This window comes from Oncorhynchus masou, chromosome 5 (assembly GCF_036934945.1).
Source record: "Oncorhynchus masou masou isolate Uvic2021 chromosome 5, UVic_Omas_1.1, whole genome shotgun sequence".
Taxonomy (NCBI): Eukaryota; Metazoa; Chordata; class Actinopteri; order Salmoniformes; family Salmonidae; genus Oncorhynchus; species Oncorhynchus masou.
The window spans coordinates 89,795,785-89,867,873 of NC_088216.1; the positions used below are offsets into that span (position 1 = coordinate 89,795,785).

A 72,089-nucleotide genomic window follows, 5' to 3' on the forward strand; every position below is an offset into this window, starting at 1 on the left:
AGATACAGGAGCTATTGGTCCCAGGAGTAGATATCAACCCAGATATCAGGAGGTATTGATATCAGCATATTGATATCAGGAGGTATTGATATCAGGAGGTATTGATATCAGGAGGTATTGATATCAGCAGATTGATATCAGGATATCAGGTACCACAGAGTATTGATATCCCTCAGATATCAGGAGGTATTGATATCAGGGGAGGTACGGTCAGGAGGTGATATCAGGAGGTATTGATATCAGGAGGCATTGATTGACGGTATCAGGATACCAGGTATTGATATCGGTATGATATCAGGAGGTATTGATATCAGGAGGTATTGATATCAGGAGGTATTGATATCAGGTAGGTATTGATATCAGGCAGGAGGTATTGGTATCAGGAGGTATTGATATCAGGAGGTATTGATATCAGCAGAGGTATTGATATCAGGAGGTATTGATATCAGGAGGTATTGATATCAGGAGGGTGATTATCAGGCAGTATTGATATCAGGAGGTATTGATTGATATCAGGAGGTATTGATATCGGTTAGGTATTGATATCACCCCAGGTATTGATCCCCCCATCAGATATCAGGAGGTATTGATATCAGGAGGTATTGATATCAGGAGGTATTGATATCAGGAGGTATTGGTCAGGAGGTATTGATATCATTAGGTATTGATATCAGCAGGTATTGATATCATTGATATCAGAGGTATTGATATCAGGAGGTATTTGACCATATATCGGGAGGTATTGATATCAGGAGGTATTGATATCAGGGGGAGATACCCCATTGCTATCAGGGTATTGATATCAGGAGGTATTGGTATCAGGAGGTAGATATCAGGAGGTATTGATATCAGCAGATATCAGGAGGTATTGGTCAGGAGGTATTGATATCAGGTATTGATATCAGGAGGGTCAGGAGGTATTGATAGCAGTACCATATCAGGAGGTATTGATATCAGGAGGTATTGATATCAGGAGGTATTGGTATTATATCAGAGGAGGTATTGATATCGGTTGATAGCAGACCATTGATATCACGGTATTGATATCAGGAGCAGTAGGTATTGATATCAGGAGGTATTGATACCCCAGGTATTGATATCAGGAGGAGGTATTGATATCAGGTATTGATATCAGGAGGTATCAGCTACGTATTGATATCAGGAGGTATTGATACAGAGGTATTGATATCAGGAGGACCATTGATATCAGGAGGTAGCAGACCATATCAGGAGGTATTGATATCAGGAGGTATTGATATCAGACCAGGTGATATCAGCATTGATATCCCAGGTATTGGTATCAGGAGGTATTGATATCAGGAGGTCCCCCCCCAGCAGATATCAGAGGTATTGATATCGGTTGATAGTAGATACCAGGAGGTATTGATATCAGCAGAGGTATTGATATCAGGAGGTATTGATATCATTAGGTATAGATATCAGGAGGTATTGATATCATTAGGTATAGATATCAGGAGGTATTGATATCAGGAGGTATTGATATCAGGAGGTATTGATATCAGGAGGTATTGATATCAGGAGGTATTGATATCAGGAGGTATTGATATCAGGAGGTATTGATAGAGGTATTGATATCAGGAGGTATTGATATCAGTATTGATAGGTATTGATATCAGGAGGTATTGATATCAGGAGGTATTGATAGACCAGGAGTATAAGATATCAGGAGGTATTGATATCAGGAGGTATTGATATCAGGAGGTATTGATATCAGGAGGTATTGATATCAGGAGGTATTGATATCAGGAGGTATTGATATCAGGAGGTATTGATATCAGGAGGTATTGATATCAGGAGGTATTGATATCAGGAGGTATTGATATCAGGAGGTATTGATATCAGGAGGTATTGATATCAGGAGGTATTGATATCAGGAGGTATTATCAGGAGGTATTGATATCAGGAGGTATTGATATCAGGAGGTATTGATATCAGGAGGTATTGATATCAGGAGGTATTGATATCAGGAGGTATTGATATCAGGAGGTATTGATATCAGGAGGTATTGATATCAGGAGGTATTGATATCAGGAGGTATTGATATCAGGAGGTATTGATATCAGGAGGTATTGATATCAGGAGGTATTGATATCAGGAGGTATTGATATCAGGAGGTATTGATATCAGGAGGTATTGATATCAGGAGGTATTGATATCAGGAGGTATTGATATCAGGAGGTATTGATATCAGGAGGTATTGATATCAGGAGGTATTGATATCAGGAGGTATTGATATCAGGGGGTATTGATATCAGGAGGTATTGATATCAGGAGGTATTGATATCATTAGGTATTGATATCATTAGGTATTGATATCAGGAGGTATTGATATCAGGAGGTATTGATATCAGGAGGTATTGATATCAGGAGGTATTGATATCAGGATATCAGGCCATATCAGGCCATTCTGTTGGTTATGGGATATGATTGGTTGAATAATTATTTCCTATATTAGTCTACGACAGCTTTTTTTTTCAATCTGAAATTAGAATTGAAAAATGATCTCCTATCAATCTAAGACTTCTATTAGAATTGATTATGAGAGTCAGTGTTCTAATTGATAAATGATTGATGACCCCTATAGGTTCAATGAATTACTACTAAATTCTCTCTGTTGTTGTGTCTTATGTATGAGTCAGTTTGCTAGCCTTTTTCCCTGGTTCCATCTTAGACTTAAGATTCAGCGGATGAAATCATCTGTTAAAATGAATGGTCATCTTTTCCCCCTCTCTGTCGTCTTGTTGGTGAGTAAAGCACGCACAAGCCTGTTAGGCATTAGATTACTGTCACAACTGGTAACAGTAACATTTCACTGATGTAGACATGCAATGGCTAGGCCAGCAGCATTCCCTCCATTCCTCCTCCCTCCCTCCTTCCTCCCTCTATGCCTCTTCCCTCCCTCCATTCCTACCTCCCTCTCTCCATTCTCCCTATTCCTCTTCCCTCCCCTCCATTCCTACCTCCCTCTCTCCATTCCTCCTCCCTCCCTCCTTCCTCCCTCTATGCCTCTTCCCTCCCTCCATTCCTACCTCCCTCTCTCCATTCCTCCTCCCTCCCTCCTTCTCTCCTCTCTCCCTCTATTCCTCTTCCCTCCCTCCATTCCTACCTCCCTCTCTCCATTCCTCCTCCCTCCCTCCTTCTCTCCTCTCTCCCTCTATTCCTCTTCCCTCCCTCCATTCCTACCTCCCTCTCTCCATTCCTCCTCCCTCCCTCCCTTCTCCTCTTCTCTCTCCCTCCTCCATTCCTCTCCCTCCCTCCTCTCCATTCCTATTCCCTCCCTCTCTCCATTCCTCCTCCCTCCCTCCTTCTCTCCTCCCTCCCTCTATTCCTCTTCCCTCCCTCCATTCCTACCTCCCTCTCTCCATTCCTCCTCCCTTCATCCTTCTCTCCTCCCTCCATCCTCTCCTCCCTCCCTCTTTCTCTCCTCCCTCTTTCCCCACAAAGCACAGTGATTACTACTGATACGTTATATGTTTTGATGCGTGAATGCTGTTCTACAGTTGTCATCATTATGTTTCTTTCTGCAATCACTACTGTACATTATGAAATCTCATTTATATTGTGTGTGGATGATTACATGTAATTTGTGTGTGTGTGTGTGTGTGTGTGTGTGTGTGAATGTTTATGTTGTTTGGTGCTGAGTATTTGTCCATTAGGAGAGGAACACTGTGAATGTTTATGTTGTTTGGTGCTGATTATTAGTTAATTAGTGGTTGAACACTGTGAATGTGTATGTTGTTTGGTGCTGAGTATTAGTCCATTAGTGGTTGAACACTGTGAATGTGTATGTTGTTTGGTGCTGAGTATTAGTCCATTAGGAGAGGAACACTGTGAATGTTAATGTTGTTTGGTGCTGAGTATTTGTCCATTAGGAGAGGAACACTGTGAATGTTAATGTTGTTTGGTGCTGAGTATTTGTCCATTAGGAGAGGAACACTGTGAATGTTTATGTTGTTTGATGCTGAGTATTTGTCCATTAGGAGAGGAACACTGTGAATGTTAATGTTGTTTGGTGCTGAGTATTTGTCCATTAGGAGAGGAACACTGTGAATGTTTATGTTGTTTGATGCTGAGTATTTGTCCATTAGGAGAGGAACACTGTGAATGTTTATGTTGTTTGATGCTGAGTATTTGTCCATTAGGAGAGGAACACTGTGAATGTTTATGTTGTTTGGTGCTGAGTATTTGTCCATTAGGAGAGGAACACTGTGAATGTTAATGTTGTTTGGTGCTAAGTATTTGTCCATTAGGAGAGGAACACTGTGAATGTTTATGTTGTTTGGTGCTGAGTATTTGTCCATTAGGAGAGGAACACTGTGAATGTTTAAGTTGTTTGGTGCTGAGTATTAGTCCATTAGGAGAGGAACACTGGTTTGACTAACAGGAGGAAATGTACCAATCAGCCACTTCAGAACCCCACATCCAGTCCGTTACCATAGTGATTTAGAGGGTGAATAGGGGAGAAGTGAAGGAGCATGGCAGACACCTGCAGGCCTCTTACATACACGCTGGTGAACACACACACACACACACACACACAAACGTGCAAGCTTACACACAGTTTGCTCATATTCACATATCCAAACACACATTCACACTCATTCATACAACCTCCCTCCCCCTTCTTTCTAAGGAGTTAATATGTGGAGGAAGATAATTGGTTCATTACATGGTCAATTAGCCAGAGCAACAGAAGGAGACAACATCAAACACCTGTCCAGGTAGCAGGTAACGAGTAATGATGGATGGAATCACAATCACATGATACATTCCGGAGAGGTGTCCAGTCTCACATGCTATTTCCAGGCCAGATTGACAATAGAGAAAACATTTGAAGCCATACTATTGTACCAGTGTGTCCATTCCCTCCACTCTCGACGACAGTTGTTCTGAAATAACCTATGTTAGGAGTGGGTGTCCAATTAGAGGAGGAGATGATTATGGTGTGACCAATCAGTGTCAGAAGTATGAATCATTTCAAATTCCTAACATTAAACAAACCAGACAGCCCCAATTTTTTTTGTTTTTTGAATTGCACTGATAGCCAGGGGCACACTCCAGACATAATTTACAAATGAAGCATGTGTGTTTAGTGAGTCCTCCAGATCAGAGGCAGTAGAAATGACCAGTGATGTTATTTTGATACGAGCTTGAATTGGACAATATTCCTGTCCTGCTAAGCATAAAACATGTAATGAGTGTTTTTGGGTGTCGGGGAAAACGTACGGAGTAAAAAGTGCATTATTTTCTTTAGGAAAAGTACAATTTGTCAAAAAATATAAAAAATAAAGTCCCCCCCCAAAAAAATACTTTATAGTATTTTTACTTAAGTACTTTACGTACTTTACACAACCGGTAATATACTGGCCATGATCTCACCTGAGAGAGAGGGGGTAGATTCTATTCTAACTCAATGTTATTGTATATTAATGTCTTTTAGTATGCTCAAAATAATGTCTGCCAGTCTGTATGAACAAACGTTTCCAACCAAGCCAATAGCACTGACGTTCGTAGAGATACTCTTGGTTGGTGGGACTGGAGGGACGAGTCTGAGTCTGTGGGTGGGGTTCTTGGCACTGTACGTAAACAGAAAACAGCTAGTAGACCGGTGACGACAACCGCCGAGCACCACCCGAACAGGAAGAGGAGCCACCTTCTGTAGGAGTCGTGACAGTAACATGCTAATGTAACCATTATGTGACGTCATGGCCCATAGTCCACCAATATTTCATGCAGATGAGCCCTTGGTTACGTTGGATATTCCTTCAGTGGATCTGGTCGGTAGTTCACACTAAATCGGACTCAATGCTGTATATAGGCAGGCAATGTGCTAAACAGGCAAACATAACTATTTTGGTTGATTTACCAGCAAAATAATGATTGAATCACAAAAAAAAAAAAAGCTTTCCTTTCTTTCAATGTCGGGGTTTGTACAACCACAACTTGTACAGCCTCGGGTTCACTCTAAAGCAAACGGTCTCCACCAGTATCTCCCTGATAAATACATGTTTGTGTGATGTTACTGCACTGAATCTTTATAGCTAGATGCATTTTCTGGGAGGGGGGAGGGAGTACTATCATGTCAACAATATGCATATCTAGATTTACTAATGTAGCTAGCAGACTAAATACGCAGCCCAACACTTACCTAACTCTACCAGTCCATGAGAACGGTGTCCATTTCAGCGTTACACTTCCACCTTTCAAAATGGATGTTAATGGATTGGTCATGAGCAGTTGCTTCCTTTTCTCTTTTGGGTGGAGATGATTCAGATCCAAGACCAGAGAATGATGGCTTGTTGGCTTCGTCTGCTCGGTTTGTTTCTGACAGCTGTAACATCAGGTTGCAAGTGTCTTTCACTTCCTCTCCAGCTCTGTGTCAGCCGGGTCATTAGAGTAGGCGGGATTAGAGCAAAGACACACCCAGAAGCCCAGCCCAAGGCAGGTCAGTGTTGAACCAAAGACACACCTAGCCCAGAAGCCCAGCCCAAGGTGGCTCAGTGCTCAACCAAAGACACACCTAGCCCAGAAGCCCAGCCCAAGGCGGCTCAGTGCTCAACCAAAGACACACCTAGCCCAGAAGCCCAGCCCAAGGCAGCTTAATGCTCAACCAAAGACGTACCTAGCCCAGAAGCCCAGCCCAAGGTGGCTCAGGGCTCAACCAAAGACATACCTAGCCCAGAAGCCCAGCTCAAGGCGGCTCAGGGCTCAAACTATTTTTTTGGTACTTTCACTTAGCTAGTGAATGCAGGTAACTACTTTAGCTCCAACACCCGGCTCAAACATAGAGGGATGTTAGCTAGCTGGCTATGGCTATCCAGAGGGTAGCTCGAGTTCTGTTTTTTTGTCTTATTTCTTGTTTGTTTCTCAACTAAAAATATTTAGCATCTTCAAAGTGGTAGGCATGTTGTGTAAATCAAATGATTACAAACCCCCCAAAAATATATTTTAATTCCAGGTTGTAAGAAAATAGGAGAAATGCCAAGGGGGTGAAAACTTTTGCAAGCCACTGGATGAGATTTCTTGGCAATTTCTCTCATGGAATAGCCTTCATTTCTCAGAACAAGAATAGATTGACAAGTTTCAGAAGAAAGTTCTTTGTTTCTGGCCATTTTGAGCCTGTAATCGAAACCACAAATGCTGATGCTCCAGATACTCAACTAGTCTAAAGAAGGCCAGTTTTATGGCTTCTTTAATCAGCACAACCATTTTCAGCTGTACTAACATAATGATCAATTAGCCTTTTAAAATGATAGACTTGGATTAGCTAAAGCAACGTGCCATTGGAACACAGGAGTGATGGTTGCTGATAATGGGCCTCTGTACGCCTATGTAGATATTCCATTAAAAATCTGCCGTTTCCAGCTACAATAGTCATTTACAACATTAACAACGTTTACACTGCATTTCTGATATATGTTATGTTATTTTAATGGACAAAAAAATGTGCTTTTCTTTCAAAAACTAGGGACATTTCTAAGTGACCCCAAACTGTTGAACGGCAGTGTATATGGACGAGCGATGTCAGAGCGGAACGGACTGAGATACAGTAGAATAGTATAGAATACATTATATACATATGAGATGAGTAATGCATAGACTAAGATACAGTAGAATAGTATAGAATACAGCATATACATATGAGATGAGTAATACATAGACTAACCAGTATCTCTACCTGTACATGACCATCTGATCATTTATCACTCCAGTGCTAATCTGCAAAATTGTAATTATTCGCCTACCTCCTCATGCCTTTTGCACACAATGTATATAGACTCGCCTTTTTTTGTACTGTGTTATTGACTTGTTAATTGTTTACTCCATGTGTAACTCTGTGTTGTCTGTTCACACTGCTAAGCTTTATCTTGGCCAGGTCACAGCTGCAAATGAGAACTTGTTCTCAACTAGCCTACCTGGTTAAATAAAGGTGAAATAAAAAAAATAAAAAAAAATAAGACAAAAAATAAGACACATAGTAGTAATACATAGACTAAGATATAGAATAGAATACAGTATATACAGATGAGATGAGTAATACATAGACTAAGATACAGTAGAATAGTATAGAATGCAGTATATACATATGAGACGAGTAATACATAGACTAAGATACAGAATAGCATAGACTAAGATACAGTAAGAATAGCATAGAATACAGTATATACAGATGAGATGAGTAATACATAGACTAAGATACAGTAGAATAGTATAGAATACAGTAGTATATACATACAGATGAGATGAGACTAATACATAGACTAAGATACAGTAGAATAGTATAGAATACAGTATATACAGATGAGACGAGTAATACATAGACTAAGATACAGTAGAATAGAATACAGTATATACATATGAGATGAGTAATACATAGACTAAGATACAGTAGAATAGTATAGAATACAGTATATACAGATGAGATGAGTAATAGATAGACTAAAATACAGCAGAATAGTATAGAATACAGTATCTACAGATGAGACGAGTAATACATAGGCTATGATACAGTAGAATAGTATAGAATACAGTATCTACAGATGAGATGAGTAATACATAGACTAAGATACAGTAGAATAGTATAGAATACAGTATATACAGATGAGTAATACATAGACTAAGATACAGTAGAATAGTATAGAATACAGTATATACAGATGAGATGAGCAATACATAGACTAAGATACAGTAGAATAGTATAGAATACAGTATATACATATGAGATGAGCAATACATAGACTAAGATACAGTAGAATAGTATAGAATACATTATATACATATGAGATGAGTAATACATAGAGTAAGATAGAGTAGAATAGTATAGAATACAGTATATACATATTAGATGAGTAATACATAGACTAAGATACAGTAGAATAGTATAGAATACAGTATATACAGATGAGATGAGTAATACATAGACTAAGATACAGTAGAATAGTATAGAATACAGTATATACATATGAGACGAGTGCAATATATGCAAGATATGTAAACATTATTAAAGTGACTAGTGTTCCATGTATTAAAGTGGCCAATGATTTCAAGTGAGTGTATACAGGCAGCAATATGCTGTAATAAGGCCATACATATTTTTTTATCATCAACCCTCATCTTAAACGGCACCAGCCACCTACCTACCTACCTTCCGTGCTGTTGCCTAGCAACACATCTGCAAATAATACCACTTCAGTACTTAGTTCCTGCTTTGATTTTCCCCTCAGTTAATTCAGTAGCTATCCTCTTCCTTGTTGACTAAGGTGAGTCATGAACTTTCTTATAGATGATGTAATTTGTCAGAATGGATTGTTGTTGTGAAACACATCCATTGAATATTTATCAATTATACGATCACAGATAACAACATCAACAACAGCAACTGTCTTCTATGAATAAATTGCTTGGGTAAAAATATTATACAGTGAAAAATGTCATCTCATTTTCTGTCTCTCTATGATTCCGTCAGTGGTGTATTGAGGGCCAGGCAGGCAAGTGGGCTGAGGATGGCTGAGGATGGCTGAGAATGGCTGAGGGAGGGCTGAGAATGGCTGAGGGAGGGCTGAGAATGGCTGAGGGTGGCTGAGGGAGGGCTGAGAATGGCTGAGGGTGGCTGAGGAGGCTGAGAATGGCTGAGGGAGGGCTGAGAATGGCTGAGGGTGGCTGAGGGAGGGCTGAGAATGGCTGAGGGAGGGCTGAGAATGGCTGAGGGAGGGCAGAGAATGGCTCAGGGTGGCTGAGGGAGGGCAGAGAATGGCTGAGGGTGGCTGAGGGAGGGAGGGCTGAGAATGGCTGAGAATGGCTGAGGGAGGGCTGAGAATGGCTGAGGGTGGCTGAGGGAGGGCAGAGAATGGCTGAGGGTGGCTGAGGAGGGCTGAGAATGGCTGAGGGTGGCTGAGAATGGGAGGAGGCTGAGAATGGCTGAGGGAGGGCTGAGAATGGTGGCTGAGGAGGCTGAGAATGGCTGAGGGAGGGCTGAGAATGGCTGAGGATGGCTGAGGGAGGGCTGAGAATGGCTGAGGGAGGTGAGAATGGCTGAGGGAGGCAAATGAGGATGGCTAAGGATGGCTGAGGGAATGGCTGAGGGAGGGGAGAATGGCTGAGGGAGGCTGAGAATGGCTGAGGGAGCTGAGAATGGCTGAGGGAGGGGGAATGGCTGAGGATGGGATGGCTGAGAATGGCTGAGGGAGAGGAGGGAGGGCTGAGGGCTGAGGGAGGGCTGAGAATGGCTGAGGGTGGCTGAGAATGGCTGGCTGAGGAGGGTGGCTGAGGGAGGGCTGAGAATGGCTGAGGGAGGGAGAATGGCTGAGGAGGGCAGAGAATGGCAGGGTGGCTGAGGAGGGCAGAGAATGGCTGAGGTGGCTGAGGGTGGCTGAGGGAGGGCTGAGAATGGCTGAGAATGGCTGAGGGAGGGCTGAGAATGGCTGAGGGTGGCTGAGGGAGGGCAGAGAATGGCTGAGGGTGGCTGAGGGAGGGCTGAGAATGGCTGAGGGTGGCTGAGGGAGGGCTGAGAATGGCTGAGGGAGGGAGAAGGCTGAGGGAGGCTGAGAATGGCTGAGGATGAGGGAGGGCTGAGAATGGCTGAGGGAGGGAGAACTGAGGGAGGGCTGAGAATGGCTGAGGATGGCTGAGAATGAGGGAGGCTGAGAATGGCTGAGGGAGGCTGAGAATGGCTGAGGATGGCTGAGGGTGGCTGAGGAGGGCTGAGAATGGCTGAGGGAGGCTGAGAATGGCTGAGGGAGGGCTGAGAATGGCTGAGGATGGCTGAGGGAGGGCTGAGAATGGCTGAGGGATGAGAATGGCTGAGGGAGGGCTGAGAATGGCTGAGGATGGCTGGCTGAGAATGGCTGAGGGTGGCTGAGGGAGGGCAGAGAATGGCTCAGGGTGGCTGAGGGAGGGCAGAGAATGGCTCAGGGTGGCTGAGGGAGGGCTGAGAATGGCTGAGGATGGCTGAGGGAGGCAAATGATGGCTAAGGATGGCTGAGGGAGACTGAGGGTGGCTGAGGGAGGCAAAGGATGGCTAAGGGAGGCAAAGGATGGCTAAGGGAGACTGAGGGTGGCTGAGAATGGCTGAGGGTGGCTGAGGGAGGCTGAGGATTGCTGAGGGAGGCTGAGGGAGGCTGAGGATGGCTGATAATGGCTGAGGATGGCCGAGGATGGCTGAGGGAACCTGAGGATGGCTGAGGATGACTGAGGAAGGCTGAGGATGGCTGAGTATGACTGAGGAAGGCTGAGGATGGCTGATTATGGCTGAGGATGGCTGAGGATTGCTGAGGGAGGCTGAGGGAGGCTGAGGATGGCTGAGGATTGCTGAGGGAGTCTGAAGGAGGCTGAAGATGGCTGAGGGAGGCTGAGGGAGGCCAAGGATGGCTGAGGGAACCTGAGGATGGCTGAGGATGACTGAGGAAGGCTGAGGATGGCTGATTATGGCTGAGGATGGCTGAGGGAGGACGAGGATGGCTGAGGGAACCTGAGGATGGCTAAGGGAGGCTGAGGGAGGATACAGGGGCAGAGAAAGCTAGAAGCTGATGGTGGACTACAGAAGAAAGAGGGAAAGCCCGTTCCCATCCACATCACCAGGGCTGTAGTGGAGCGGGTGAAGAGCTTCAAGTTCATGTGTCCACATCACTAAGGAACTATCATGCTCCAAACACACCAACACAGTGGTGAAGAGGGCACGACAGCACCCCCTCGGGAGGCTGAGAAGATCTGTCACGGGCCCCTCGGACACTGAAAAAAGTTCTACAGCTGCACCATCGTGACTGGAATGCATCACCTCTTGGTATGGCAAATGGATCGCCCTCGACTGCAAAGCTCTACAGAGGGTGGTGCGGACAGGCCGGTGCATCACTGTGTCCGAGTTCCCTGCCACCCAGGACCTCTATATCTGGTGGTGACAGGTGAAGGACCTGAAAATTTGCCAGAGACCCAGCCACTCCTGCCACAGACTGTTCACTCTGCTACCTTCTGGCAAACGGTACCGGAGCATCGTCTCTCGGACCAACAGGCTCAGAGGCACCTTTTACCCCCAAGTCATAAGACTGCTAAATAGTCCGTTAATGGTACCCAAACTATTTGCACTGACTCTATGTTGCACTGAACCTATACACACTCACTAGACTATATATACACACTCACTAGACTATATATACACACTATATACACACTCACTAGACTATATATACACACTATATACACACTGACTACACTATATATACACACTATATACACACTCACTAGACTATATATACACACTCACTAGACTGTATATCCACACTATATACACACTCACTAGACTATATATACACACTATATACACACTCACTAGACTATATATACACACTATATACACACTCACTAGACTGTATATCCACACTATATACACACTCACTAGACTATATATACACACTATATACACACTGACTACACTATATATACACACTATATACACACTGACTACACTATATATACACACTATATACACACTCACTAGACTATATATACACACTATATACACACTCACTAGACTATATATACACACTATATACACACTCACTAGACTGTATATCCACACTATATACACACTCACTAGACTATATATACACACTATATACACACTGACTACACTATATATACACACTATATACACACTGACTACACTATATATACACACTATATACACACTCACTAGACTATATATACACACTATATACACACTCACTAGACTATATATACACACTATATACACTATATATACACTCACTAGACTATATATACACATTCACTAGACTATATATACACACTATATACACACTCACTACACTATATATACACACTATGTACACACTCACTAGACTATATATACACACTATATACACTATATATACACTCACTAGACTATATATACACATTCACTAGACTATATATACACACTATATACACACTCACTACACTATATATACACACTATGTACACACTCACTAGACTATATATACACACTATATACACTCTATATACACTCACTAGACTATATATACACACTATATACACACTCACTAGACTATATATACACACTATATACACACTCACTAGACTATATACACACTCACTAGACTATATATACACACTATATACACACTCACTAGACACTATATACACTCACTAAACTATATATACACACTATATACACACTCACTAGACTATATATACACACACTAGACTCACTACACTATATACACACTCACCTGACAGAACACTGATATACACACTCACTAGACTATATATACACGCACTGGATACACACTCACTAGACTATATATCTTAAATGACTAAATATAAATGTATATATACACATTCACTAGACTATATATATACACACTATATACACACGATATACACACTCACACACATTACATTGACATCCACACACAAAACCCACACAAAAACATACACACACACTTTTTCACTCATCATTTGCTGCCGCTTTATTTTGCTCTTATCATTCTCTGTACTCATGACTAGCCACTTTACCCTGCCTTCATGTACATACAGCGCATTCGGAAAGTATTCAGACCCCTTGACTCTTTCCACATTTTGTTACGTTACAGCCTTATTCTAAAATTGGATTAAATAGTCCCTTTCCCTCATCAATCTACACACAATACCCCATAATGACATCACAATACCCCATAATGACATCACAATACCCCATAACGACATCACAATAACCCATAACGACATCAAATCTACACACAATAACGCCATAATGACAAGGCGAAAACAGTTTTTTAGATATTTTTGTACATTTATTATAAATAAAAGACAAGAAATTTCACATTTACATAAGTATTCAGACCCTTTACTCAGTACTTTGTTGAAGCACATTTGGCAGCGATTAGAGCTTTGAGTCTTTTTGGGTATGACGCTACAAGCTTGGCACATCTGTATTTGGGGAGTTTCTCCCATTGTTTTCTGCAGATCCTCTTCAGCTCTGTCAGGTTGGATGGGGAGTGACCCTGCACAGATATTTTCAGGTCTCTCCAGAGATATTCGATTGGGTTCAAGTCCGGGCTCTGGCTGGGCCACTCAAGGACATTCAGAGAATTGTCCCGAAGCCACTCCGGTGTTGTCTTGGCTGTGTGCTTAGGGCCATTGTCCTGTTGGAAGGTGAACCTTCACCCCAGTCTGAGGTCCTGAGTGCTCTGGAGCAGGTTTTAATCAAAGATCTCTCTGTACTTTGCTCCGTTCATCTTTCCCTCAATCCTGACTAGTCTCTCAGTCCCTGCCTCTGACAAACATCCCCACAGCATGATGCTGCCACCACCATGCTTCACCGTAGGGATGGTGCCAGGTTTCCTCCAGATGTGAAACTTGGCACTCAGGCCAAAGAGTTTAATCTTGGTTTCATCAGAGCAGAGAATCTTGTTTCTCATGGTCTGAGAGTCTTTAGGTGCCTTTTGGCAAATATCAAGCGGGCTGTCATGTGCCTTTTACTGTGGAGTGGCTTCCGTCTGGCCACTCTACCATATAGGCCTACAGGTGTGTGGCTTTGAAAATCATGTGCAATTCATTAAATTTCCCACATCAGAGTTCGATTTCGAGTCTCATAACAAAGGTTCTGAATACTGATTGATGTACAGTAAATAAAGTATTTAAGATTTTTATTTTTTAGACATTTAAAAAAAAATTATACAAATCTTTTTTCACTTTGTCGTTATGGGGTATTGTGTGTAGATTAATGAGGGAAAATATATTTTTTATCCATTTTAGAATAAGGCTCACAAAATGTGGAAAGCGTGAAAAGGGCTGAATACTTTTTGAATGCACCGTATTTGCCTCAAATACCTCATTCCTCTCCACATTGATCTGGTACTTCCTGTACATAGCCTCCCACCATTGATCTGGTACTGGAATTGACCCTGTATATAGCTCCACATTGATCTGGTACTGAACTCCTGGTATATAGCTCCACATTGATCTGGTACTGGAACTCCCTGTATATAGCTGCCACATTGATCTGGTACTGGAACTCCCTGTATATAGCTCCACATTGATCTGGTACTGACCCTGTATATAGCTCCACATTGATCTGGTACTGGAACTCCCTGTATATAGCTCCACATTGATCTGGTAATGGAACTCCTCCTATATAGCTCCACATTGATCTGGTACTCCCTGTATATAGCTCCACATTGATCTGGTACTGAAATCCCTCCTATATAGCTCCACATTGATCTGGTACTGGAACTTCCTGATATAGCTCCACATTGATCTGGTACTGGAACTCCCTGTATATAGCTCCACATTGATCTGGTACTCCCTGTATATAGCTCCACATTGATCTGGTACTGAACTGCCCCTGTATATAGCTCCACATTGATCTGGTAATGGAACTCCCTGTATATAGCTCCACATTGATCTGGTACTGACAAACTTCCTGTATATAGCTCCACATTGATCTGGTACTGGTACTTCCATATGCTGCCTGCACATTGATCTGGTACATGAACTGCCCTGTACCTACCTCCACATTGATCTGGTACTGGTACTCTACCTGTATATAGCTCCACATTGATCTGGTACTGGAACTCCCTGTATATAGCTCCACATTGATCTGGTACTGGAACTTCCTGTATATAGCTCCACATTGATCTGGTACTGGAACTCCCTGTATATAGCTCCACATTGATGCCTGTACTCCCTGTATATAGCTCCACATTGATCTGGTACTGGAACTCCTGTATATAGCTCCACATTGATCTGGTACTCCCTGTATATAGCTCCACATTGATCTGGTACTGGTTACTTGATCCCTGTATATAGCTCCACATTGATCTGGTACTGGAACTCCCTGTATATAGCTCCACATTGATCTGGTACTGGTACTTCCTGTATATAGCTCCACATTGATCTGGTACTGGAACTCCCTGTATATAGCTCCACATTGATCTGGTACTCCCTGTATATAGCTCCACATTGATCTGGTACTGGAACTCCCTGTATATAGCTCCACATTGATCTGGTACTGGAACTCCCTGTATATAGCTCCACATTGATCTGGTACTGGTACTCCCTGTATATAGCTCCACATTGGATCTGGTACTGGTACTTCCTGTATATAGCTCCACATTGATCTGGTACTGGAACTCCCTGTATATAGCTCCACATTGATCTGGTACTCCCTGTATATAGCTCCACATTGATCTGGTACTGGAACTCCCTGTATATAGCTCCACATTAGTTGATCTGGTACTGGAACTCCTGTATATAGCTCCACATTGATCTGGTATTGGTACAGCCTGTATATAGCTCCACATTGATCTGGTACTGGAAATCCCTGTATATAGCTCCACATTGATCTGGTACTGGAACTTCCTGTATATAGCTCCACATTGATCTGGTACTGGTACTTCCTGTTATATAGCTCCACATTGATCTGGTACTGGAATCACAGCCTGTATATAGCTCCACATTGATCTGGTACTGGTACTCCCTGTATATAGCTCCACATTGATCTGGTACTGGAACTCCCTGTATATAGCTCCACATTGATCTGGTACTGGAACTTCCTGTATATAGCTCCACATTGATCTGGTACTGGAACTCCCTGTTATATAGCAGCCCACATTGATCTGGTACTCCTGTATATAGCTCCACATTGATTTGGTACTGGAACTCCCTGTATATAGCTCCACATTGATCTGGTACTGGTACTTCCTGTATATAGCTCCACATTGATCTGGTACTGGTACTTCCTGTATATAGCTCCACATTGATCTGGTACATCCCTGTATATAGCTCCACATTGATCTGGTACTGGTACTTCCTGTATATAGCTCCACATTGATCTGGTACTGGTACTTCCTGTATATAGCATCCACATTGATCTGGTACTGGAACTCCCTGTATATAGCTCCACATTGATCTGGTACTGGTACTCCCTGTATATAGCTCCACATTGATCTGGTACTGGAACATTCCTGTATATAGCTCCACATTGATCTGGTACTGGAACTTCCTGTATATAGCTCCACATTGATCTGGTACTGGAACATCCCTTTATATAGCTCCACATTGATCTGGTACTCCCTGCATATAGCTCCACATTTTTGATCTGGTTACTTCCTGTTAGAACACTCCCTCCTAGCCGACCAACTGCCTCCTACCTGACCAACTGCCTTCTACCTGACCAACTGCCTCCTGGCTGACCAACTGCCTCCTACCTGACCAACTGCCTTCTACTCGACCAACTGCCTCCTGGCTGACCAACTGCCTCCTACCTGACCAACTGCCTTCTACTGTGACCAACTGCCTGCTACCTGACCAACTGCTTCCTACTTGACCAACTGCCTGCCTACCTGAACAACTGCCTGCTACCTGAACAACTGCCTGCTACACCTGGGGGCCTGAACAACTGCCTCCTACTCTGACCAACTGCCTCCTACCCTGAAACAACTGCCTCCTACATGACCAACTGCCTCCTACTTGAACAACCTCCTCCTACCTGACCAACTGCCTCCTACCTGACCAACTGATACCAACTACCTACCTGAACAGCTGCTGCCTACCTGACAAACTGCTGCCTACCTGACCAACAGCTACCTGGTGACTACTTGACCAACTGTTACCTACATTACCAACTGCTGCCTGCCTGACCAACTGTTTCCTACATGACCAACTGCTACCTGCTACCTACCTGACCAACTTCTGCCTACCTGGCCAACAGCTACCGTGCACTACCTGATCAACTGATGCCTACCTTAACAACTGCTGCCTGCCTGACCAACTGTTTCCTGCACTGACCAACTGTTTCCCATAATAATAATAATAATAATAATAATACATGACCAACTGCAAGAATGAAGAATTGCTCCATGGTGTTGTGGAGAGAGTTGAACTGTGCAAAGGCTGGGTGAGGGACGGGTTACCTGCCTCCCGTTCTCCCACAGCATGCCATCTTAACCAATGGGATTGTTAAGGGAAATACACTTGATCAGAGTAAGAATAAAGTGAATGAGAGAATACACAAAAGACACTTTGATTTGGGAATGTGATGAATAATGAGTTATATACAAACTCCTTTTGTATATAATACTCAGATTTGTATGTAACGTTTATGGTAGTAATTTATTTCGGTAAGAAAAGCACCACTTATTTTTAAAATTAGGAATCCAATGTGCCATTTGTTTATTTCTGTGTTTACGTGACTAATGCTACTACTTTTTGGAAAATGTGTTGTATTTTAACAGCAGGCGGAGACAGAGATAGTTGCATGCCATAGACATCTCTGTGAAATGTTTGTATAAAACGGGCGGATAAAAGGACTCAACCTTTGTTAAAACAATGGTCCTACTGCAGTGAAGTAATGAGAACATTTCCTGCACTCTGCTGCTCCATACCTAGTGCATGTGTCCCTAATGGATCCCACTGGGCTAAAACCTGTCGAATCAACGTTGTTTCGACGTGATGATGTTGAATCAACCTGGAAAACGTATTGGATTTACAAAAAGTTATCAAATGAAGGGCATTTCGTCTTCTTTTCGCCCAGCTGTTAACCTAAATCTAATTACTTGGTGAAATCTGTTGTTGATTTCACGTTGAATTCACATTAGTTGACAACTCAACAAAAGGTAAGTCAAAACTAGAGTTGAACTGGCGCACGAGAGCGCAACTACAGGATGAGGTTTAGGACAGCCTGTTAAGTCAGTGTCAACACAGCCCTAGCCTGGTCTTAATCACAGCCTGTTATGTCATGTCAACACAGCCCTAGCCTGGTCTAAATCACAGCCTGTTATGTCATGTCAACACAGCCCTAGCCTGGTCTTAATCACAGCCTGTTATGTCATGTCAACACAGCCCTAGCCTGGTCTGAATCACAGCCTGTTATGTCAGGTCAACACAGCCCTAGCCTGGTCTGAATCACAGCCTGTTATGTCATGTCAACACAGCCCTAGCCTGGTCTTAATCACAGCCTGTTATGTCATATAACAGCTGCCTGGTCATGTTAAAATCGTGGTCAACACACTAGTCTTAATCCCAGCATGTTAAAATCACTCAACACAGCCCTAGCCTGGTCTTAATCACAGCCTGTTATGTTATGTCAACACAGCCCTAGCCTGGTCTAAATCACAGCTTGTTATGTTAACACAGCCCTAGCCTGGTCTTAATCACAGCCTGTTATGTCATGTCAACACAGCCCTAGCCTGGTCTGAATCACAGCCTGTTATGTCATGTCAACACAGCCCTAGCCTGGTCTTAATCACAGCCTGTTATGGCATGTCAACACAGCCCTAGCCTGGTCTTAATCCCAGCCTGTTATGTCATGTCAACACAGCCCTAGCCTGGTCTTAATCACAGCCTGTTATGTCATGTCAACACAGCCCTAGCCTGGTCTAAATCACAGCCTGTTATGTCATGTCAACACAGCCCTAGCCTGGTCTAAATAACAGCCTGTTATGTCATGTCAACACAGCCCTAGCCTGGTCTGAATCACAGCCTGTTATGTCATGTCAACACAGCCCTAGCCTGGTCTGAATCCCAGCCTGTTATGTCATGTCAACACAGCCCTAGTGTGGCCTAGGTCTTAATCACAGCCTGTTATGTCATGTCAATACAGCCCTAGCCTGGTGGTTAATCACAGCTGTTGTGGTCATGTCAACACAGCCCTAGCCTGGTCTGAATCCCAGCTGTTATGTCATGTCAACACAGCCCTAGTAGGTCTAAATCACAGCCTGTTATGTCATGTCAACACAGCCCTAGCCTATGGTAGGTTATATCACAGCCTGTTATGTTATGTCAACACAGCCCTAGCCTGGTCAGGTTAAATCACAGCGTGGTGTTATGTCATGTCAATAACAGCCCTAGCCTGGTTGAATCACAGCTGTATGGTCAGGTTGTCAACACAGCCCTAGCCTGGTCTGAATCAGCCAGCCTGTTACAGTCATGTAGTGCTGTCATCATGTCTTGTATAGGAATGACACGTGGTACTTTGCTGCTGTGCCGTGGTAGGTTATCACAGACAGTCATTTTCAAATATAAATATCATTGTGTGAGTAGGTCATAGAGGGTAAATGTGGAGGTTAACAGCTGTTGTGGTAGGTTAAACAGCCCTGGTGTAATTAGTGTGGCTAGCTCATATAGGGCTAGGTTTTGAGTGTTGTAGGTTCCATATATCATCTGTTTTTGTAACACAGCTGATTTTGTTGCAAAGCTGTCATTTTTAGATATTTGAAATGTTAATTATCGTTAGAATAAAATTCTGTCTGCCGTTTTCCATCTGCTTGTGTTATTATGACAGACAACCACGTTGGTGATTCTACAGGTGTCGTGGACAGACAGAGTCATTTTCTGCACAAACGCTGAATACCAAAAGACCTCAGAGAGATAGGATTATTAAAACAGCTGCAATTATATGGTTCAATGCACAGTGGTAGGTTATCAACAGCCCCACCACCAACGTTAAACACTTTGAGTTTTGACAGCTGCGTGTCCCAAATGACAGGCTATTCCTGTAGGCCAAAAGCAGTGCACTGCCTATGTGAATAATGTTATAGCAGAGAGAGAAGCAGTTGAGAGAAGTTATAAGAAGCTTGGGACACGAACCTCAGCTGGCTGCAGGTGGGGGCCAGGTGGGCCGGCATGTAACAGCTGGTTGTGTCTTCTAACAGCTTTGCTCTGCTAACAGCTCCATATAACAGAGGGAGTTAAACAACCAGGTGGGGTGTTAGTTATAACTGCTACATTTACATTTTGTATCATTAGTAGGTTAGTTATAACAGCTGTCATTGGTTATCCCATCTGCTGTCGTCCCAAATGGCACCCTATTTCAGCTGCGTGGTAGGTTATAACAGCTGTCTGGTATGTTAATAGTAGTGCATAGGTTATAACAGGTTGTGGTAGGTTATGCCAGCTGTCGTGGTGTTATAAAGTGCCGTGCACTATATAGGGAATAAGGGTAGATTTTAACAGCCGTGGGTAAAGTAGTTATAACAGCTGTCATGGTAGGTTATAACAGCTGTCGTGGTAGGTTATAACAGGGTGCCAGCCGTGGTAGGTTATAAAGTAGCTGTCGTATATAACAGGGAATAGGGTGCCAGCTGGTGTAAAGTAGTGCACTATATAGGGACAGCTGTCATGGTGTTATAACAGCCCGTGGTAGGTTATAACAGTTGTTGTGGCACTATATGTTAAACAGGGTTATAACAGCTGTCAGCCCTGGTGTTATAAAGTAGTGTTATAACAGCTGTGTGGTAGGTTGTTATAGGGAATAGGGTGCCAGTTATAACAGCCTGGTGTAAAGTAGTTATGCTCTATATAACTGGAATAGGGTGGTAGCCCTGGTGTAAAGTAGTTATAACACTATGTAGGGTGTAGGGTGTTATAACAGCCTGGTGTAAAGTAGTTTTAACACTATGTAGGAATAGGGTGTCATTGTAGGATTTAGGTTATAACCTTTATGCTGTCAGTGCAGCAGATCAGAAAACAGCTATTGGCTTCCTACACTACGTGGTAGGTTATAACAGCTGTCATGGTACTGTTACAACAGCATTATCTAAAACAGCTGTCATGGAAGGTTATCAGCATCAGAGATAGAGGGACATAACAGCTGACAGACAGACAGACAGACAGACAGACAGACAGACAGGACAGACAGACAGACTGACAGACAGACAGACAGTTATAACAGCTGTCAGTTATAGACAGTGGAGGTTATAACAGAGAGTAGTTAAGCAGAGAGAACAGAGAGTTAAGCAGCTGAGAGTAGGTTATAACAGCAGAGAGAGGTTATAACAGCAGAGAGGTTATAACAGCTGTAGAGTAGGTTAAGCAGCTGTCGTGGTAGGTTATAACAGCTGCAGAGTTATAACAGCTGTTGTTGAGAGAGAACAGCTGTCGTGGATAGTTATAAAGCTTAGAGAGAAGCCATCGCAGAGAGAGAGATAACAGAGACAGAAGTTATAACAGCTGTCGAGAAGTTAAAAGAGAGAGAAGTTATAAAGAGAGTTAGAGAAGCAAAGCTGTTGTGGAGTTATAACAGCTGTAGAGAAAGAGTAGGTTATAACAGCTGGTTATCAGCTGCAGACTGAGTGGAGGAAGCAAAGAGAGAGATAAGCAAAGAGTAGGTTATAACAGCTGTAGAGTAGAGGTTATAACAGCTGAGAGAGAAGCAGAGAGATAACAGCTGTATGAGAGAGAGGTTATAACAGCAGGAGCTGTCGTGGTATTAACTGCCATCGTGGTAGGTTTTAATAGCTGTTGTGGTAGGTTATAACAGCTGTCATGGTATGTTATAACAGCTGTCGTGGTAGGTTATAACAGCTGTCGTGGTATGTTATAACAAGTAGGTTATAACAGCCAGTTATAACAGAGAGTTATAAACTTAGAGTTATAACAGCTGTCGTGGTAGGTTATAACAGCTGTCGTGGTAGGTTATAACAGCTGTCGTGGTAGGTTATAACAGCTTAGAGGGAGAAGCAGAGAGGTTATAACAGCTGTCGAGAGTTATAGCTGTCGTGGTAGAGTTTTAGACAGCTGAGTAGGTTATAAAGTAGAGAGTTAGAGGTCAGAGAGGAGAATAACAGCTGAGTGGTAGGTTATAAAGTTGTTGTGGTAGGTTATAACAGCTGTCGAGATAGGTTATAACAGCTGTCGTGGTTAGAGAGAGAGTTAGACAGCTGTCGAGTAGTTATAATAGCTGATTGTGTTAGGTTATAACAGCTGTTGTGGTAGGTTATAACAGCTGTCTTGGTAGGGGTTATAACAGCTGTCGTGGTAGGTTAGAACAGCTGCGTTAGAGAGAGACAGTCGTGGTAGGTTATAAGAGCTGTCGTGGTAGGTTATAAAGTTGTTGTGGAAGGAGAGAGTTAAACAGAGAGAGAAGCTGGGAGAGTTATAACAGCTGTCGTGGTAGGTTAGAAGTTATAAGAGCTGTCGTGTTAGGAAGCAGGTAGAGTTATAACAGCTGAGAGAGTTATAACAGCTGAGTGGTAGGTTATAACAGCTGTCATGGAGAGATAACAGATGTTATAACAGCTGTAATTGTGTCTTGTTATAACAGCTGTCGTGGTATGTTATAACAGCTGTCGTGGTAGGTTATAACAGCTGTTGTGGTAGGTTATAACAGCTGTCTGTGGTAGGTTATAACAGCTGTTGTGGTAGGTTTAACAGCTGTTGTGGTAGGTTATAACAGCTGTTGTGGTAGGTTATAACAGCTGTCGTGGTAGGTTTAACTGCCATCGTGGTAGGTTATAACAGCTGTTATAAAGCTATGGTAGGTTATAACAGCTGTCGTGGTGGTATGTTATAACAGCTGTCGTGGTAGGTTATAACAGCTGTCGTCGTGGTATGTTATAACAGCTGTCGTGGTAGGTTATAACAGCTGTCGTGGTAGGTTATAACAGCTGTCGTGGTAGGTTATAACAGCTGTCATGGTAGGTTATAACAGCTGTCGTGGTAGGTTATAACAGCTGTTGTGGTAGGTTATAACAGTTGTTGTGGTAGGTTATAACAGCTGTCGTGGTAGGTTATAACAGCTGTCGTGGTAGGTTATAACAGCTGTCGTGGTAGGTTATAACAGCTGTCGTGGTAGGTTATAACAGCTGTCGTGGTAGGTTATAACAGCTGTCGTGGTAGGTTATAACAGCTGTCATGGTAGGTTATAACAGCTGTCGTGGTAGGTTATAACAGCTGTTGTGGTAGGTTATAACAGCTGTGGTGGTAGGTTATAACAGCTGTCGTGGTAGGTTATAACAGCTGTCGTGGTAGGTTATAACAGCTGTCGTGGTAGGTTATAACAGCTGTCATGGTAGGTTATAACAGCTGTCGTGGTTGTTTTTAACAGCTGTCTTGGTAGGTTATAACAGCTGTCGTGTTTATAACACTGTTATTATAGGTCTTTCCACATTGGTTTTAAATCTGTGCTCTGTAGTCCAATGACATGAGTACCCATCAGAAGATGACGGACCAGAAGCTGTGATACGTCAGAGAGAGTGGTACATACCTGAATACGGACTCACAATCCAGTGGGTGACTGTGGCTAGGAAATTAGAAACATTGTTGGCACCAGGTGATTTTGGGCGATCGGGTTATAATGAAATAATCTATTCACCATTTGGTATGCATGGACTTCAAGCTTTGAAGAATAGAGAGTGGATAAAACACCCAATCCCCATTCTAGCTGAGTAAGCCAATCAGAATGGAACACAACAGAGGCCATCTTTCTGTTTTAGCTGTTTATTCCTTTGTCTCTGCACTTTTCCAAGTCTCACACTCACTGAGGCCCAATCTCCCTGTGAGACACTATAGCGTTTACTAATCAATATATTCATTTGTCTCCACATTTTGGGGTTAAATTCTGCTTTTAAAGTCTGTTTTTCGTCTGTCACCGGGGTATTATATTTCACGAGACAGCGGATTAAAAAGATTATAGGCGCAGTTTTCAATTTATCTCCCACCCTCAGACTAGCTTGTGTTGACTGGTTCCTCTTATCACAGTTTGCCAGCAACCACAGCATGATTGGCATCTGCCTTCACATCAGCCATCCTCTGGGAATGGTAGGTTTCTCTGACATAAACAGAGGAAAAACTGCGGATGCACAACCAGGTTTCGAAATTGCACCTATGTATTCTACTATTCTAACTCTCAACAGTAAATTGAAACCCCGACTTGAGTTAATTTGTTTCTGGGAATATCAACACGGTTAAGCGTCTGATAACTGTCCTATATGTGAGAAATCGCGTAAAGCTAACAAAATGTTAAGTCATAATAACTAACTGTCTTTGAGTCACCCAATCAATTCGTGTAGAAAAAAAATCCACAAATTGATGAAAAGCACAATGCCTATAAAACCATGAGACTATAAGATGCTACTTTATCAGAACCACAGCGATCTCAGTGGTGGAAATGTTGGACACACGGGGAGGGTCGATTTACAGATGACATTGACGCTATGTAGATGAGAACGGGGATTTGTGGTCCGCGTAACAACCCTGGCCGCTGAAGATAGACGGTGTTACGAGGTGAAGCTGCTGCCTTTTCGTGGTGTTGTTCCCCCCCGCTCTGCTCTCCTCTGCTTGTCTCTCTCTCCTTCAGGCATCACCAAGCTAACGGACAGCACCACTCACACCTAGTTCCTGCTTTCCTGCAAACTCACCTTTCCCATCAGGATCATAGTTTAGTTTTGCTTATCTATCTCTAAAAATATTTGATTTGGTCTGCCCGGTTAGAAGCTTCAAGAACACAACTTTTCGAAGAACGCACGGATACTATACCATGTCCCACAATTATGGCTGGCTCAGCAGTTTAATTGTAAGTACAGAATTGACGTTAAACAGTGTGGGAAAACTTCATTGCGATGGTCAGAGCATTGGACAGTGTGGACCCATTTGGGGAAGCGGAGTTGCGTCTCGGTGGGGAAAAACGGTGTTTCGGATGTTGCGCACTGAGTAGCCGAGATGATTAGCCTAAATTGGATAAATCAATGATATATATTTTTAAATCCATGCAACTTCAAAGAGAGTGATAAATCACATCATTCTACATTTGATTCGTTTTTTGAAGTTCCATAATTCATGGAATATAATCAGCAAATGTGAAAGGACGCGTAGGAGAGTGACGGACGCGTAAATCTTGTCGCTTTTGTTGGCGGACACATATCCATCTCCATCTCTTTCCATAAATGTCAACTAGCTGATGGGAAAAACGGGGGATATTTGACCATTATACTACAGATATAGAGGCACGGTATTATTCAAACAAATAAAAGCCTAACAATACCAAAAGCTTGACGTTGCCTAGCCAATGTTTCCACAATACGCACATTGCGTTTTGACTTGTAACATGAACGATTTTTTTTTTAATCGACGAATTTACCTTTGTCTCACATTTATTACGAATAATTAAAGATAAATTATATTGAAAGTATTTAACCTCGGATAATTAACATTCAAGCTGATTTATGTTAATATGAATGCTTTGCAATTCAGTTTTTATTTATAACATTACACTTATTTGGATGCATACATTCTAAGCCATAGCGTGTGAATGAACGTAATTTATCATTTTTTTGTGTGTCAAATTGATGGTTGAGTTCCGCTGCAATTAACCATTCAAACAAATGCTGAATAATTCGACAGCGGGGGTCGCCTCCTCCTCTTAACAGTATGAAATGACCTGTCTGCGGAATGTGTGCTGTTTTAAAGTTGTATAAGGGAGACATTGAGAGTATAACGACGCAGTGAATCAACGGGCCCTGGCTGTTTAAAAAGCACCACAGGGTCTTCGTGTGATCTCTTGTCCCCTGCGCCAACAAAGTGACTCAATGAAAACTCTTCAAAACGGCCCATTTTCAGCGCTATACTTTAATTTGGATAATTCCCGTGTTAATTTAATATTATGTAAATATTTAGGGTCCTATCATTATTTTAATTTCCTATTTGGTAACATTCTCTTGCTCTTTTTTTCCAGGTTCGCTTTTAACTTCCTCCGTGTTCCCTCTCCTTCTCCCGCTCCTTCACATCCAACGGTCAATCGGCTGGGTAACGAACCGCGAAGCTGCTCTCTACGTGGATCAGTGGGGTTAAAATCTTCCAACCGCCTGCCAGCCTTGCCAGGAAATCTAAACCTAATCAGAGAGACATGGCGACTAATGGAACTAAAGCCTCGGATGGACACGTTTTAACGGAGGTGAATGCGGAGCCTAACGACAAACCCAAAACTTTGGTCGTAAAAGTCCAGAAAAAGGAACTTCCCGAAAGAGAGAACTGGACTGGAAAATTTGACTTTCTCCTGTCTTGCGTCGGGTACGCAATTGGACTCGGAAATGTCTGGAGATTCCCTTATCTATGTGGGAAGAACGGAGGAGGTAATCAAGATTTCGGCGCTTTTCCCGTGTTTTCAAAAACAGGAGGCTTTAAAACTTAACCCATCAAACAGAAAATGTGTTCTGGGTCCCTCATTTAATTATCACAATGGTCTTTTCCTCTCCAGATTGAGCGTAATTATCATTAATTTTAGGCGCGGCATTGTGATACAAAAAATATTGTCTTCATCTCTTTATTTCTTTGGATGATTTGAAATGTTCCCGGTATATCAATGCAAATGGTCGCTTTTATTCACCATTCTATGTATGTTTTGTTTACTTACCTTTCACCTTCCATTCAGGGGCCTTCTTGATTCCCTACTTTTTGACGCTCATATTTGCTGGCATGCCCCTGTTTCTGCTCGAAACGTCCCTCGGTCAGTACACATCGATTGGAGGGCTTGGGGTGTGGAAACTGGCTCCCATGTTTAAAGGTAAATCAAAACACTACGTTTAGAGGTTCAACTGAAATACATCTCAATATATACCGTAAGACAATTAGGTCTCCTCATCCAATACTCTTTTTGCTGGTTCTCAATAAACACAGACAAATATCTGCAATTTCAGTGCACGCCTCCTCTCCCCGTTGTAATTACAGATCAAACCACATATTTCATATAACTAGCTAAAGCTATTTTATGTATTTGTTTCTCAAATATCTCAAGATGTCACATTATTTCATCTTATATTAACTGACTGTATATACATTCCTAATTTCACGTTTCCCTGCTGTTCTAGGTGTTGGTCTGGCCGCTGCAGTGCTTTCTTTCTGGCTAAATATTTATTACATTGTCATCATTTCCTGGGCCATATACTATCTCTGGTCCTCCTTTACTTCTGTGAGTATGATGGATAATATTGCTTTTCTATGAAAAAGTTGTAAGTACAAAACAAACAAACCAAAAAAGAAAAATCGAATTCATGTGAGGTTATTGCATTTCGTTTACTGGGAGGTTTAAAAAAAGGAAAAGCACATTTCCCCGATGAATGTCTTTAAGTAGCATGACTGAGGACTGAAAGAGCAGGGGGCATAGGCCTCTTCGGTGTTATCCATTTGAATGCTGAAAAGAAAGAAATACTGTTTCTTTTAAGTATAGTTAATTCAAATATATCGAATTTGGCCATCAGTACCCTTTCAAAAAACAATGTGGTGCATGTCGCCCGGGTGAAAAGAGATGGGCAAAATGACAAAAAGTGTGAGAAAAAAACAACTGTCTTTGTTATTACAGGAGTTGCCATGGCAATCATGTGGAAATTCTTGGAATACAGATCGCTGTTACACCAACTACAGCATCCCGAACGCTGTCAACCTCACCAGCGCAGTTCAGGAATTCTGGGAGTAAAGAACATATTTTATTTTATTATATTTTGTTAAACAATTTTTTTTTATTTTTTTTTTTGGTCGTGGTTAGACCACGCAGTGTAGAAAATAATGAATGGAGTTGTAGTTGATGAAAAAAATGATTTATAAATAGATTTGATTGGTTGGTTGATTGATTGGTTGGTTGATAGATTGGTTTCATTGGTTGATTTGTCCTATAGACGTAACATGCACCAATTGACGGATGGTCTGGAGAAACCTGGGGAGATCAGAGCGCCTCTAGCCATCACGCTGGCCATCGCTTGGGTCCTGGTTTATTTCTGCATCTGGAAAGGTGTCGCATGGACCGGCAAGGTAAGAGGCTGCCATTGACTAAATTCATAGAGTAGGGGCTAAACCGCACAGAGGAATCTTGACATTGGATTTTGGCAGCCATATTGGATTTTGGCAGCCATATTAGATTTTGGCAGCCGTATTGGATGTTGGGAGAGCGGGGGGGGGGTCCAGCATGTCCCAGCATGTCCCCTGGCGTATTTGCAAAAGTAAGAGGCGTTACTATAGATTAAAAATCCATTAAGAAACATTTGACTGGAACAATGGCAGTTAATCCATGCATGGGTCCTGGCTGTAATAATGACGTAAGTAGGGTGGCATAGCTCCATTGTCTTGTATTTGAACAAGTCTCTCCCTCCCTCCCTGTTTCAGGTGGTGTACTTCTCAGCAACGTACCCCTACTTTATGCTCTTCATCCTCTTCTGCCGCGGCATCACTCTGCCCGGAGCCATCGATGGAATCCTGTTCTATATCACGCCTAACTTCGAGAAGCTCAAGGAATCAGAGGTAGCTAGCCTTTATCAGTGGACATATTCAAAGGAAGCTAGCCTTTATCAGTGAGCAGATTCAGAGGTCACTAGCCTTTATCAGTGAGCAGATACAGAGGTAGCTAGCCTTTATCAGTGAACAGATACAGAGGAAGCTAGCCTTTATCAGTGAGCAGATACAGAGGGAGCTAGCCTTTATCAGTGAGCAGATACAGAGGGAGAATGGATGCTGATTTGCTGTATGTGATGTTGTGAGTACCAGTGTGTTTTGACTTGCAGTGTGTCTTGACTTGCAGTATGTCTTGACTTGCAGTGTGTCTTGACTTGCGGTGTGTTTTGACTTGCAGTGTGTCTTGACTTGCGGTCTGTTTTGACTTGCGGTGTGTCTTGACTTGCGGTGTGTTTTGACTTGCGGTGTGTTTTGACTTGCAGTGTGTTTTGACTTGCAGTATGTTTTGAGTTGTGGTGTGTTTTGACTCTCTGTCTCTCTGTTCTCCTCAGGTGTGGTTGGATGCTGCCACTCAGATCTTTTTCTCCTATGGGCTAGGGCTGGGATCGCTGATTGCTCTGGGAAGCTACAACCCATTCAATAATAATGTTTACAGGTAGGTTAAAATCTACAACACCGTTCAATAGTCATGTTACAGGTAGGTTAAAATCTACAACACCGTTCAATAATAATGTTTACAGGTAGGTTAAAATCTACAACACCGTTCAATAGTCATGTAAACAGGTAGGTTAAAATCTACAACACCGCGAGTGAGACAGAGAGAGAGCGAGAGAGAGCGAGAGAGAGCGAGAGCGAGCGCGAGAGAGAGCGAGAGCGAGAGAGTGCGAGAGAGAGCGAGAGAGAGCGAGAGAGAGAGAGAGAGTGAGAGAGAGAGACTTTTGTGAGTGTAATGTTTACTAATGTTTCCACTGTTTATTTCCCTTTTGTTTATTCTCTATTCCATTTGCTTTGGCAATGTAAACATATGTTTCCCATGCCAATAAAGCCCTTTTGAATTGAATAGAGAGAGAGAGAGAGAGAGAGAGAGAGAGAGAGAGAGAGAGAGAGAGAGAGAGAGAGAGAGAGAGAGAGAGAGAGAGAGAGAGAGAGAGAGAGAGAGAGAGAGAGAGAGAGAGAGAGAGAGAGAGAGAGAGAGAGAGAGAGAGAGAGAGAGAGAGGGGGGGGAGAGAGAGAGAGAGAGACAAAGAGAAAACACATCTCTCAGCTGTCACATCATCTCTGTCTCTCTCCTATGTTCAACCCTGGCACCGAATGAACAATCACCCCATCTCTGAAATGAATAGGTCAGTCCATTGACATTAAAGTAACACTCGGCTATAGAATGCAAAACCCTCCCTCCCTCCCTCCCTCCCTCCCTCCCTCCCTCCCTCCCTCCCTCCCTCCCTCCCCCTCCCTCCCTCCCTCCCTCCCTCCCTCCCTCCCTCCCTCCCTCCCTCCCTCCCTCCCTCCCTCCCTCCCTCCCTCCCTCCCTCCCTCCCTCCCTCCCTCCCTCCCCAATTTTAAATGTGCTGTGGTTTTGATAAGGCTTCCATATCAGTGTGACCACAGACGTTCCAAACCCCATGCTTTTTGTCTTTCTCTCCATCTCCCTGCAGAGATTCTGTCATTGTGTGCTGCATCAACTCGTTCACCAGCATGTTCGCTGGCTTAGTCATCTTCTCCATTGTGGGCTTCATGGCCAACGTGACAAAGAGGCCTATAATAGAAGTAGCAGCCTCAGGTAATTACCGTTCACTATTGATATAGATCTTAATGGAACAATACATGACTTAGCCTATTTAATCAAATGGCCACCCGGACTATTTACATTGACATCCCTCCCCCTTTTTCTTTTTACACTGCTGCTGCTTTGCTGTGTATCATCTATGCATTGTCACTTTACCCCTACCTACATGTACAACTCGACTAACCTGTACCCTCGCACATTAACTCTGTACCGGTACCCTCTGCATATATCCTCGTTGTTATTTGAACTTTTACATTTTAATTTGACTATTTTTTCTGTAGTTTATTTTAGTAAATATTTTCTTAACTCTATTTTTTGAACTGCATTGTTGGGTAAATCAGCATTTCACGGTCTACACTGTTATTCGGGAGTATGCGACAAGTAACATTTGATTTGAGTAAAAACAATATGAGCAAATCTTGGAATAAGAGCAGGACTCACTGTAAAACCACGGCATTGAAACACTTCTCTATATAGGTATTTGAACAGGAATGGGATGTGTTGTGTTGTCAGATCCCGTCTTTAACTGTCTGTGTTGTGTTGTCAGATCCCGTCTTTAACTGTCTGTGTTGTGTTGTCAGAACACGTCTTTAACTGTCTGTGTTGTGTTGTCAGATCCTGTCTCTAACTGTCTGTGTTGTCAGAGTCCTTCTCTAACTGTCTGTGTTGTGTTGTCAGATCCTGTCTCTAACTGTCTGTGTTGTCAGAGTCCTTCTCTAACTGTCTGTGTTGTGTTGTCAGATCCCATCTCTAACTGTCTGTGTTGTGTTGTCAGATCCCGTCTTTAACTGTCTGTCTGTGTTGTGTTGTCAGATCCCGTTTCTGTCTGGGATGTGCTGTGTTGTCAGATCCTGTCTCTAACTGTCTGTGTTGTGTTGCCAGATCCTGTCTCTAACTGTCTGTCTGTGTTGTGTTGTCAAAGTCCTTCTCTAACTGTCTGTGTTGTGTTGTCAGATCCCGTCTCTAACTGTCTGTGTTGTGTTGTCAGATCCTGTCTCTAACTGTCTGTCTGTGTTGTGTTGTCAGATCCTGTCTCTAACTGTCTGTGTTGTGTTGTCAGATCCCATCTCTAACTGTCTGTGTTGTGTTGTCAGATCCCGTCTCTAACTGTCTGTGTTGTGTTGTCAGATCCTGTCTCTAACTGTCTGTCTGTGTTGTGTTGTCAGATCCTGTCTCTAACTGTCTGTGTTGTGTTGTCAGATCCTGTCTCTAACTGTCTGTGTTGTGTTGTCAGATCCTGTTTCTTTCTGTGTTGTGTTGTCAGATCCCGTCTCTAACTGTCTGTGTTGTGTTGTCAGATCCTGTCTCTAACTGTCTGTCTGTGTTGTGTTGTCAGATCCTGTCTCTAACTGTCTGTGTTGTGTTGTCAGATCCTGTCTCTAACTGTCTGTGTTGTGTTGTCAGATCCTGTCTCTAACTGTCTGTGTTGTGTTGTCAGATCCTGTTTCTTTCTGTGTTGCGTTGTCAGATCCCGTCTCTAACTGTCTGTGTTGTGTTGCAGGTCCTGGCTTGGCGTTCTTGGCCTACCCTGAGGCAGTAACCCAGCTGCCTATCTCTCCTCTCTGGGCGATCCTTTTCTTCTCTATGTTGCTCATGCTGGGAATAGACAGTCAGGTGAAGAAACAACAGCTATTTGCATTTCATGTTTCTGTTGTTGTTTTGTGTTATTGTATGGGTGTTATGTGTTGTGTTGTTGTGTGATGTGTTGTTATGTTGTGGTTTGTGTTATGTTGTGTTGTTGTGATGTTGTGGTGTTTTGTGTTATGTTGTGTTGTTGTGATGTTGTGGTGTTTTGTGTTGTGTTGTTGTGTTTGTGTTGTTGTTTTGTTGTTATTTTGTGTTGTTGTTGTTTTGTGTTTTTGTGTGTTGTTGTGTGGTTGTGTTTGTGTTGTTGTGTTGTGGTGTTGTGGTGTTGTGTTTGTGTTGTGTTTTGTGTATGTTGTCTTGTTGTTTTTGTTGCGTTATTGTGTTGTGTGTATTTTGTCGTGTTGTGTTGTTGTTGTTATGTTGTGTTATTGTAACGGCGTTCTTCGTTTGTCGAAAGAAAGTCGGACCGAAATGCAGCGTGTTGGTTACTCATGTCTTTAATGAATGAATCGCGGTACATGAAATAACTGATATAAATAAATAACAACAAAACGGAACGTGAAACCTAATTACAGCCTATCTGGTGAAACTACACAGAGACAGGAACAATCACCCACGAAATACACAGTGAAACCCAGGCTACCTAAATACGGTTCCCTATCAGAGACAACAAGAATCACCTGACTCTGATTGAGAACCGCCTCAGGCAGCCAAGCCTACTCAGCCGCAATCCCAATAACTACAAAACCCCAACACGAAATATAACAACATAAACCCATGTCACACCCTGGCCTGACCAACTAATTAACGAAAACACAAAATACTAAGACCAAGGCGTGACAGTTATTGCATTGTTGTGTTGTGTTTTGTTTGTTTGTTGGACAATGAATGTAGTATTATCCATCTAATGCATTGCTTGATGAGTTGCGTGATTGGAATAGTATTCTATAATACTATTATAGATAATCTATAATCTATATATCTATAATACTATATATAATACTATAATAATTTAATATTCCATAAGAGATGCAGGAAGTCGGTTCCATCCAACATCTAATCTATCTAACCTAGTAGTGTTAATGTGTTGTATACTACTATATCCTGTGTTGTATAGTACTATATCCTGTGTTGTATAGTATGTGTTGTATTGTATTATATCATGTGTTGTATAGTATTATATCCTCTGTTATATAGTATTATATCATATGTTGTATAGTACTATATCATGTGTTGTACAGTACTATATCATGTGTTGTACAGTATTATATCATGTGTTGTATAGTATGTGTTGTATAGTACTATATCCTGTGTTGTATAGTATGTGTTGTATTGTATTATATCCTGTGTTATATAGTATTATATCATATGTTGTATAGTACTATATCCTGTGTTGTATAGTACTATATCATGTGTTGTATAGTATTATATCATGTGTTGTATAGTATGTGTTGTATAGTACTATATCATGTGTTGTATAGTATTATATCATGTGTTGTATAGTATTATATCATGTGTTGTATAGTATTATATCATGTGTTGTATAGTATGTGTTGTATAGTACTATATCATGTGTTGTATAGTATGTGTTGTATAGTACTATATCATGTGTTGTATAGTATTATATCATGTGTTGTATAGTATTATATCATGTGTTGTATAGTATTATATCATGTGTTGTATAGTACTATATCATGTGATGTATAGTATGTGTTGTATAGTACTATATCATGTGTTTTATAGTATTATATCATGTGTTGTATAGTACTATATATAGTATGTGTTGTATAGTACTATATCATGTGTAGTATAGTATTATATCATGTGTTGTATAGTATTATATCCTGTCTTGTATAGTATGTGTTGTATAGTACTATATCATGTGTTGTATAGTATTATATCCTTTGTTGTATAGTATTATATCCTTTGTTGTATAGTATTATATCATGTGTTGTATAGTATTATATCATGTGTTGTATAGTACTATATCATGTGTTGTATAGTACTATATGTGTTGTATAGTACTATATCATGTGTTGTATAGTACTATATGTGTTGTATAGTACTATATCATGTGTTGTATAGTATATATCATGTGTTGTATAGTACTATATCCATGTGTGTTGTATAGTATTATATCATGTGTTGTATAGTACTATATCATGTGTTGTATGTACTATATCCTGTGTTGTATAGTACTACATCCTGTGTTGTATAGTACTATATCCTGTGTTGTATAGTAAACTATATCTTTGTATAGTACTATATCCTGTGTTGTATATCTATATCATGTGTTGTATAGTAGAGTACTATATCATGTTTTAAGTTTTAGTGTGAATATCATGTGTTGTATAGTATTATATCATGTGTTTTGTATTATATCATGTGTTGTTAGTATTATATCATGTGTTGTATAGTACTATATCATGTGATGTATAGTATGTGTTGTATAGTACAATGTGTTTTATAGTATTATATCATGTGTTGTATAGTACTATATCCTGTCTTGTATAGTTTGTGTTGTATAGTACTATATCAGAGTATAGTATTATATCATGTGTTGTATAGTACTATATCCTGTCTTGTATAGTATGTGTTGTATAGTACTATATCATGTGTTGTATAGTATTATATCCTTTGTTGTATAGTATTATATCCTTTGTTGTATAGTATTATATCCTGTGTTGGTATTATATATGTGTTGTATAGTATTTTCAATATATCCTGTGTTGTATAGTAATATCCATCCTGTGTTGTATAGTACTATATCATGTGTTTATAGTATTATAGCTGGCCTCTATATCATGTGTTGTATAGTATTATATCATGTGTTGTACAATCCTACTATATCATGTGTTGTATAGTACTATATCCCCCTGTGTTGTATAAAAATGTGGCTAGTACTATATCATGTGTTGTTTATATTGTGTTGGACTATATCAGTGATGTGTTGTATAGTATATATCATGTGTTGTATAGATGTGTTGTAAGTACTATATCTGATGAACAACCTGGTTTATTCTACTATTCTATATCAAGCATATCAGGAAGTATATAGACCCTATACTGAGTTGTGTTGTATAGTACTATATCATTGATAGTATTATATCTTTGATATCATGGGTGGGTTGTATAGTACTATATCATGTTGTTTACTACATCATGTGTTGTATAGTACTATATCATGTGTTGTATAGTATTATATCATGTGTTGTATATTCTATATATCCTGTGTTGCAGTATTATATTGTGTGGATAGTACTATATCCGTTGTATAGTAGTGCTCTGAGAGGAATAATGTGTTGTATAGTACTATATCATGTGTTGTATAGTACTATATCCTGTGTTGTATAGTACTATATCATGTGTTGTATAGTATGTGTTGTATAGTATTATATCATGTGTTATATAGTATTATATCCTGTGTTGTATAGTATTTTATCCTGTGTTGTATAGTACTATATCATGTGTTGTATAGTATTATATCATGTGTTGTATAGTATTATATCATGTGTTGTATAGTCTATATCATGTGTTGTATCACTATATCATGTGTTGTATAGTATTATATCATGTGTTGTATAGTATTATATCATGTGTTGTATATCCAACTCAGTATTATATCCTGTGTTGTATAGTATTAACTAGTATTCACTGTGTTGTATAGTACATCCAAGTCACTCACTCACATCCAGTTCAGTTCACTCACATCTAGTCCTGTGTTGTATAGTATTATCATAGTTATATAGTATTATATCACATCTGTGTTGTATAGTATTTTATCCTGTGTTGTATAGTACTATATCATCTAGTATTATATCATGTGTTGTATAGTACTATATAGTGTTGTATACATATAGTACTATATCATGTGTTGTATCACATATAGTCTATATCAGTATATCCTGTGTTGTATAGTATTATATAATGTGTTGTCTAGTCCATGTTGTGTTGTACCACCACATCTAGCGAAACAGTCCGGACACCATCTAGACCAGAGAGACACATTTAGTGTGAATTTTGTGTCACATTTTGCAGTTGGGTGTAGAAAATTAATACAAGATTTCTGCAATTCTACACCTATTGGGTCACATCTTGTCCGTAACATGCAATTCACTCATTTAGTTTGAGGTGGAGAGGAATATGAGTTTTCAATAACCGGGAGGTAATTCCACCATGAATACTAAGTTTAGATAGCTGGTCACATCAATAGTCCCCAAAACATCTAGTCCAGTGTCAGTGACTGACATCTACTGATGAACAACCTGGTTTATTCTTCATCTAGTCAACAGTAGACCCCAACTAGTCCGAAATTGTCACATTTAGTCTGATCTAATATGTTTTACCATCTAGTTCTGTACGGTGGAGGGATTCACATCTAGTCCAGTCTGGTCACATCTAGTCTGGTCCGGTCACATCTTGTCCCATCACATCTAGTCTGGTCCGGTCACATCTAGCCCGGTCACATCTAGTCCAGTCTGGTGACATCTAATCCAGTCACATCTAGTCCAGTCACATCTAGTCCGGTCACATCTAGTCCGGTCACATCTAGTCCAGTCACATCTAGTCCAGTCCGGTCACATCTAGTCCAGTCTGGTCACATCTAGTCAAGTCACATCTAGTCCAGTCACATCTAGTCCGGTCACATCTAGTCCAGTCTGGTCACATCTAGTCAAGTCACATCTAGTCCAGTCACATCTAGTCTGGTCACATCTAGTCAAGTCACATCTAGTCCAGTCGCATCTAGTCTAGTCACATCTAGTCCAGTCACATCTAGTCCAGTCCGATCACATCTAGTCCAGTCTGCTCACATCTAGTCCAGTCCGATCACATCTAGTCCAGTCTGCTCACATCTAGTCAAGTCACATCTAGTCCAGTCACATCTAGTCCAGTCACATCTAGTCCGGTCACATCTAGTCCAGTCCGGTCACATCTAGTCCGGTCACATCTAGTCCGGTCACATCTAGTCCAGTCCGGTCACATCTAGTCCAGTCCGGTCACATCTAGTCCGGTCCGGTCACATCCAGTCCGGTCACATCTAGTCTGGTAACATCTAGTCCAGTCACATCTAGTCCAGCCCGGTCACATCTAGTCTGGTAACATCTAGTCCAGTCACATCTAGTCCAGTCCGGTCACATCTAGTCCAGTCCAGTCCGGTCACATCTAGTACAGTCACATCTAGTCCGGTAACATCTTGTCCAATCACATCCAGTCCGGTCACATCTAGTTCAGTCCAGTCCAGTCACATCTAGTACAGTCACATCTAGTCCGGTAACATCTAGTCCAATCACATCTAGTCCGGTCACATCTAGTCCAGTCACATCTAGTCCAGTCACATATAGTCCAGTCACATCTAGTCCAGTCCGGTCACATCTAGTCCAGTCCAGTCACATCTAGTCCAGTCACATCTAGTCCGGTAACATCTAGTCCGGTCACATCTAGTCCAGTCCGGTCACATCTAGTCAGTCCTAGTCACATCTAGTCCAGTCCGGTCACATCTAGTCCAGTCACATCTAGTCCAGTAACATCTAGGTCACATCTAGTCCAGTCACATCTAGTCCAGTCACATATAGTCCAGTCACATCTAGTCCAGTCCGGTCACATCTAGTCCAGTCCAGTCACATCTAGTCCAGTCACATCTAGTCCGGTAACATCTAGTCCGGTAACATCTAGTCCAGTCCGGTCACATCTCGTCCAGTCACATCTAGTCCAGTCCGGTCACATCTAGTCCAGTCACATCTAGTCCGGTCACATCTAGTCCAGTCCGGTCACATCTAGTCCAATCACATCTAGTCCGGTCACATCTAGTCCGCTCACATCTAGTCCAGTCACATCTAGTCCAGTCATATCTAGTCCAGTCACATCTAGTCCAGTCCGGTCACATCTAGTCCAGTCACATCTAGTCCAATCACATCTAATCCGGTCACATCTAGTCCGGTCACATCTAGTCCAGTCCGGTCACATCTAGTCCAATCACATCTAGTCCGGTCACATCTAGTCCGGTCACATCTAGTCCAGTCACATCTAGTCCAGTCACATCTAGTCCAGTCACATCTAGTCCAGTCCGGTCACATCTAGTCCAGTCACATCTAGTCCAGTCACATCTAGTCCAATCACATCTAGTCCGGTCACATCTACTCCAGTCACATCTAGTCCAGTCACATCTAGTCCGGTCACATCTAGTCCAGTCACATCTAGTCCAATCACATCTAGTCCAGTCACATCTAGTCCAGTCACATCTAGTCCTTGTCACATCTATTCCAGTCTGGTCACATCTAGTCCGGTCACATCTAGTCCGGTCACATCTAATCCGGTCACATCTACTCCAGTCACATCTAATCCGGTCACATCTAGTCCGGTCACATCTAGTCCGGTCACATCTAGTCCAGTCCAGTCACATCTAGTCCAGTCCAGTCACATCTAGTCCAGTCCCGTCACATCTAGTCCAGTCCAGTCACATCTAGTCCAGTCCAGTCACATCTAGTCCAGTCCAGTCACATCTACTCCAGTCCAGTCAAATCACATCGTCTCTGTTTTAGCCCACTGTAGGCGATGGGACTTGTTCTAATGACTATCAGCTATTGTGTAAGACCAAATGAATTAAACAGATCACATCTCCTGAAGGCAAGATGACGTAGCCGAAATCTGCTCCGCCTCACATCCAGCACAAATTATATTTCACTATGTTGTCACCCCCTCCACCTGAATCAGTTACACATTTGGGTTCACAATCTGTTTGGCCAAAATAATGTTCATTATTTCAGTGAGTTAAATCGGGTCACCAGAATCTCTGCTGAGTTAGTGACCAAAGTAGGTGAATAATGTCCTGTGGATCTGGGTTAATGCTACAGGGTTAATGCTACAGGGTTAATGCTACAGGGTTAATGCTACAGGGTTAATGCTACAGGGTTAATGCTACAGGGTTAATGCTAAAGGGTTAATGCTACAGGGTTAATGCTACAGGGTTAATGCTACAGGGTTAATGCTAAAGGGTTAATGCTAAAGGGTTAATGCTAAAGGGTTAATGCTACAGGGTTAATGCTACAGGGTTAATGCTACAGGGTTAATGCTACAGGGTTAATGCTACAGGGTTAATGCTACAGGGTTAATGCTACTGGGTTAATGCTACAGGGTTAATGCTACAGGGTTAATGCTACAGGGTTAATGCTAAAGGGTTAATGCTAAAGGGTTAATGCTACAGGGTTAATGCTACTGGTTAAATCAATAGTATAGCCTATTATCTTATGCTGCCATAAGGAAGCATTCAGCGACAGTGAGATGGTGGTGAGGTGAGGTGAGGTGGTGGTGAGGTGAGGTGGTAGTGAGGTGAGGTGGCGGTGAGGTGGCAGTGAGGTGGCGGTGAGGTGGTGGGGTGAGGTGAGGTGGTGGTGAGGTGGTGGTGAGGTGAGGTGGTAGTGAGGTGAGGTGGTGGTGAGGTGGTGGTGAGGTGAGGTGGTAGTGAGGTGAGGTGGCGGTGAGGTGGCAGTGAGGTGGCGGTGAGGTGGTGGGGTGAGGTGAGGTGGTGGTGAGGTGAGGTGGTGGTGAGGTGGCAGTGAGGTGGTGGTGAGGTGGTGGTGAGGTGGCGGTGAGGTGGCGGTGAGGTGAGGTGGTAGTGAGGTGAGGTGGTGGTGAGATGGTGGTGAGGTGGCGGTGAGGTGAGGTGGCAGTGAGGTGGCGGTGAGGTGGTGGTGAGGTGGCGGTGAGGTGGCAGTGAGGTGGTAGTGACGTGGTGGTGAGGTGGCGGTGAGGTGAGGTGGTGGTGGTGAGGTGGTGGTGGTGAGGTGAGGTGGTGGTGGTGAGGTGGTGGTGAGGTGAGGTAGGTGGTGAGGTGGCAGTGAGGTGGTAGTGACGTGGTGGTGAGGTGGTAGTGCAGTGAGGTGGCGGTGAGGTGGCAGTGAGGTGGCGGTAAGGTGGTGGTGAGGTGGTGGTGAGGTGAGGTGGTGGTGAGGTGAGGTAGTGGTGAGTGAGGTGGTGGTGAGGTGAGGTAGTGGTGAGGTGGCGGTGAGGTGGCAGTGAGGTGGCAGTGAGGTGGCGGTGAGGTGGCGGTGAGGTGGCGGTGAGGTGTTAGTGAGGTGGCGGTGAGGTGGTAGTGAGGTGGCGGTGAGGTGGCAGTGAGGTGGCGGTGAGGTGGCAGTGAGGTGGTGGTGAGGTGGTAGTGAGGTGGCGGTGAGATGGTGGTGAGGTGGTAGTGAGATGGTGGTGAGGTGGTAGTGAGGTGGCGGTGAGGTGGCAGTGAGGTGGTAGTGAGGTGGTAGTGTGGTGGTGAGGTGAGGTGGTGGTGAGGTGAGGTGAGGTGGTGGTGAGGTGGCGGTGAGGTGGCGGTGAGGTGGTAGTGAGGTGGCGGTGAGGTGGTGGGGTGAGGTGAGGTGGTGGTGAGGGTGTGAGGTGGTGGTGAGGTGGCAGTGAGGTGGTGGTGAGGTGGCGGTGAGGTGGCGGTGAGGTGAGGTGGTAGTGAGGTGAGGTGGAGGTGAGGTGGTGGTGAGGTGAGGTGGTGGTGAGGTGGCAGTGAGGTGGTGGTAAGGTGGCGGTGAGGTGGCGGTGAGGTGGCGGTGAGGTGCCGGTGAGTGGCAGTGAGGTGGTAGTGACGTGGTGGTGAGGTGGTAGTGCAGTGAGGTGGCGGTGAGGTGGCAGTGAGGTGGTGAGTGAGGTGGTGGTGAGGTGAGGTAGTGGTGAGGTGGCGGTGAGGTGGCAGTGAGGTGGCAGTGAGGTGGCGGTGAGGTGGCGGTGAGGTGTTAGTGAGGTGGCGGTGAGGTGGTAGTGAGGTGGCGGTGAGGTGGCAGTGAGGTGGTGGTGAGGTGGCGGTGAGGTGGCAGTGAGGTGGTGGTGAGGTGGTAGTGAGGTGGCGGTGAGATGGTGGTGAGGTGGTAGTGAGGTGGCGGTGAGATGGTGGTGAGGTGGTAGTGAGGTGGCGGTGAGGTGGTAGTGAGGTGGTAGTGTGGTGGTGAGGTGAGGTGGTGGTGAGGTGAGGTGGTGGTGAGTTGAGGTGAGGTGGTGGTGAGGTGGCGGTGAGGTGGTGGTGAGGTGGTAGTGAGGTGGCGGTGAGGTGGTAGTGAGGTGGTGGTGAGGTGGTAGTGAGATGGCGGTGAGGTGGTAGTGCAGTGAGGTGGTGGTGAGGTGGTAGTGAGGTGGCGGTGAGGTGGTAGTGAGGTGGCGGTGAGGTGGTAGTGAGGTGGCGGTGAGGTGGTAGTGAGGTGGCGGTGAGGTGGTAGTGCAGTGGTTGAAAGGTGATGGGTCTCCCAGGTGAAGCTGGACCTGTTACAATACTCGTGATGTAAAACAGCAGATTTGAGTTGAAAAGTGAACTCACTGACTATTCTCCAGATTAATTAGGAAATAAAAGCAGAAGTTTTTTCAATGATAAATAAGAGGTGTGCCAGTGAAGAGGGTCCAGTGCGTGTGAAGGGTCCAGTGCGTGTGAAGGGTCCAGTGTGTGTGAAGGGTCCAGTGTGTGTGAAGTGTCCAGTGTGTGTGAAGGGTCCAGTGCGTGTGAAGGGTCCAGTGTGTGTGAAGGGTCCAGTGTGTGTGAAGTGTCCAGTGTGTGTGAAGGGTCCAGTGCGTGTGAAGAGGGTCCAGTGCGTGTGAAGGGTCCAGTGCGTGTGAAGGGTCCAGTGCGTGTGAAGGGGGTCCAGTGCGTGTGAAGGGGGTCCAGTGCGTGTGAAGGGGGTCCAGTGCGTGTGAAGGGTCCAGTGTGTGTGAAGGGGGTCCAGTGCGTGTGAAGGGTCCAGTGCGTGTGAAGGGTCCAGTGCGTGTGAAGGGTCCAGTGCGTGTGAAGAGGGTCCAGTGCGTGTGAAGAGGGTCCAGTGCGTGTGAAGGGTCCAGTGCGTGTGAAGAGGGTCCAGTGCGTGTGAAGAGGGTCCAGTGCGTGTGAAGAGGGTCCAGTGCGTGTGAAGGGTCCAGTGCGTGTGAAGGGTCCAGTGCGTGTGAAGAGGGTCCAGTGCGTGTGAAGGGTCCAGTGCGTGTGAAGAGGGTCCAGTGCGTGTGAAGGGTCCAGTGTGTGTGAAGGGTCCAGTGCGTATCAAGAGTCCAGTGCGTGTGAAGGGTCCAGTGCGTGTGAAGGGTCCAGTGCGTGTGAAGGGTCCATTGCGTGTGAAGGGTCCAGTGCGTGTGAAGGGTCCATTGCGTGTGAAGGGTCCAGTGCGTGTGAAGGGTCCAGTGCGTGTGAGGGGTCCAGTGCGTGTGAAGAGGGTCCAGTGCGTGTGAAGGGTCCAGTGCGTGTGAAGAGGGTCCAGTGCGTGTGAAGAGGGTCCAGTGCGTGTGAAGGGTCCAGTGCGTGTGAAGGGTCCAGTGCGTGTGAAGGGTCCAGTGCGTGTGAAGGGTCCAGTGCGTGTGAAGAGGGTCCAGTGCGTGTGAAGGGTCCAGTGCGTGTGAAGGGTCCAGTGCGTGTGAAGAGTCCAGTGTGTGTGAAGGGTCCAGTGCGTGTGAAGGGTCCATTGCTTGTGAAGGGTCCAGTGTGTGTGAAGGGTCCAGTGCGTGTGAAGGGTCCAGTGCGTGTGAAGGGTCCAGTGCGTGTGAAGGGTCCAGTGCGTGTGAAGGGGGTCCAGTGCATGTGAAGGGGTCCAGTGTGTGTGAAGGGTCCAGTGCGTGTGAAGGGTCCAGTGCGTGTGAAGGGTCCAGTGCGTGTGAAGGGGGTCCAGTGCATGTGAAGGGTCCATTGCGTGTGAAGGGTCCAGTGCGTGTGAAGGGTCCAGTGCGTGTGAAGGGTCCAGTGCGTGTGAAGGGGGTCCAGTGCATGTGAAGGGGGTCCAGTGCGTGTGAAGGGTCCAGTGCGTGTGAAGGGTCCAGTGTGTGTGAAGGGTCCAGTGCGTATCAAGAGTCCAGTGCGTGTGAAGGGTCCAGTGCGTGTGAAGGGTCCATTGCGTGTGAAGGGTCCAGTGCGTGTGAAGGGGGTCCAGTGCGTGTGAAGGGTCCAGTGCGTGTGAAGGGTCCAGTGCGTGTGAAGGGTCCAGTGCGTGTGAAGGGTCCAGTGCGTGTGAAGGGGGTCCAGTGCATGTGAAGGGGGTCCAGTGCGTGTGAAGGGTCCAGTGCGTGTGAAGGGTCCAGTGTGTGTGAAGGGTCCAGTGCGTATCAAGAGTCCAGTGCGTGTGAAGGGTCCAGTGCGTGTGAAGGGTCCAGTGCGTGTGAAGGGTCCATTGCGTGTGAAGGGTCCAGTGCGTGTGAAGGGTCCATTGCGTGTGAAGGGTCCAGTGCGTGTGAAGGGTCCAGTGCGTGTGAGGGGTCCAGTGCGTGTGAAGAGGGTCCAGTGCGTGTGAAGGGTCCAGTGCGTGTGAAGAGGGTCCAGTGCGTGTGAAGAGGGTCCAGTGCGTGTGAAGGGTCCAGTGCGTGTGAAGGGTCCAGTGCGTGTGAAGGGTCCAGTGCGTGTGAAGGGTCCAGTGCGTGTGAAGAGGGTCCAGTGCGTGTGAAGGGTCCAGTGCGTGTGAAGGGTCCAGTGCGTGTGAAGAGTCCAGTGTGTGTGAAGGGTCCAGTGCGTGTGAAGGGTCCATTGCTTGTGAAGGGTCCAGTGTGTGTGAAGGGTCCAGTGCGTGTGAAGGGTCCAGTGCGTGTGAAGGGTCCAGTGCGTGTGAAGGGTCCAGTGCGTGTGAAGGGGGTCCAGTGCATGTGAAGGGGGTCCAGTGCGTGTGAAGGGTCCAGTGCGTGTGAAGGGTCCAGTGCGTGTGAAGGGGGTCCAGTGCATGTGAAGGGGGTCCAGTGCGTGTGAATGGGGTCCAGTTGGCAGCACTGCATCCTTGCATCGCCATGAACAATACGTCTTATCTAGTTGTCTGACATTACCTCAGCTGAAAACTAGATTTAAACCAGAAAATGACATCACATGACAGATTTTGACAGCTTGGGTTGTTCTACGTGGTGTATTTTTATGTATTTTTACTAGGTAAGTCAGTTAATAACAAATTCTTATTTACAATGACGGCCTAACCCCGGCCAATCCCTAACCTGGACGATGCTAGGGCAATTGCGCACAGCCCTACGGGATTCCCAATCATGGATGGTTGTGATACAGCCCGGAATTGAACCAGGGTCTGTAATGATGCCTCTAACACTGAGATGCAGTGCCTTAGACCGCTGTGCCTCTCGGGATCCCCAAAATATAGGGAAATAAGCAAAAAAAGGTGCTCTGTCAAGGTTCGTTCACCTGAGTTAACTGGGTTCAGTTGTATTGTGATGTAATGACAGTGTAGTTAACTAGATCTACTTTGTTACGGTCTACCGATACATAATTACATACACTATCTTCATCTATTCTGACTGTCTATTACGACTAGGTGTAGACTTTTATGACTGGTGACAATTAGATCAAAAACATTGAACCTTTAAGTCCCTTAACATCAAATCTTTAAGTCGCTTAATATCAAACTATTAAGTCTCTTAACATTCCATGTTATTTTTCTTCAATGTAATTTCTTTACAGGCTGTGTTGACATCCTTGTATCTGATCAGTCGATGTTATTTAGGTGGCTTCATCCTAACTCCTCGACCCCCCCCCGCCCTGGACTCTTTCACAGGATCAAACCAGGGAAAACGATGATGTCTTCTCAAGCTCCACATCCCGGACTCTGAGGTCAATAACTCTCCTCCTGAAACCTGTACCTATAAGCGTGGCCACTGACAGGATCACTGAATGCTTCCAGTCACGCCCCCAGTCCTCTGCTTGTATGAAACACTACCCACCACTCTCTACCCTACTACACCGCTCTTCACAGCATTATCACATCTGTCACTGGAGATTAATGTCTGCATCCCTCTTGGATTGAAACAATCGGCCTAATCAGTTGTTCACCTCAGCTCTGCAGTACCAGTCTAGCGTTTCATCTCCCTCCACCCTTCCCTAGCGCCGGGCTCCAAAGCCCTGAAGATTCCCAGGGAGACAGGCAGGCAGCTCGGGTCAGTGACCCTCCACCAGCTACCACCACTGGTGCTCTAATCCCTCAGATTATTCCACGTCACCAGTTTAATAGGCTACATCACATCTCAGTCGTTCTATCTCCTATCCTCTATATCCCCCCCCCACGACTCCCCGTCTTGCTGGTCTCGTTCTCTCTACACTTGGGAACCTGTATCCAACAGTCTTTCTCTGTTCTCTTCTCGTCCAATAGGGTGTGCTGTACGTGTTCAAGCTGTTTGACTACTATTCTTTCTCTGTTCTCTTCTCGTCCAATAGGGTGTGCTGTACGTGTTCAAGCTGTTTGACTACTAGTCTTTCTCTGTTCTCTTCTCGTCCAATAGGGTGGGCTGTATGTGTACTCTCCTCAACACTCTTTCTCTGTTCTCTTCTCATCCAATAGGGTGGGCTGTATGTGTTCAAGCTGTTTGACTACTATTCTGCCAGTGGAATGTGCCTGCTCTTCCTGGTCTTCTTCGAGTGTGTCTCCATATCCTGGTTCTATGGTGAGTCGGTTACCTCACTTCCTGTTAGAGCTATGGTGACGTCGCTAACCTGACTGATGTACAAAGAGGTTGGGGCCTTCTCAATGTAATAGTCTATGTAAAAGGTTTGGGTGTTGGGCAGCTCAAAATCCAAATTCCAAAATCTGCTTCCAATGAGTGCAGTTACTTGTCTTCCATCACAGCACCTTTGACCTACTTGCTTCCTGTCTTGCATATCTTGCAGGTGCTGATAAGTTCCTTGCCAACATTGAGGAGATGATTGGCTTTAGGCCCTGCCTGTGGTGGAAGCTGTGTTGGGTTGTGTTCACTCCTCTCATCGTGGCTGTAAGTACTCTCTCTTCTTCTCTCTCTTTCTCTCTCTTCTTCTCTCTCTCTATATATATCTCTTCCCCTTTCTCTGTTGAAAGACATTCTCAAACTAGAGCATTAAACATCAAATGAAATCAAATGTTATTGGTCACAAACACGTGTTTAGCAGATGTTATTGTGAGTTGTAGCGAAATGATTGTGTTTCTAGAGACAACAGTGCAGTAATATCTAACAAGTAATATAACAATTCCACAACAACACACACAAATCTAAGTAAATGAATGGAATGAATAATATATACATATATGGACAAGCAATGTCGTAGCGGCATAGGCTAAGATACAGTAGAATAGAATACAGTATATACATATGAGAGGAGTAATGCAAGGTATGTAAACATTATTAAAGTGACTAGTTAATAAAGTAGCCAGTGATTTCAAGTCTATGTATATAGAGCAGCAGGCTCTAATGTGCTAGTGGTGACTATTTAACAGTCTGATTGCCTTGAGATAGAAACTGTTTTTCAGTTTCTCTGTCCCAGTTTTAATGCACCTGTACTGACCTCGCCTTCTGGATGATAGCGGGGTGAATGGGTAGTGGCTCAGGTGGCTGTTGTCCTTGATGATCTTTTTGGCCTTCCTTTGAAGGTGGGTGCTGTAGGTGTCCTGGGAGGCAGGTCGTTTGCCAAACGTGATACGTTGGGCAAACCGCACCACCCTCTGGAGAGCCATGTGGTTGCGGTTGGTGCAGTTGCCGTACCAGGCTGTGATATAGCCCGACAGGATGCTCTCAATTGTGCGTCTGTATAAGTTTTGTGAGGTTTTTAGGTGCCAAGCCAAATTCTTTAGCCTTCTGAGGCTGTCTGTGTGGGTGGACCATTTCAGTTTGTCAGTGATGTATACGCTGAGGAACTTGAAGCTTTCCACCTTCTACACTGCGGTCCCCTCAATGTGGATATGGGGGTGCTCCCTCCGCTGTTTCCTGAAGTCCATGATCAGCTCTTTTTGTTTTGTTGACGTTGAGTGAGAGGTTATTTTCCCGGCACCGCTCTTCCAGGGCCCTGACCTCCTCCCTGTAGGCCGTCTCGTCATTGTTGGTAATCAAGCCTACTACTGTTGTGTCGTCTGCAAACTTGATGACAGAGTTAGAAGCGTGGATGAACAGGGAGTACAGACACTCCCTATTCCTAATGACAAGCATACCCATAACATGATGCAGCCAGTGGATTTTCCCCAACCATAACACTTTGTATTCAGGACATAAAATTAATTTACAAATCAATGGAAAGCATTCAATTGTCTACCACAAGTTGCTAAATGAACTCTATGGTGTTTTTGTATGGAGGGCTGTAAAACCAAATTATACAACATATTTTTGGCATTAATAACCCTCCATATTCCTTCATCCTTGGTGTTGTGTTTGTAATGTAACAAGTTGACTTTGATTGATTAATTGTATTAGACAATGGAAAGTAGTAGTCCGTTCTAACCAGATACAACATTACATACATTTAAAAAACATTATCCAGGATGAAAACACAATTAGGCCCTAAGGCTTTTTTCCCCCATTGTGGTTGATTGTGTTGTGACCAGGTTGTTCTTCTGTGTTCCAGGGAGTGTTCCTGTTCAGTGCTGTCCAGATGGTTCCTCTCACCATGAACAACTACGTGTTCCCGGCCTGGGGACAGGGAGTAGGCTGGTGCATGGCGTTGTCCTCCATGCTCCTGATACCTGGCTACATGATCTATATGTTCCTCAACCTCAAGGGGGATTACAAAGAGGTAACACATCACCTTCTGTCTTCCTCAGCTGCTGACAATCACATTGCCTTCAGAAAGTACTCACACCGCTTTACTTTTTACACATTATGTTGTGTATCAAGGTTGGATTAAAATGTATTAAATTGTTGTTGTTTTTTTGGGTCAACACAAAATACTCTGGAATGTCAAAGTGGAAGAAACATTTCTGAAAAATAAACACTAATATATCTTGAATACAAAAGATCTTGAATATAAAAGTTTTCACACCCTTGAGTCAGCACTTTTTTAGAAACACCTTGGCAGTGATTACAGCTGTGAGTCTTTCTGGGTAAGTCACTAAAGAGCTTTGCACACCTGGATTGTACAGTATTTGCACATTATTCTTTTAGATTCTTTTAGATTCTTCAAGCTCTGTCAAGTCGATTATTGATCATTGCTAGACAGCCATTTTCAAGTCTCGCCATATATTTTCAAGCCGGTTTAAGTCAAAACTGTAACTAGGCCACTCAGGAACATTAAATGTTATCTTGTTAAGCAACTAAAGTGTATATTTGGCCTTGTGTTTTAGATTATTGTCCTGCTGAAAGGTGAATTTGTCTCCCAGCGTCTGTAGGAAAGCAGACTGAACTAGGTTTTCCACTAGGATTTTGCCTCGTTTCTTTATATTCTTCGAAATCTCCCTCGCTGATGACAAGCATACCCATAACGTGATGCAGCCAGGAATGTGCTGCTCCAAACATAACACTTTGTATTCAAGACATAAAGTTAATTTCTTTGCCACATGTTTTGCATCAGTATTTAGTGCCTTGTTTTTTATTTAACAAGGCAAGTCAGTTGAGAACAAATTCTTATTTTCAATGATGGCCTAGGAACTATGGGTTAACTGCCTGTTCAGGGGCAGAACGACAGATTTGTACCTTGTCAGCTCGAGGTTTTGAACTTGCAACCTTCTGGTTGCTAGTCCAACGCTCTAACCACTAGGCTACCCTGCCGCCTCGACACTCTAACCACTAGGCTACCCTGCCGCCTCGTCACTCTAACCACTAGGCTACCCTGCCGCCCCATGTTTTGGAATATTTTTTATTCTGTACAGGCTTCCTTCTTTTCACTCTGTCATTTAGGTTAGTATTGTGGAGTCACTACAATGTTGTTGATCCATCCTCAGTTTTCTCCAATCACAGCCATTAAACTCTGTAACTGTTTTAAAGTCCCCATTGGCCTTATGGTGAAATTCCTGTGCAGTTTCCTTCCTCTCCAGCAACTGAGTTAGGAAGGACGCCTGTATCTTTGTAGTGACTGGTTGCATTGATACACCATCCAAAGTGTAATTAACAACTTCACCCTGCTCAAAGGGAAATTCAATGTCTGCTTTTTATTTGACCCATCTACCAACAGGTCGCCTTCTTTGCGAAACATCGTCACTGGCCTTTGTGGTTGAATCTGTGTTTGACATTCAGTGAGGCACCTCACAGATAATTGTATGTGTGGAGTACATGATGTTGACATTCAAACACTATTATTGCACACAGAGTGAGTCCATGTAACTTATTATGTGACTGAATACTTATTGACTCAAGACATTTCAGCTTTTCATATTTTATTAACTTGTAAATATGTCTAAAAAAAGAATTCCGCTTTGACATTTTGGAGTATTGTGTGTAGGCCAGTGAAACAAAATCTAAATTTAATCCATTTTTAAATTCAGGCTGTGACACAACAAAATGTGTTAAAATGGGTGTCAAATTCTTCCTGAAGGACTGTATATGTCTGTCCCATTTAGCAGACACTTTTATCCAGTGACTTACAGTCATGCGTGCCTAAATTATTTTCCTATGGGTGGTCCCGGGAATCGAACCAACTATCCTGGCATTGCAAGTGCTCTCCTCGCATAGACAGAGTCGGCCTTAAAGGCGACCATTTTATGTCCAACAACTCCCAACTCTTCTCGAACCATAGCGTGCGTCTCAGCAAGAGATCTGCCTGCAGCAGAGAGTTTGTCACAGGCTGTGGGGTATTTTGTACAATTTTAAATAGATGGTATGGCACTTAATCCAAAATTAGTTGGGAATATTGCTCTTGGCGATTACTGTTTCTATATTAATCCGTATAAATAATTGTTGGTTCTCACAGACATTCTAAAAGAAAAGTTTGAGGACAGCAAAATGTTGGCGATAATGTATTTTGTTGCAATGCATTAGTCTTGTAAATCACAAAGCTCATTTAAAAATTATCTGTGACAACAGGGTGATCAAATTAAGATACATGTATACACATTCTTCAGTTGAGAAGGAGAAAGGAATGTGAGGCTGGTCGTTCCCATGACGCTACGTCTGTTGAGAAGGTCACAGAAAGGAGTGTGAGGCTGGTCGGTCCCATGACGCTACGTCTGTTGAGAAGGTCACAGAAAGGAATGTGAGGCCGGTCGGTCCCATGACACTTCGTCTGTTGAGAAGGTCACAGAAAGGAATGTGAGGCCGGTCGGTCCCATGACACTTCGTCTGTTGAGAAGGTCACAGAAAGGAGTGTGAGGCTGGTCGGTCCCATGACGCTACGTCTGTTGAGAAGGTCACAGAAAGGAGTGTGAGGCTGGTCGTTCCCATGACGCTTCGTCTGTTGAGAAGGTCACAGAAAGGAATGTGAGGCCGGTCGGTCCCATGACGCTTCGTCTGTTGAGAAGGTCACAGAAAGGAATGTGAGGCCGGTCGTTCCCATGACGCTTCGTCTGTTGAGAAGGTCACAGAAAGGAGTGTGAGGCTGGTCGTTCCCATGACGCTACGTCTGTTGAGAAGGTCACAGAAAGGAATGTGAGGCTGGTCGTTCCCATGACGCTTCGTCTGTTGAGAAGGTCACAGAAAGGAGTGTGAGGCCGGTCGGTCCCATGACGCTTCGTCTGTTGAGAAGGTCACAGAAAGGAATGTGAGGCTGGTCGTTCCCATGACGCTTCGTCTGTTGAGAAGGTCACAGAAAGGAATGTGAGGCTGGTCGGTCCCATGACGCTTCGTCTGTTGAGAAGGTCACAGAATGGAGTGTGAGGCCGGTCGGTCCCATGACGCTTCGTCTGTTGAGAAGGTCACAGAAAGGAGTGTGAGGCTGGTCGGTCCCATGACGCTTCGTCTGTTGAGAAGGTCACAGAAAGGAATGTGAGGCCGGTCGTTCCCATGACGCTTCGTCTGTTGAGAAGGTCACAGAAAGGAGGGTGAGGCTGGTCGTTCCCATGACGCTTCGTCTGTTGAGAAGGTCACAGAATGGAGTGTGAGGCTGGTCGGTCCCATGACGCTACGTCTGTTGAGAAGGTCACAGAAAGGAATGTGAGGCTGGTCGGTCCCATGACGCTTCGTCTGTTGAGCTGCAGCTTGCAGTGAAAGGAACAGTAATTGCTGGTTCTGGTGTTGTCAAGGATGGAGCGCTGCGGTCGTCACTGGCAACGAGAGGAGCAGCTGTCCGCCCTTTGTGTCAGTCAGTGCAATCTTGATTGCTTAAATTGTAGCAATCAATTCCTTGGTTTGTGTGTGCCAAGCACCAGGCGGAAAGGCTTGATCTCACAGACACGGATGCCAGCGAGCTATCTGGTGCGTGATACAATGTATTATCAGCAATGTGAAAGCATGAAGATATGTAACAAATCATTTCCTCACAGCATCTGCATATAGCATGTTAATGTTGTAACTTACAGCCTAAAGATGTCTGACGTATTTTGAACGTATCGTTCTCTCGCACATTGCAGCGTCTGCGGATAATGATCCAACCCCCGATGATGGTGAGAGGAGAACGCCAGGAGAACGGCCCTGAGCGGACACCGGCAGCAGCCACCGAAGAGGCTTACATCTAAACCCTGTTGTATTCAGCCTGTCTCCGAGGCCAACTCTTTGCAGAAAACAACGTAATCAAGGTGAAGCACAACCAAGGGATGCATTCCCAAATGGAATCCTATTCTATATATAGTGCACTACTTTTGACCAGGGCCCATATGGACTACTACCTAATATAGGCCCTGGTTAAAAGTAGTGCACTATATAGGGAACGGGGCGTCATTTGGGACACAGATAAGACCTCCCATGTCTGATATCTAATCACCTACCTCCAGGGGAAACATGACCAACCTGATTACATTTTACTTTTCATTTATTTTACATTTATTTTTTTTATTTTGTTTTATTTGTTTTGTCAACAGAAATAAGAAAGTCAAACAGCTGTTATTGTGATAGTTTTGTGTTTCATATGCAAACATGTTAGTCTTTCTAAGATTGTTACCTAGAAAATTACTATAATTTGAATTATAATTCAAAATTGGAGGGCCAATGTGATTCAACACTAACGTGCTAATATTGATTTAATTAATCTATAAAAAATTAAGTTATTGTAAACCGAGCCGTAGCCAGGGTCTGGATTTTAGTGCATCTGGAAGGGGAGGGTGGGGTTGGGGGGGGGGGGCTATTAAGAATGACTTCAGTCGTTATCACATTGTTTATTGTAGCTTCCTTCACCTCAGCGGATCTACAAACACATAGCCTGTTAGCTATTCAATTAGCCGTGACACATTAACTCAGATTAACTCAGCACCAGGATTAAAAATATATAATTGAATACGTACAGACGTATCTGACAGCAGAAAAAAACTATTTTATTAACAAAAGTCAACAAATATAGTTTTTCTGCAGTTTTATAGCTAATTAATGACCTGCAATTCTACACATTTTGCCATGTTAATATGATATCTGAGCGAGTTATCAAATAAAATCCATTGGGGCCCCTGGAGGTCAAGGCCCCTGGAGGTCAGGGCCCCTGGAGGTCAGGGCCCCCCGGAGGTCAGGGCCCCTGGAGGTCAAGGCCCCCTGGGAATGTGCCCTGCATGCCCTGTTGTTAATTCAGCCATGATTACTACATGTTTAATGACTAAATAGACTAATTAACCAATCTAAAAAGGTTTAACTGAATTGGGCTAATTGAGTGACTGTCACACATAAAGAAAATATGCACATTTTCACACCAGTGGCGTGTTTCCACTTAATAGACTTGTTACGGATGAAACAATCAGTGTGAGATAGAATAGTGCACATAAAAATACACTTTTGAGTTCCAGTTTTCATGTACCGAATTTTAAACAATCAACTAATGTTTCCATTGCATTTTCAACAGTTTTGTCACATAAAAAAAAATGGTTGACTTAAATACAAATACCAACGGCTGACAGATGCAGTGTGGGGTAAGATAATCTACATAATGAGATTTATTATGGATAAGAGCGATAGTATTTTTATTTTGTCAAACAGCAGTCGAGCATCGATCATCACCATAATAAGACCCCAGATATTTATTAGAAAGGGAGCATCAAGATCATCTTTCACCACCCTGTGAAGTTCATCATCCTTGATTTAATATCAAGCCTAATAAACTGTATGCTTCCCCGAGTCGTAGTGGGGAGGACCACACACCATATCATCGCGTGACTCCAAATTTACTCCAATACGATGTTATACGATACATTATTATATCAATACCTGAGCATCGAAGTGACTTCCATTCCTCACAAAACACATTTTACAGACACAAAAAAAAACATCCCACCATGTCGAACGAAGAGATGATCTATCGGCATTTATACAAATTGTACTGAAACTTCCTGTTTCTATCACACCTGATTTATTATAATAATATATCCCATTTAGCAGACGCTTTTGTTCAAAGCGACTTACAAGTCGGCTGGGGCCACTACTTTTACATATGGGTGGTCCCAGCGGGAAACGAACCCACGACGCTTGGCGTTGCAAGCGCCATGCTCTACCGACTGAGCCACACAGGACCCTATTTTTTTACATGGTAAGACATGACTTGCATAACAACCATGGATGGTTTACTGACACATAACAACAGAGAAACTGCTGATGCACAACCAAGTTTCAACATTTCACCTTGTGTATTCAACTATTCTAATTCTCAATAGTAAGTTGAGACCCCAAACAAGAGTTTAAAAAAATAAACTAAATTTAAACAAATATATAACCAATTTGAAATCATTACTGAGGTTCGGACCTCGGTGTCCTCATATGTTGCTCTGATTGTAAAAAGGAAAGATACACATTAAAATACGTATAAAAGAAATACAGAAAAAAAAAACAATGTATTAAAGTCGACAAATTAACTCAATATTACAATTGTACAGTGGAATTGAATATTGACCAATCATAAGCGATGACCATTATGGGAAAGTGCAACCAGAAAAGATAATGTCCATATATTTATATAATACTGTCACATACATGTATATTAACCTTTGAAAAGCACAAGGCCAGTATGGATCTCAAACCATCTGGCATGACATGACTGAAGTACCTGTTACAAAACAACGCAGATTACCGTTACGTACGAGAGACTGTTTAAATTGTATCTTTGTTTTCTAAAGAACAATAACTTTGTATGTGTCCTCTAACTTGTTTTTAGAATCCTCTGTAGGATGTTTTTTTGTATGTGAGAGTGAGACGGACCAAAATCACACGCTGGTGAGAAGGGATTAGCGCAAAACACGAAACGACATGTGACACGGTCTAGATTTACAAACCGAAATGAGAAGCATCCCTCACATGCCGTCGCTGCAGAGAACAGGGTACAATAAGAATTATTACTACAGAAGCAGCATTTGAGCAGTGATTGTCTAACAGCTCCTAATAACCCAGATAAACTGTTTTACTGCAATCATGTTTACCACATTTAGTGTCCAACTCCTCAGGAACAGCCGTGAAAAGCGACCAAATGATCTATTGAAACTACCGTGATGAGAGTTGTGAACGCCGACTTTCCTTCCTTCCACCAGTCTGTCTGTCTCCCAGTTAGTCAGTCATTCTAGTCGAAGCCAGAGCCATGTATTTAGAGAGATGAGGTTTCTGCAATATGATGTATTAACATGACACTACAACATTCTATAGCAGCCATGTCAGAACCCCATTAACATGACACTACAACATTCTATAACAGCCATGTTAGAACCCCATTAACATGACACTACAACATTCTACAACAGCCATGTTAGAACCCCATTAACATGACACTACAACATTCTACAACAACCATGTTAGAACCCCATTAACATGACACTACAACATTCTATAACAGTCATGTTAGAACCCCATTAACATGACACTACAACATTCTATAACAGCCATGTTAGAACCCCATTAACATGACACTACAACATTCTATAACAGCCATGTTAGAACCTGATTAACATGACACTACAACATTCTACAACAACCATGTTAGAACCCCATTAACATGACACTACAACATTCTACAACAACCATGTTAGAACCCCATTAACATGACACTACAACATTCTACAACAACCATGTTAGAACCCCATTAACATGACACTACAACATTCTACAACAGCCATGTTAGAACCCCATTAACATGACACTACAACATTCTACAACAGCCATGTCAGAACCCCATTAACATGACACTACAACATTCTATAGCAGCCATGTCAGAACCCCATTAACATGACACTACAACATTCTATAGCAGCCATGTCAGAACCCCATTAACATGACACTACAACATTCTATAACAGTCATGTTAGAACCCCATTAACATGACACTACAACATTCTATAACAGCCATGTTAGAACACCATTAACATGACACTACAACATTCTATAACAACCATGTTAGAACCCCATTAACATGAGACTACAACATTCTACAACAGCCATGTTAGAACCCCATTAACATGACACTACAACATTCTATAACAGTCATGTTAGAACCCCATTAACATGACACTACAACATTCTATAACAGCCATGTTAGAACCCCATTAACATGACACTACAACATTCTATAACAGTCATGTTAGAACACCATTAACATGACACTACAACATTCTACAACAACCATGTTAGAACCCCATTAACATGACACTACAACATTCTACAACAACCATGTTAGAACCCCATTAACATGACACTACAACATTCTACAACAGCCATGTTAGAACCCCATTAACATGACACTACAACATTCTACAACAGCCATGTCAGAACCCCATTAACATGACACTACAACATTCTATAGCAGCCATGTCAGAACCCCATTAACATGACACTACAACATTCTATAGCAGCCATGTCAGAACCCCATTAACATGACACTACAACATTCTATAACAGTCATGTTAGAACCCCATTAACATGACACTACAACATTCTATAACAGCCATGTTAGAACACCATTAACATGACACTACAACATTCTATAACAACCATGTTAGAACCCCATTAACATGAGACTACAACATTCTACAACAGCCATGTTAGAACCCCATTAACATGACACTACAACATTCTATAGCAGCCATGTTAGAACCCCATTAACATGACACTAGAACATTCTACAACAGCCATGTTAGAACCCCATTAACATGACACTACAACATTATATAACCCCATTAACATGACACTACAACATTCTATAACAGCCATGTTAGAACCCCATTAACATGGCACTACAACATTCTATAACAGCCATGTTAGAACCTGATTAACATGACACTACAACATTCTATAACAGCCATGTTAGAACCTCATTAACATGGCACTACAACATTCTATAACAGCCATGTCAGAACCCCATTAACATGACACTACAACATTCTATAACAGCCATGTTAGAACCCCATTAACATGACACTACAACATTCTACAACAGCCATGTTAGAACCTGATTAACATGACACTACAACATTCTATAACAGCCATGTTAACTCTCCTTTAACTTTACATGGGTAATATTTAAACAATGCCATCTAAATTAATGTGTAGAATTATAACAATTATTGAAAACTGTTTAAATATATGGCTCTGTTAATAGCCATAGTCTGTTGTTATGACTGTACAGGTTTCCAATGTCATGATCTGAGAGAGAAACCTTATAGACGGACTACAACCTAACCTGACCAGAAACCAACAACAGGCCAATATTATTACTGAAAATATACCTTGTTTTTTTTTTAATTGAAAGACGAAACATATTAATTATCAAGTTGTTTGGCAATATATATATAGAAATAGATTAATATATATACAGTATATGTATAAATATATTTAGTTTGATTATATATTAATTCCACAAAATGATCAAAGATGTATTTCTATAAGATATCAACTAGTTTGTTTCCATGGCAGCTACAAATGACAAGGATCTGGTTTCAATGAGTCATTTTGGTCTCTGCAAAGATTATATAACTAAAATGTGCAATGAATAAGGGTTCCATTCATTTTGTATAAAGTTACCATACTGCAGTTTTCTGTCTTAAAATGATGTTGTAAAACTCTGTGTTATACGTGTAACTGTGGCCTCTGTGAATTGTCCGTACGATCTGATCTGATATGTCTACATGTTGAAAAAAAAACATCTGTTTTCTGCAATAATATGATTCTCTCAGAAACTAAAGCACATACAGTATATTTCTGATGTGTAAAATAATACAATTGCAATAATGATAGTAGTATAATAATTACATAATATATACACTCGTCTAGTCAAAAGAATCTTGTTTTGTATATTTCTACCAGTTTCATGGGCCTAATGTAAAATATTCTATGTAAAAAATAAAATATATAATAAATGTCTTTAGATGGTGTTATATGAAAAAAAAGCATGATTGCCATATATGTTACCTGCAGAAGTAAATAAAGAACTATAGATTATAACGTCTGCTTTTCATCATGTCTATATTTGGGGGGGGGGGATATTTTCTTTTTGTTTTTAGATTAACTATTTTAGTAAATGTATCTAATTAAAATTGTATTATATATTGTATGACAGAGATTGATTTTATATATATATATCTATATATATATATATATATATATATCGTAAAATGATTATAACATGACTCTGAGACTCGAGGACAGTATAGTACATCCGTTGCAGAATAAATACACTGTTTTACAGTGCATGGACACATGGCATTCTTCTACAGTGTGAATCCTTTAATACAGATTATACTTGTGATTTATTGTGGTGTGATTGGGTGTTCACATTGTCGTACCTTTCCTTTGAATAATCGTTCTCAAATCATCTTAAAGGATGCTACATTTAACAGGGGGACACATATTGTAAAGACTTGTTTTCACGTCTGATTATTTAATCCCTGTGTGGTGTTCAATGTTGTTGTTATTCACCCAATGTTCACGGGTCTGATGGACCCACAACATTATTGTTTTTTTTAAACAATACAGCCATAACAATTTATGTAAAAAAAAAAACAACGTAATAATTAGATGTTGACTTATATCAATTACAAGCAATAGAGACCTTTCTTTAGCGTTTCTATTTACCTGCTAGATCACATTCATCAATAACAGTGCTCTTTGTTTCACTTTTTATATAAAATGTGATTTCTGTAAACAAATATCTATGATAATCAAGACATGGGTGGAATAAGTTATGTTAATCTTGAACAAATAAATGAAACAAGGTTTATCGCTATTGATGTTTATTGCTTTGAACTGAACAAATTGGACGGACACATTTTACATACAGTACTTTATGGAAAGGACAAATGAGCCCCATTGAACACAAATTAAGGCCGGTCAGCACACCACATGAGGGACAGAGTTTTACTGTGTGTGTTGCAAATGTATTTCTTGCACGTGATGCATGTGTACTGTGTCTTCCTGTCCTTCTTGGGTCCACACACGTCTCAGAGCTTCTTCTTGTTACAACCGGCTGCAATCTAGAACGACGAAAACACTTAGTTCAGGAATTGTATTAACAATTCACCCCCTCACTCACATATATAGTTACAGCAGGCCAATGTACGAGAGTCAGACACACACACATACAACAACATCACTCACACTTCCTTCCTGTATTGGAGTTGTTGGTTCTGTGGGTCTGATGGGGCACCAGCATCCTCCTCCTGAATCCTCCTCACGATGGCTGCAGAAGCTGGGGTCCTTGGGATATGTTGCCTCCTCTGGATTTGAGGTCCAATACCTTGCCCAGCTCCTCGAGAAAGAGCCGTCTCCTCTGGAGCTTCCCTCTGTTCCAAACTGGGTCCAACGCCAAAGAAAGACTTTATGTCCGACACATGAGTAACAGCCATCCGCGTCGGCCCTGGTTGCATCACATTGGCAGCCATGTTGGGTGGGTCATTCCTTGGGAAAGAAGACCTTTCATTTTCACAATATTTTTTACATCCATGTTTCTCCTACTGGAACTCTGCTGATGAGTTGGTTGCTGACGGGCTGGACCTGGACCTGGACCTGGTCCTAGGGCTGGTCCTGGGGCTGGCTGCTAACGGGCGTGTCCTGGGGCTGGTCCTGGGGCTGGTCCTGGGGCTGGTCCTGGGGCTGGTCCTGGGGCTGGCTGCTGATGGGCTGGTCCTGGGTCTGGTTGCTGACGGGCTGGTCCTGGGGCTGGTCCTGGGGCTGGCTGCTGATGGGCTGGTCCTGGGGCTGGTTCTGGGGCTGGCTGCTGATGGGCTGGTCCTGGGTCTGGTTGCTGATGGGCTGGTCCTGGGGCTGGTCCTGGGGCTGGCTGCTGATGGGCTGGTCCTGGGGCTGGCTGCTGATGGGCTGGTCCTGGGGCTGGTCCTCGGGCTGGTTGCTGACGGGCTGGTCCTGGTGCTGGTCCTGGGGCTGGCTGCTAACGGGCTGGTCCTGGGGCTGGTTACTCATGGGCTGGTTGCTGATGGGCTGGTCCTGGGGCTGGCTACTGATGGGCTGGTCATGGGGCTGGCTGAGGGTCAATCTCATCCTCTTCTTCCAACTCGCTGTCAGGCTCCAAATTGACAGAAACATGATCCTCATATTCAGAAAATTCTTGATCTTCCAAAGTGGAAGATTCTCCTTCCACACTAGCTTCTCTCTCTGACGACGCTCCTTCCACACTAGCTTCTCTCTCTGACGACGCTCCTTCCACACTAGCTTCTCTCTCTGAAGACTCTCCTTCCACACTAGCTTCTCTCTCTGAAGAGTCTCCTTCCACACTAGCTTCTCTCTCTGAAGACTCTCCTTCCACACTAGCTTCTCTCTCTGAAGACGCTCCTTCCACACTAGCTTCTCTCTCTGAAGATTCTCCTTCCACACTAGCTTCTCTCTCTGACGACGCTCCTTCCACACTAGCTTCTCTCTCTGACGACGCTCCTTCCACACTAGCTTTTCTCCCTAGACTCTCCTTCCACACTAGCTTCTCTCTCTGACGACTCTCCTTCCACACTAGCTTCTCTCTCTGAAGACTCTCCTTCCACACTAGCTTCTCTCTCTGACGACGCTCCTTCCACACTAGCTTCTCTCTCTGACAACGCTCCTTCCACACTAGCTTCTCTCTCTGAAGACTCTCCTTCCACACTAGCTTCTCTCTCTGAAGACTCTCCTTCCACACTAGCTTCTCTCTCTGAAGTTTCTCCTTCCACACTAGCTTCTCTCTTTGACGACGCTCCTTCCACACTAGCTTCTCTCTCTGACGACGCTCCTTCCACACTAGCTTCTCTCTCTGAAGACTCTCCTTCCACACTAGCTTCTCTCTCTGAAGACGCTCCTTCCACACTAGCTTCTCTCTCTGAAGACGCTCCTTCCACACTAGCTTCTCTCTCTGAAGTTTCTCCTTCCACACTAGCTTCTCTCTTTGACGACGCTCCTTCCACACTAGCTTCTCTCTCTGACGACACTCCTTCCACACTAGCTTTTCTCCCTAGACTCTCCTTCCACACTAGCTTCTCTCTCTGAAGACGCTCCTTCCACACTAGCTTCTCTCTCTGAAGACTCTCCTTCCACACTAGCTTCTCTCTCTGAAGACTCTCCTTCCACACTAGCTTCTCTCTCTGAAGATTCTCCTTCCACACAATACTCTCCTTCCACACTAGCTTCTCTCTCTGCAAATTATATTCCTAAGAGCCTCTGAGAAGAGATCATTTTTGCCATACTGATTGATTGTGGTAAGGAGCCCCACATGCAGGATGATGATGAGATGAGGTTTCTGCAATATGATGCATTAACTTGACAATACAACATTCTACAACACCAGTCAGTCAGCTAGTCAGTCATTCTAGTGCACCAGGGGTGAAATTAAAAAAGAACGCAAGTAACTTTGACACGGAAATGTAATTAAATGCTCAAATTTTATATTAATTTGTTCCCAGATCCTTCTCCAATTATATTCCTGAATATTTCATCTGTTATGTCCTGTAACAGGTTAGTGCAGGAGGTATGTTATGTACTGTAACAGGTTAGTGCAGGAGGTATGTTATGTACTGTAACAGGTTAGTGCAGGAGGTATGTTATGTACTGTAACAGGTTAGTGCAGGAGGTATGTTATGTCCTGTAACAGGTTAGTGCAGGAGGTAGATTATGTACTGTAACATGTTAGTGCAGGAGGTATGTTATGTACTGTAACAGGTTAGTGCAGGAGGTATGTTATTTAACATAACAGGTTAGTGCAGGAGGTATGTTATGTACTGTAACAGGTTAGTGCAGGAGGTAGATTATGTACTGTAACAGGTTAGTGCAGGAGGTATGTTATTTAACATAACAGGTTAGTGCATGAGCTATGTTATGTACTGTAACAGGTTAGTGCAGGAGGTAGATTATGTACTGTAACAGGTCAGTGCAGGAGGTAGATTATGTACTGTAACAGGTTAGTGCAGGAGGTATGTTATGTACTGTAACAGGTTAGTGCAGGAGGTAGATTATTTACTGTAACAGGTTAGTGCAGGAGGTATGTTATTTAACATAACAGGTTAGTGCAGGAGGTATGTTATGTACTGTAACAGGTTAGTGCGGGAGGTATGTTATGTACTGTAACAGGTTAGTGCAGGAGGTATGTTATGTACTGTAACAGGTTAGTGCAGGAAGTATGTTATGTCCTGTAACAGGTTAGTGCAGGAGGTAGATTATGTACTGTAACAGGTTAGTGCAGGAGGTATGTTATGTACTGTAACAGGTTAGTGCAGGAGGTAGATTATGTACTGTAACAGGTTAGTGCAGGAGGTATGTTATTTAACATAACAGGTTAGTGCATGAGCTATATTATGTCCTGTAACAGGTTAGTGCAGGAGGTAGATTATTTAACATAACAGGTTAGTGCAGGAGGTAGGTTATGTACTGTAACAGGTTAGTGCAGGAGGTATGTTATGTACTGTAACAGGTTAGTGCAGGAGGTATGTTGTGTACTGTAACAGGTCAGTGCAGGAGGTAGATTATGTACTGTAACAGGTCAGTGCAGGAGGTATGTTATGTACTGTAACAGGTTAGTGCAGGAGGTATGTTATGTACTGTAACAGGTTAGTGCAGGAGGTAGATTATTTAACATAACAGGTTAGTGCAGGAGGGAGGGTAGATTATGTAAATGGTTATGAGCTGATAAATATGAATGTGAACTCCGTGGCCATGGCTTAGTTATTATAATGTTGAACGAATCAGTGATTCCTTCCTAGTGGTGTTGTGTTAGCCTATGGGTGCAATCTCCTTCCAGAATGTTCTCTGTCATCACAGCATTGTGTCCTCACTCCGTCCTGCTTGTATTGGCTCTCCTCACGCTGTGATCTATGGTACTTCTCTTGCTATAGCTAGAATAGTGTGATCAATATCACTGTGTAATCAATGTCTGTAGATCAGATGACAATTTATCAAAACAAAAAGAAAAATCACAAAATGATCTGGTACATGGAAAGGTCACGTTACAAGAAATCTTGTTTGCACTATTGCATGACTCTCGGTCACTAGAACGCACACATCTCAAATGCCAAATACTTCATGGCACTTATTAACGCTCTAACAGTCTGCAATCTCTCTGTGCTATGAAGGGGTATAGAGCATTGAAATGAGGCTGTGATTGGGTCCAAGCCATGCAGAGCAGTGGTGTGGTGGGTGACACAAGCAGAGAGAGATCCTCTCAGGATCCTTCAGGAGTGTCAATTCTTTGGCATCATTAAACTGAAGATGAATCTTAATCAAATAACTCTAATTATTATTACGCGACTAAACTGATTAATCATGGAACTGTAATTAACTAGGAAGTTCGGGGCACCAAAGAAAACATTCAGATTGCAACATTATAATTTTCCTAATATAACTTTCAGATATTTTAATATCTGATCCTGTCACGCCCTGGCCATAGAGAGGCTTTTATTCTCTATTTTGGTTAGGCCAGGGTGTGACTAGGGTGGGAATTCTTTGTTAATTTTCTATGTTTTGGATTTCTGTGTTTGGCCGGGTGTGGTTCTCAATCAGAGGCAGCTGTCTATCGTTGTCTCTGATTGAGAACCATACCGAGGTAGCCTTTTCACACCTGGGTGGGGTGGGTAGTTGCTTTCTGTTTTTGTGTCTGCACCAGACAGAACTGTTTCGGTTGTTCTCTTTGTTGTTTTTCATTTGATTGTTCAGTTTAGAATAAATAATATGAACTCGTACCACGCTGCATCTTGGTCCTCACCTTCTTCCACCAACAGACGTTACAGAGTCTTCGTCTTCTGAGTAAGGACGTATTCTTTACCTGACATTAGTCTCGTTCCAAACATCGTACACTGTTGGTTATCTGCGCGAACCCAGTCTTCACTATGAGTCATCCATACATCAATTGTCTTAAAATAATTGATTTACTAGCTAAGTAATTCACAGGAATGCTTAACAAACAGTAGATAGTTACAAGTAAATGATAGCAGAGTTTCCCTAGTGGGATCGTCCACCAAGCCGTCATCGTGGCTTGGTGGACAAAGGGAAAGTGGGAGTCGACTGAGATAAGACACACAGTTGATAATTATAACAATTGACATGCTAATCCTTTGGACATGAACGCTAACGTCATGACAGGAGTCAGAGAGACATCCTCTCAGGATCCATCAGGAGGCAGAGAGACATCCTCTCAGGATCCATCAGGAGGCAGAGAGACATCCTCTCAGGATCCATCAGGAGGCAGAGAGACATCCTCTCAGGATCTATCAGGAGGCAGAGAGACATCCTCTCAGGATCCATCAGGAGGCAGAGAGACATCCACTCAGGATCCATCAGGAGGCAGAGAGACATCCTCTCAGGATCCATCAGGAGGCAGAGAGACATCCTCTCAGGATCCATCAGGAGGCAGAGAGATATCATCTCAGGATCCGTGAGGAGGCAGAGAGACATCCTCTCAGAATCCATCAGGAGGCAGAGAGACATCCTCTCAGGATCCATCAGGAGGCAGAGGGACAACCTCTCAGGTTCCATCAGGAGGCAGAGAGACATCCTCTCAAGATCCATCAGGAGGCAGAGAGACATCCTCTCAGGATCTATCAGGAGGCAGAGAGACATCCTCTCAGGATCCATCAGGAGGCAGAGAGACATCCTCTCAGGATCCATCAGGAGGCAGAGAGACATCCTCTCAGGATCCATCAGGAGGCAGAGAGATATCATCTCAGGATCCGTGAGGAGGCAGAGAGACATCCTCTCAGAATCCATCAGGAGGCAGAGAGACATCCTCTCAGGATCCATCAGGAGGCAGAGTGACAACCTCTCAGGTTCCATCAGGAAGCAGACAGACATCCTCTCAGGATCCATCAGGAGGCAGAGAGACATCCTCTCGGGATCCAACAGGAGGCAGAGAGACATCCTCTCAGGATCCATCAGGAGGCAGAGAGACAACCTCTCAGGTTCCATCAGGAGGCAGAGAGACATCCTCTCAGGATCCATCAGGAGGCAGAGAGACATCCTCTCAGGATCCAACAGGAGGCAGAGAGACAACCTCTCAGGATCCATCAGGAGGCAGAGAGACATCCTCTCAGGATCCATCAGGAGGCAGAGCGATATCCTCTCACGTTCCATCAGGAGGCAGAGCGACATCCTCTCAGGATCCATCAGGAGGCAGAGAGACATCCTCTCTGGATCCATCAGGAGGCAGAGAGACATCCTCTCAGGTTCCATCAGGAGGCAGAGAGACATCCTCTCACTTTCCATCAGGAGGCAGAGAGACATCCTCTCAGGATCCAACAGGAGGCAGAGAGACATCCTCTCAGGATCCATCAGGAGGCAGAGAGACATCCTCTCAGGATCCATCAGGAGGCAGAGAGACATCCTCTCAGGATCCATCAGGATCCATCAGGAGGCAGAGAGACATCCTCTCAGGATCAATCAGGAGGCAGAGAGACATCCTCTCAGGTTCCATCAGGAGGCAGAGAGACTTCCTCTCAGGATCCAACTGTAGGCAGAGAGACATCCTCTCAGGATCCATCAGGATCCATCAGGAGGCAGAGAGACATCCTCTCAGGATCAATCAGGAGGCAGAGAGACATCCTCTCAGGTTCAATCAGGAGGAAGAGAGACATCCTCTCAGGATCCATCAGGAGGCAGAGAGACATCCTCTCAGGATCCATCAGGAGTCAGAGAGAATCCTCTCAGGATCCATCAGGAGGCAGAGAGACATCCTCTCAGGATCCATCAGGAGGCAGAGAGACATCCTCTCAGAATCCATCAGGAGGCAGAGAGACAACCTCTCAGGTTCCATCAGGAAGCAGAGAGACATCCTCTCAGGATCCATCAGGAGGCAGAGAGACATCCTCTCAGGATCCAACAGGAGGCAGAGAGACAACCTCTCAGGATCCATCAGGAGGCAGAGAGACATCATCTCAGGATCCATCAGGAGGCAGAGAGATATCCTCTCACGTTCCATCTTATGGCAGAGCGACATCCTCTCAGGATCCATCAGGAGGTAGAGAGACATCCTCTCTGGATCCATCATGAGGCAGAGAGACATCCTCTCAGGTTCCATCAGGAGGCAGAGAGACATCCTCTCAGGATCCATCAGGAGGCAGAGAGACATCCTCTCAGGTTCCATCAGTAGGCAGAGAGACATCCTCTCAGGATCCAACAGGATCCATCAGGAGGCAGAGAGATCCTCTCAGGATCAATCAGGAGGCAGAGAGACATCCTCTCAGGATCCAACAGGAGGCAGAGAGACATCCTCTCAGGATCAATCAGGAGGCAGAGAGACATCCTCTCAGGTTCCATCAGGAGGCAGAGAGACATCCTCTCAGGATCCATCAGGTGGCAGAGAGACATCCTCTCAGGATCCATCAGGAGGCAGAGAGACATCCTCTCAGGATCCATCAGGAGGCAGAGAGACATCCTCTCAGGATCCATCAGGAGGCAGAGAGACATCCTCTCAGGTTCCATCAGGAAGCAGAGAGACATCCTCTCAGGATCCATCAGGAGGCAGAGAGACATCCTCTCAGGATCCGTCATCATAGTGACAGATTCAGTCTAACAGAGGTATTCTGCTCCAGGCTACTGGGCTAGCTAGCAAGCACACTGCTATCTTTCCTCTGCTCTCCTCTTGGCCATGGCTGCCTGGCACAACACGCTCTCTGGGCGCCATGACCTGGCGTTGGACATGCCGCTGGAGCAATTCCATGGGTCGTCTGGGGGGCCGCCTTCCATGGTGTTAACCCCACCTCCCCTCAATAACTCGGAGGTTAGCAGCACCACCCCACCGGCCACTCCACCTTCCCGGGAGCCCCATTTACCTCCCCCGGAACGACGTAATGGAGAGCCGAGCACCTGTCGGGCGTTTTTAGCTCAGTGTGCCCACATTTTCGAGCCTCAGCCCTCCTCCTTCCCCATCGGATAGCTCCAAGATAACCTACCTCATCACTCTGATCTCTTGGGTGGCTCTCACCTGGACTACCGCCATATGGAAACAACAGCCGGCAATGTGTGTGAGTCTGGAGTGGTTCGTGGTAGAGGTAAGAAAGGGTTTTTGATGCCCTGTTCTCCGGAAGAGATACTGCCCGGAAGCAAATCCAGCTCCTGCAGGCAGCCCACAAAGTGGCCAACAATGCAGTGGATTTCCACACTTTGGCAGCAGAGAGTGGAAGTGGAAGCACTGTCCCTGCACAACGTTTCGTAGGAGGTTAATTAAGTACAAGCTCTGGAGTTACCCATGGATCTTGACTCCCTCATCGCTTTGACCATCCGCATTGATGGGCGATTGAAGGAACGACGGATGGAGAGAAAATTTGATTTAGATCGCACGTCCAGGGATTCCACCTTGCCTCCGAGTCATCCCGGAATTCCTGGCGGTCCCGTGGCCGAGAGCACCCTCGGTTTCCCTACATTCCTCAAGAGTCACCGAAGATGAGGCACTGGTTCCCGAGCAACTAGACAGAGGCACCAATTCCCGAGCAACTAGACAGAGGCACTGGTTCCCGAGCAACTTGACAGAGGCACTGGTTCCCGAGCAACTAGACAGAGGCACTGGTTCCCGAGCAACTTGACAGAGGCACTGGTTCCCGAGCAACTAGACAGAGGCACTGGTTCCCGAGCAACTAGACAGAGGCACTGGTTCCCGAGCAACTTGACAGAGGCACCGGTTCCCGAGCAACTAGACAGAGGCACTGGTTCCCGAGCAACTAGACAGAGGCACTGGTTCCCGAGCAAATAGACAGAGGCACTGGTTCCCGAGCAACTTGACAGAGACACTGGTTCCAGAGCAACTTGACAGAGGCACTGGTTCCCGAGCAACTAGACAGAGCTGGGCTGTCGCCAGCGGAACGGCAGCACAGGATCAACACAAGGAGCTCTCTGTATTGCAGTACTTTTGGTCATTTTGTGTTCTCTTGCCCAGTGAAAGACCAGGCTCACCGGTAGGAGCGAGTACTCTGGTGGACCATATGGAGAACTTTTCTGCTTCCCTGACTCGCACCTCTTTTCATGTCATTCTGCTGTGGGGAAACCAGTCCAAATCTCTCTGGGTCCTCATTGACTCTGGGGCCAATGAGAGTTTTTTGGATGCCACACTGGCTTTCGAGCTGAAGATACCCTCTCAGCCCTTCCATTTGCATGGGTGTTAGAGCGCTGGACGGGTGCTCTACAGGTCAGGTTACCCATAACACCACTCCCATCAACCCATGGGTGTCAGGGAATCACAGCAAGACTGAGCTGGCTGCTGATGGGCTGGTCTTGAGGCTGGTTGCTGATGGGCTGGTCTTGGGGCTGGTTGCTGACTGGCTGGTCCTGGGGCTGGTTGCTGATGGGCTGGTCTTGAGGCTGGTTGCTGATGGGCTGGTCTTGGGGCTGGTTGCTGACTGGCTGGTCCTGGGGCTGGTTGCTGATGGGCTGGTCCTGGGGCTGGTTGCTGATGGGCTGGTCTTGGGGCTGGTTGCTGATGGGCTGGTCCTGGGGCTGGTTGCTGACTGGCTGGTCTTGGGGCTGGTTGCTGATGGGCTGGTCCTGGGGCTGGTTGCTGACTGGCTGGTCCTGGGGCTGGTTGCTGATGGGCTGGTCTTGGGGCTGGTTGCTGATGGGCTGGTCCTGGGGCTGGTTGCTGATGGGCTGGTCCTGGGCCTGGTTGCTGATGGGCTGGTCCTGGGCCTGGTTGCTGATGGGCTGGTCTTGGGGCTGGTTGCTGACTGGCTGGTCCTGGGGCTGGTTGCTGATGGGCTGGTCTTGGGGCTGGTTGCTGATGGTAAATCCCATCCTCTTCTTCCAAGTCACTGTCAAGTTCCAAATGAACAAAGACATGATCGTTCTACTCTGAAGATGTTTCATCTTCCAAAGTGGAAGACTCTCCACAATTTACTTTTTATATGGCCCTCTGAGGAGAGATTATTTTTGCCACACTGATTGATTGTGGTAAGGAGCCACAAATGCAAAGCTATTTATTTGTTGTTTCCCTCACCCAATTTCCACCGGGCTGGGGTAGAGTGTGGGAAAATACAGATTTTTGTTACAATGTATCAAAATAATGTATTGTAATAACATTGTGCAGATTCCCACAAGACATTGTGTAGTTTCACACATCACAGAGTGTAAATAGTGTGATAAAGCGGAAGATAGGCTGACAGGAAGGGAGACAGGCAGACAGGCAGGAAGCCAGGCTGACAGGCAGGGAAACAGGCTGACAGGCAGGGAGACAGGCAGACAGGCAGGCAGGGAGACAGGCTGACAGGCAGGGAGACAGGCAGACAGGCAGGAAGCCAGGCTGACAGGCAGGGAGACAGGCAGACAGGCAGGGAGACAGGCAGGGAGACAGGCAGGGAGACAGGCAGACAGGCAGGGAGGCAGGCAGACAGGCAGGGAGACAGGCAGGGAGACAGGCAGACAGGCAGGGAGCCAGGCTGACAGGCAGGGAGGCAGGCAGACAGGCAGGGAGACAGGTAGACAGGCAGGGAGGCAGACAGGCAAGCAGAGAGACAGGCAGACAGGCAGGGAGACAGGCAGGGAGACAGACAGGCAGGCAGGGAGACAGACAGGCAGGCAGGGAGACAGGCAGGGAGAAAGACAGGCAGGCAGGGAGACAGACTGACAGGCAGGGAGACAGACAGGCAGGCAGACAGGCAGGGAGACAGACAGGCAGGCAGGGAGACAGACAGGCAGACAGGCAGGGAGACAGACAGGCAGGCAGGGAGACAGACAGGCAGGCAGGGAGACAGACAGGCAGGCATGGAGGGACCCAGGGAGAAGGAAGACAGAGTGAAGTAACGCAGCAAACATTTTTGTTTCATTTTTACTTGTTTTCACCAACACACGCAGTTTTCCACACTTTTATTACCCTCGGGTCCAGTGGACCCGGACACCATATATAAATGTGATATATAAATGTGTAGGGGGCTGCACAGTGGGCACTCAGTGAAAATGTGTTATTTTACATGTTCTTCACAGAAAATGAGCCAAGGCCATTGAGTCTCAGGTCAAACAAAATAATTCACTGTATCATTTTTCTTTTAGTAAACATTGAAAATGGGTCCCACAGACCCGAACACCACACAAGGGTTAAGCAGAGCAGATCCAGATCTAGAATGGCTTGTGATTTGCCACATTAAGCAGAGCGGATCCAAGACACAGACCAGAAGAATCTCTCCGACAGACACCCAGTGTCATTCATTGCCAATTTAAAAACAAAATCAGAAACACATAACAAAACATCAGGAGACTTTAAAAAGAAAAAGACAATTTTCAGTAGTATTAAGCATTCCAATGTGTATCTGGCCATGAAAAGGTTGGTTGAGCTGTCAGCTACAGTACCTCACCATAGCCCGTGGCAGCAGTACCGTGACCTACTTTCAGTGTTACTGGTTTTACAAGGACATCAGAAAAGTGGCTCTGCATTGGAAATGACGTAAGACCACACAATCACAGATACTATGAAATAAAATCCTGCCAAGACAAGACGGAGGTTTGTGGGAGAATGTGGAGAGAGGAGGAGGAGCGAGGGAGAGAGACAGATGAGAGAAACAGATGAGGAATGAATGAGGAATGAATGAGAGAGAGAGAGAGAGAGAGAGAGAGAGAGAGAGAGAGAGAGAGAGAGAGAGAGAGAGAGAGAGTGAGAACTCCCCCTCTATGAATAGGTTTCTACATGGAACCAAAATGGATCTACCTGGAACCAAAGAGGGTTCTTCAAAGAATTCTCCCACAGCTAAATAACCATGTTAGGGTCTAGATCGAACTTTTTTTTTGCAAGTTTAAGAAGTGTGCCGTATTCAGCCATCTGATGTCTCTGTACGTCCCCCTGTCCCCTTTCTCATGGTAAACCCTCAGTGTTTCCAGAAAATAAGAGAAAACAGTGACTCATGGCTGAGTGTTGGGATACAGCTGCTTAGAATGTTAATTACAAAGGATGAATTAAAGACAAACTTTCCTTGCTGGCTCTACTCACAACACTCTCTCTCTGGCTCTCTCTCTCTGTCTCTCTCTCAATTCAATTCAATTCAAGGGCTTTATTGGCATGGGAAACATGTGTTAACATTGCCAAAGCAAGTAAGGTAGATAATATATAAAGTGAAATTAACAGTAGACATCACACATACAGAAGTTTCAAAACAATAAGATGAATTAAAGACAAACTTTCCTTGCTGGCTCTACTAACAACACTCTCTCTGTCTCTCTCTCTCTGTATCTCTCTCTCTCTGGCTCTCTCTCTCTCTGGCTCTCTCTCTCTCTCTGGCTCTCTCTCTCTCTCTCTGTCTCTCTCTATCTGTCTCTCTCTCTGTCTGTCTCTCTGGCTCTCTCTCTCTCTGTGTCTCTCTCAATTCAATTCAATTCAATTCAAGGGCTTTATTGGCATGGGAAACATGTGTTAACATTGCCAAAGCAAGTAAGGTAAAAGCAAGTAAGGTAGATAATATATAAAGTGAATATATAAAGTGAAATAAACAAAAAAATTAACAGTAAACATTACACATACAGAAGTTTCAAAACAATAAAGACATTACAAATGCCATAATATATATATACAGTGTTTTATCAATGTACAAATGGTTAAGGTATACAAGGGAAAATCAATTAGCATAAATATGGGTTGTATTTACAATGGAGTTTGTTCTTCACTGGTTGCCCTTTTCTTGTGGCAACAGGTCACAAATCTTGCTGCTGTGATGGCACACTGTGGAATTTCACCCAGTAGATATGGGAGTTTATCAAAATTGGATTTGTTTTCGAATTCTTTGTGGATCTGTGTAATCTGAGGGAAATATGTCTCTCTAATATGGTCATATATTGGGCAGGAGGTTAGGAAGTGCAGCTCAGTTTCCACCTCATTTTGTGGGCAGTGAGCACATAGCCTGTCTTCTCTTGAGAGCCACGTCTGCCTACGGCGGCCTTTCTCAATAGCAAGACTATGCTCACTGAGTCTGTACATAGTCAAAGCTTTCCTTAATCTTGGGTCAGTCACAGTGGTCAGGTATTCTGCCGCTGTGTACTCTCTGTGTAGGGCCAAATAGCATTCTAGTTTGCTCTGTTTTTTTGTAAATTCTTTCCAATGTGTCAAGTTATTATCTTTTTGTTTTCTCATGATTTGGTTGGGTCTAATTGTGCTGATGTCCTGGGTCTCTGTAGGGTGTGTTTGTGTTTGTGGAACATAGCCCCAGGACCAGCTTGCTTAGGGGACTCTTCTCCAGGTTCATCTCTATGTAGGTGATGGCTTTGTTATGGAAGGTTTGGGAATCGCTTCCTTTTAGGTGGCTATAGAATTTAACAGCTCTTTTCTGGATTTTGATAATTAGTGGGTATCGGCCTAATTCTGTTCTGCATGCATTATTTGGTGTTCTACGTTGTACACAGAGAATGTTTTTGCAGAATTCTGCGTGCAGACTCTCAATTTGATGTTTGTCCCATTTTGTAAAGTCTTGGTTGGTGAGTGGACCCCAGACATCACAACCATAAAGGGCAATGGGCTCTATGACTGATTCAAGTATTTATAGCCAAATCCTAATTGGTATGTTGAAATTTATATTCCTTTTGATGGCATAGAATGCCCTTCTTGCCTTGTCTCTCAGATCGTTCACAGCTTTTTGGAAGTTACCTGTGGCGCTGATGTTTAGGCCAA

The 72,089-nt window shown here is 43.9% G+C and overlaps 1 pseudogene; it reads left to right on the forward strand.

Moving 5' to 3' along the window:
- The first annotated feature begins 24,939 nt into the window (after window positions 1-24,939).
- On the forward strand, window positions 24,940-52,186 carry LOC135530286 (sodium- and chloride-dependent GABA transporter 1-like; annotated as a pseudogene).
- The last annotated feature ends 19,903 nt before the right edge of the window (window positions 52,187-72,089 follow it).